This window comes from Bidens hawaiensis, unplaced genomic scaffold (assembly GCF_021521415.1).
Source record: "Bidens hawaiensis isolate Kalapana, Puna unplaced genomic scaffold, B.hawaiensis_p1.1 tig00017568_1, whole genome shotgun sequence".
Taxonomy (NCBI): Eukaryota; Viridiplantae; Streptophyta; class Magnoliopsida; order Asterales; family Asteraceae; genus Bidens; species Bidens hawaiensis.
The window spans coordinates 134,119-206,207 of NW_027492656.1; the positions used below are offsets into that span (position 1 = coordinate 134,119).

The 72,089-nt window shown below is 34.3% G+C and overlaps 5 long non-coding RNA genes across 6 annotated transcripts; 1 reads left to right on the top strand and 4 right to left on the bottom strand.

Annotated features, from left to right (window-relative positions):
* Positions 1-12,616: 12,616 nt before the first annotated feature.
* Positions 12,617-26,386, top strand: LOC143554233 (uncharacterized). The gene is made up of 3 exons (XR_013138971.1): positions 12,617-12,832; positions 26,159-26,175; positions 26,212-26,386. It is a non-coding gene; the product is annotated as an uncharacterized LOC143554233 (long non-coding RNA).
* LOC143554234 (uncharacterized) lies at positions 13,141-14,517 on the bottom strand. The gene is made up of 2 exons (XR_013138972.1): positions 14,478-14,517; positions 13,141-14,378 (listed from the first exon to the last, which is right to left on the bottom strand). It is a non-coding gene; the product is annotated as an uncharacterized LOC143554234 (long non-coding RNA).
* Positions 14,560-30,376, bottom strand: LOC143554232 (uncharacterized). Of its 2 annotated transcripts, XR_013138970.1 has the most exons (4): positions 30,095-30,376; positions 29,958-30,020; positions 29,038-29,134; positions 14,560-14,702 (listed from the first exon to the last, which is right to left on the bottom strand). It is a non-coding gene; the product is annotated as an uncharacterized LOC143554232 (long non-coding RNA). The 2 variants fall into 2 exon arrangements; XR_013138969.1 differs by lacking the exon at positions 14,560-14,702 and having other exon boundaries at positions 28,886-29,134.
* On the bottom strand, positions 15,275-16,998 carry LOC143554221 (uncharacterized). The gene is made up of 3 exons (XR_013138965.1): positions 16,717-16,998; positions 16,580-16,642; positions 15,275-15,756 (listed from the first exon to the last, which is right to left on the bottom strand). It is a non-coding gene; the product is annotated as an uncharacterized LOC143554221 (long non-coding RNA).
* Positions 30,377-64,805: 34,429 nt separating the features above from the next.
* LOC143554235 (uncharacterized) lies at positions 64,806-68,663 on the bottom strand. The gene is made up of 5 exons (XR_013138973.1): positions 68,382-68,663; positions 68,245-68,307; positions 67,325-67,421; positions 66,143-66,367; positions 64,806-66,043 (listed from the first exon to the last, which is right to left on the bottom strand). It is a non-coding gene; the product is annotated as an uncharacterized LOC143554235 (long non-coding RNA).
* Positions 68,664-72,089: the final 3,426 nt, after the last annotated feature.

Genomic DNA, 72,089 nt, shown 5'->3' on the forward strand with positions numbered 1-72,089 from the left:
ACTATTTAATGCTAAGGCTAAGGAGATTGGTAAATACTTGGTTACTAAAAAGAAGTTACCATTCATTGAGAAACCAAAGACTATTAATAGTTCTGTATGATGTGGATATCAACAACAAGGTTGTATTTAGCACTAATATCGAATATGGGGCTCGAAAGAAGACTTCGGTGGATAACTTGTCTTCTATTGATGCGACTGTTTGTAAAATTCAGGCGATATGCTAAAGGAGGTTGTTCAGATTAATGCTTAGTGTAAACTTCTAGAGAAAGTTAAGATTGAATATCACTTTGGTTATGAGGAAGTTGGGTTGGTTTTAGACTTTCAGTTGAATATTAGTTAAAACCTTTTGAGTTATTTGGATAAGATTTTAATTCTTATGTGTCTATACTTTTATTTGAAGAGACTATGGATAAAGCCAATAAGCTTGATGATGTTGTTGCTAGTGAGAAAGTGAAGAGAAATTCAGTTATTTTGGTTGATGTTGATTGGTTTCTTACCATGGGGAAGAATAATAGATCAGTTAGGACTGTTGGGGTAGGTAATGAGAATGCTAATGGGATTAGAAGATGGGGTAGGGGGTGCTAACATTCATGTAAGGTGAAGGTTTAATTAGTTTTAAAATAGAATTTATAGGGGCAGAGGTAGGAATAATTTTGGTGGTAACATGTATCAAAGAGGGTATTCTAATCAAAACAAGAGTGCCGTGGGGGCTTCTAGTTATGGCTTTAATTCTTATCAAAAGGCTTATATTGATGTAGCTGGTTACATCTCCGAGGTGGCTTTCGTTGATTGTTGTAATGGTGTAAATGGGTTACCTCTTCGATCCTTTTAATCCAGTCCATATAATGTCTTTTTCGGGAGCCAGAGGAAATGCATCTCACGTGCATCAATTAGTAGGTATGAGAGGATTAATGTCGGATCCCCAAGGGCAAATGATTGATTTGTCCATTCAAAGCAATTTACGCGAAGGACTCTCTTTAACTGAATATATTATTTCTCGCTAAGGAGCCCGGAAAGGGGTTATGGATACCGATATACGAACATTTAAGACTTTCTAAGTCTGTATGTTGTGGATATCAACAAGGTTGTATTTAGCACTAATATTGAATCTGGGGCTGGAAAGAAGACTAAGGTGGATAACATGCCTTCTATTGAAGCAGCTGCTTGTAAAATTCAAGCGATATGCTTATGGAGGTTGTTGAGATTAATGCCTAATGTATACTTCAAGAAAAAGTTAAGATGAATATCCTTATGGTTATGAGGAAGTTGGGGAATTGGTGTTGATTTCAGTTAATTATTAGTTAAAACCTTTTGAGTTGTTCACAGTGTATGGTATTTAGGTAAGATTTTAATTCTTGTGTGGCTAATTTTATTTTAAAAGAGTAGGGATAAAGCCAATAAGCTTGATGATGTTGTTGCTAGTGAGAACGTGAAGAGAAATTCAGTTATTTTGGCTGATGCTGATTGGTTTGTTACGTTGTGGAAGAATAATAGGCCTGTTAGGACTATTGGGGTGATTAATGAAAATGCTAATGGGATTAGAAGATTGGGGGGGGGGGGGGTTTACTAACGTTAATGTAAGATGAAGGTTTAATTAGTTTTAAAATAGGATTTATAGGGGCAGAGGTAGGAATAATTTTGGTAGTAACATGTATCAAAGAGGGGATTCTAATCAAAACAAGAGTGCTAAGGGGGCTTCTAGTTATGGCTTTAATGCTTATCAAAAGGCTGATATTGATGTAACTGGTACAATCAATAAGGGGGCTTCCTTTGAAGGTTGTGGTAAGAGTAATGGTGTAAATGGGTTACCTCTTAAAAGGGCAATATGCAAATATTGTGATTTTAAGAATGAGATATATCTCCGGTTTTAAGAATGAGAACAAGAAATTAACTTCTAATTCTAAGATTAATAATGTGAGTATTAGTTGAGAAAGGCTATTAGCTATGTCGGTATATAATCTAAAGTGTATGATATATTTACAAGAGGTTTTGGATTAATAGCATTTTTTCAAATGTTTACTTATCTTAGGGGATTAAACTTTCTAGAGTTGCAACTTTGACCTAAGAACATAATTATAGTTTCTCAAATGCCGTATGGATAAGAGCATGAATGTGTATGTGAATAATATTACATCTTCAAGGGTTACCTATTTCCTATTGTATTTGGGGCTTGTGATTAAGGAGAGTAATGTGGTTTTGAATGATTTGCCTAGTTTGGGGGGTCAACATGGTAATATTGCAGGGTATAAGAAGAGAAAGGTGACTAGTAAGGATGCAGGGGTTGTTGCTGATAGAGGCAAGATAAAGAAAAAGCTTCTAATAAGAACTATTTAATGCTAAGGCTAAGGAGATTGGTAAATACTTGGTTACTAAAAAGGATTTACTATTCATAGAGAAACCAAAGACTATTTATAGTTCTGTATGATGTGGATATCAACAACAACGTTGTATTTAGCACTAATATCGAATATGGGGGTCGAAAGAAGACTTAGGTGGATAACGTGTCTTCTATTGATGCAACTGCTTGTAAAACTCAGGCGATATGCTTAAGGAGGTTGTTGAGATTAATGCTTAGTGAAAACTTCTAGAGAAAGCTAAGATTGAATATCCTTTTGGTTGTGAGGAAGTTGGGGAAGTGGTGTTGGTTTCTGACTTTCAGTTGAATATTAGTTAAAACCTTTTGAGTTATTTGGATAAGATTTTAATTCTTGTGTGTCTATACTTTTATTTGAAGAGATCATGGATAAAGCCAATAAGCTTGATGATGTTGTTGCTAGTGAGAAAGTGAAGAGAAATTCAGTTATTTTGGCTGATGCTGATTGGATTGTTACGGTGTGGAAGAATAATATGCCTGTTAGGACTATTGGGTTGAGTAATGAAAATGCTAATGGGATTAGAAGATGGGCGGGGGGGGGGGGGGGGGGGGGTTTACTAACGTTAATGTAAGATGAAGGTTTAATTAGTTATAAAATAGGATTTATAAGAGCAGAGGTAGGAATAATTTTGGTAGTAACATGTATCAAAGAGGGGATTCTAATCAAAACAAGAGTGCTGAGGGGGCTTCTAGTTGTGGCTTTAATGCTTATCTAAAGGCTGATATTGATGTAACTGGTACTATCTCCGAGGTGGCTTTCGTTGATTGGTGTAATGGTGTAAATGGGTTACCTCTTGAAAGGGGGTATGGAGAATTTGTGATTTTAAGAATGAGAATAAGCCAGTGAATTCTAATTATATATTCTATGATTAATAATAGTGTGAATATTAGCTGAGATAGGCGATTGAAACTAAAGCGTATGAAATATTTAAAGAGGTTTTGGATTATTAGCATTTTTCCTAATGTTTACTTATCTGAGAGGATTAAGCTTTCTAGAGGTTGCAACTCTGATCTAAGAACGTAACTATAGTTTCTCAAAAGGTGTATAGATGAGAGCATGAATGTGTATGTGAATAATTTTACAGCTTTTAAGTTTGTATGTATTCTATTGTATTTGGGGCTTGTAGTTAAGAAGAGTAATGTGGTTTTGCATGTTTTACATAATTATTGTGGGGGGGGCATGGTAGGTATAAGAAGAGAAAGGTGACTAGTAAGGATGTTTGGGTTGTTGCTGATAGAGGCTAGATAAAAAATGCTTCTACTAAGAAACTATTTAATGCTAAAGCCAAGGAGATTGGTAAATACTTAGTTACTAATTACTATTCATTGAGACATTTAAGACTATTTCTAAGTCTGTATGTTGGGGACGTCAACAAGGTTGTATTTAACACTAATATTGAATCTAGGCTGGAAAGAAGACTAAGGTGGATAACGTGCCTTCTATTGAAGCAACTGCTCGTAAAATTCAGGCGATATGCTTAAGGAGGTTGTTGAGATTAATGCCTAGTGTAAACTTCCAGAGAAAGTTAAGATGAATATCCTTTTGGTTATGAGGAAGTTGGGGAATTGATATCGGTTTCAGTTAATATTTAGTTCAAAACATTGAGCTGTTCACAGTGTATGGTATTTGGGTAAGATTTTAATTCTTGTGTGTCTATACTTTTATTTGAAGAGATTAGGGATAAAGAAAATAAGCTTGATGATGTTTTTGCTAGTGACAAAGTGTTGTTGCTAGTGAGAAAGTGAAGAGAAATTCAGTTATTTTGGCTGATGCGGATTGGTTTGTTACGGTAGGGAAGAATAATAAGCATGTTAGGACTATTGGGGTGAGTAATGAAAATGCTAATGAGATTACAAGGGGGGATTACTAACGTTAATGTAAGATGAAGGTTTAATTAATTTTAAAAAAGGATTTATAGGGGTAGAGGTAGGAATAATTTTGGTAGTAACATGTATCGTAGAGAGGATTCTAATCAAAACAAGAGTGCTGAGGGGGATTCTAGTTATGGCTTTAATGCTTATCAAAAGGCTGATATTGATGTAGCTGGTACTATCTATGAAGGGGCTTCCTTTGAAGGTTGTGGTAAGAGTAATGGTGTAAATAGGTTATCTCTTAAAAGGGCAATATGGAGATAATGCGATTTTAAGAATGAGATATATCTCCGATTTTAAGAATGAGAATAAGCCAGTAACTTGTAATTCTAAGATTAATAATAATGTGAAAATTAGTTGAGATAGGCTATTAGATGTGTTGGTATAGAATCTAAAGTGTATGATATATTTATAAGTGGTTTTGGATTAATAGCATTTTTCCAAATGTTTACTTATCTTAGGGGATTAAACTTTCTAGATTTGCAACTTTGACCTAAGAACATAATTATAGTTTCACAAATGTCATATGGATGAGTGCATGAATGTGTATGTGAATAATATTACATCTTTTGAGGTTACCTATTTCCTATTGTATTTGGGGCTTGTGATTAAGGAGAGTAATGTGGTTTTGAGTGCTTTGCCTAATTTGGGGGTCAACATGGTAATATGGTAGGGTATACGAAGAGAAAGGTGACTAGTAAGGATGCGAGGGTTGTTGCTGATAGAGGCAAGATAAAAAAAGCTTCTAATAAGAAACTATTTAATGCTAAGGCTAAGGAGATTGGTAAATACTTGGTTACTAAGAAGGAGTTACCATTCATTGAGAAACTAAAGACTATTTATAGTTTTGTATGATGTGGATATCAACAACAAGGTTGTATTTAGCACTAATATTGATTATGGGGCTGGAAAGAAGACTTAGGTGGATAACATGTCTTCTATTGATGCAACTGCTTGTAAAACTCAGGCGATATGCTTAAGGAGGTTATTGATATTGATGTAGTTGGTACTATCTTCGAGGTGGCTTTCGTTGATTGTTGAAATGGTGTAAATGGGTTACCTCTTGAAAGGGGGGTATGGAGAATTTGTGATTTTAAGAATGAGAATAAGCCAGTGAATTCTAATTATATATTCTATGATTAATAATAGTGTGAATATTAGCTGAGATAGGCGATTGAAACTAAAGTGTATGATATATTTAAAGAGGTTTTGGATTAATAGCAGTTTTCCTAATGTTTAATTATCTGAGAGGATTAAGCTTTCTAGAGGTTGCAACTCTGACCTAAGAACGTAACTATAGTTTCTCAAAAGTTGTATGGATGAGAGCATGAATGTGTATGTGAATAATTTTACAACTTTTAAGTTTGTCAGTATTCGATTGTATTTGGGGCTTGTGGTTAAGAAGAGTAACGTGGTTTAGAATGCTTTGCCATTTTGGGGTGGGGGGGGGGGGGACGTTAACAGGGTAGGTATAAGAAGAGAAAAGTGACTAGTAAGGATGTTTGGGTTGTTGCTTATAGAGACTAGATAAAAAATTCTTCTACTAAGAAACTATTTAATGCTAAAGCCAAGGAGATTGGTAAATACTTAGTTACTAAGAATGAATTACCATTAATTGAGACATTTAAGACTTTCTAAGTCAGTATGCTGTGGATATAAACAAGGTTGTATTTAGCACTAATAATGAATTTGGGGCTGGAAAGAAGACTAAGGTGGATAATGTGCTTCTATTGAAGCAACTACTCGTAAAATTCAGGCGATATGCTTAAGGAGGTTGTTGAGATTAATGCCTAGTGTTAACTATCAGAAAAAGTTAAGATGAATATCCTTTTGGTTATGAGGAAGTTGGGGGAATAGGTATTGGTTTAAGTTAATATTTATTTAAAACCTTTGAGTTGTTCACAGTGTATGGTATTTGGGTAAGACGTCAATTCTTGTGTGCATATACTTTTAATTGAAGAGATTAGGGATAAAGCAAATAAGCTTGATGATGTTGTTGCTAGTGAGAAAGTGAAGATAAATTGAGTTATTTTGGCTGATGCTGATTGGTTTGTTACGGTGGGGAAGAATAATAGGCATGTTAGGACTATTGGGGTGAGTAATGAAAATGCTAATGGGATTAGAAGAAGGGGGGGGTACTAACGTTAATGTAAGATGAAGGTTTAATTAGTTTTAAAGTAGGATTATAGGGGCGGAGGTAGGAATAATTTTGGTAGTAACATGTATCATAGAGGGGATTCTAATCAAAACAAGAGTGCTGAGGGGGCTTCTAGTTATGGCTTTAATGCTTATCAAAAGGCTGATATTGATGTAGTTGGTACTATCTATAAGGGGCTTCCTATGAAGGTTGTGGTAAGAGTAATGGTGTAAATGGGTTACCTCTTAAAAGAGCAATATGCAAATATTGCGATTTTAAGAATGAGATATATCTCCGATTTTAAGATTGAGAACAAGCAATTAACTTCTAATTCTAAGATAAATAATAATGTGAATATTAGTTGAGATAGGCTATTAGCTGTATCGGGATATAATCTAAAGTGTAAGATATATTTATAAGAGGTTCTGGATTAATAGCATTTTTCCAAATGTTTACTTATCTTAGGGGATTAAACTTTCTAGAGTTGCAACTTTAACCTAAGAACATAATTATAGTTTCTTATATGTTGTATGTATGAGAGCATGAATGTGTATGTGAATAATATTACATCTTTTAAGGTTACCTATTTCCTATCGTATTTGGGGCTTGTGATTAAGGAGAGTAATGTGGTTTTGAATGCTTTTCCTAATTTGGGGGTCTATATGGTAATATGGTAAGGTATAAGAAGAGAAAGGTGACTAGTAAGGATGCGGGGGTTGTTGCTGATAGAGGCAAGATAAAAAAAAACCTTCTGATAAGAAACTATTTAATGCTAAGGCTAAGGAGATTGGTAAATACTTGGTTACTAATGAGTTACCACTCATTGAGAAACTAAAGACAATTTATTGTTCTATATGATGTGAAAATCAACAAGGTTGTATTTAGCACTATTATCGATTATGGGGCTGGAAAGAATTCATAGGTGGATAACGTGTCTTCTATTGATGCAACTGCTTGTAATACTCAGGCGATATGCTTAAGAAGATTGTTGAGATTAATGTTTAGTGTAAATTTCTAGAGAAAGTTAAGATTGAATATCCTTTTGGTTATGAGGAAATTGGAGAAGTGGTGTTGGTTTCACAAATATTAGTTAGAACCTTTTCGAGTTATTTGGGTAAGATTTTAATTGTGTGTCTATAATTTTATTTGAAAAGATTAGAGATAAAGCCAATATGCTAGATGATGTTGTTGTTAGGGAGAAAGTGAAGAGAATTCAGCTATTTTGGTTTATGCTAATTGTTTTCTTACCGTGGGGAAGAATAATAGGTAAGTTAGGACTGTTGGGGTGGGTAATGAGAATGCTAATGGGATTAGAAGTTGGAGTGGGGGGGTACTAACATTCATGTAAGGTGAAGGTTTAATTAGTTTTAAAATAGAATTTATAGGGGAGAGGTAGAAATAATTTTGGTGGTAACATGTATCAAAGAGGGGATTCTAATCAAAACAAGAGTGCTGAGGGGGCTTCTAGTTATGGCTTTATTGCTTATCAAAAGGCTAATATTGATGTAGCTGGTACAATCTCCGAGGTGGCTTTCGTAGATTGTTGTAATGGTGTAAATGGGTTACCTCTTAAAGGGGAATATGGAGAATTTGTGATTTTAAGAATGAGAATAAGCCAGTGACTTTTAATTCTATATGCTATGATTAATAATAGTGTGAATTTTAGCTGAGATAGGCGATTGAAACTAAAGTGTATGATATATTTAAAGAGGTTTTGGATTTAGCATTTTTCCTAATGTTTACTTATCTGAGAGGATTAAGCTTTCTAAAGGTTGCAACTATGACCAAAGAACGAAACTATAGTTTCTCAAAAGTTGTATGGATGATAGTATGAATGTGTATGTGAATAGTTTTACAACTTTTATATTTGTATGTATTCTATTGTATTTGGGGCTTGTAGTTAAGAAGAGTAATGTGTTTTTAAATGATTTGCCTACTTTTTTTTTGGCGGGGGGGGGGGGGGGGGTGGGTTGGTTTGAACAGGGTAGGTATTAGCAGAGAAAGGTGACTAGTAAGGATGTTTGGGTTGTTCCTGATAGAGGCTAGATAAAAAATGCTTCTACTAAGAAATTATTTAATGCTAAAGCCAAAGAGATTGGTAAATAAATAGTTACTGAGAAGGAATTACTATACATTGAGACATTTAAGACTATTTCTAAGTCTGTATGTTGTGGATATCAACAAGGTTGTATTTAACACTAATATTGAATCTGGGGCAGGAAAGAAGACTATGGTGGATAACGTGCCTTCTATTGAAGCAACTGCTCGTAAAATTCAGGCAATATGCTTAAGGAGGTTGTTGAGATTAATGCCTAGTGCAAACTTCCAGATAAAGTAGTTAAGATGAATATCCTTTTGGTTATGAGAAGTTGGGGAATTTGTGTAATTATTAGTTAAAACCTTTGAGTTGTTCACAGTGTATGGTATTTGGGTAAGATTTTAATGTATGGTATTTGGGTAAGATTTTAATTCTTATGTATCTATACTTTTATTTGAAGAGATTAGGGACAAAGCCAACAAGCTTCATGATGTTGTTGCTAGTGAGAAAGTGAAGAGAAATTTCGCTATTTTAGCTTATGTTGATTGGATTGTTACGGTGGGGAAGAATAATAGGCCTGTTAGGACTATTGGGGTGAGTAATGAAAATGCTAATGGGATTAGAAGAGAAGGGGGGTACTAACGTTAATGTAAGATGAAGGTTTAATTAGTTTTAAAATAGGATTTATAGGGGCAGAGGAAGGGATAATTTTGGTAGTAACATGTATCAAAGAGGGGATTTAATCAAAACAAGAGTGCTGAGGGGGCTTCTAGTTATGCTTTAATGCTTATCAAAAGGTTGATATTGATGTAGCTGGTACTATCTATGAGGGGGCTTCCTTTGAAGGTTGTGATAATAGTAATGGTGTAAATGGGTTACCTCTTAAAAGGGCAATATGGAGATATTGCGATTTTAAGAATGAGAGATATCTCTGATTTTAAGAATGAGAATAAGCCAGAAACTTCTAATTCTAAGATTAATAATAATGTGAACATTAGTTGAGATAGGTTATTAGCTGTGTCAGGATAGAATCTAAAGTGTATGATATATTTATAAGAGGTTTTGGATTAATAGCATTTTTCCAAATGTTTACTTATCTTAGGGGATTAAGCTTTCTAGAGTCGCAAATTTGACCTAAGAACATAATTATAGTTTCTCAAATGTCGTATGGATGAGAGCATGAATGTGTATGTGAATAATATTACATATTTCAAGGTTACCTATTTCTATTGTATTTGGGGCTTGTAATTAAAGAAATTAATGTGGTTTTGAATGCTTTGCCTAATTTGGGGGGTGAACATGGTAATATGGTAGGGTAAAGAAGAGAAAGGTGACTAGTAAGGATGCGAGGGTTGTTGTTGATAGAGGCAAGATAAAAAAAAGCTTCTAATAAGAAAGTATTTAATGCTATTGCTAAGGAGATTGGTAAGTACTTGGTTACTAAGAAGGAGTTACCATTCATTGAAAAACTAAAGACTATTTATAGTTCTGTATGATGTGGATATCAACAAGAAGGTTGTATTTAGCATTAGCACTAATATTGATTATAGGGCTGGAAAGAAGACGAGGGTGGATAACGTGTCTTCTATTGATGCAAGTGTTCGTAAAACTCAGGCGATATGCTTAAAAAGGATGTTGGAAATAATGCTTAGTGCAAACTTCCAGGGAAAGTTAAGACTGAATATTCTTTTGGTTGAGGAAGTTGGGGGAAGTGGTATTGGTTTCAGTTGAATATTGACTATTTATAGCTCTGTATGATGTGGATATCAACAACAAGGTTGTATTTAGCACTAGCACTAATATTGATTATAGGGCTGGAAAGAAGACGAGGGTGAATAACGTGTCTTCTATTGATGCAAATGTTCGTAAACTCAGGCGATATGCTTAAGGAGGATGTTGGAAATAATGCTTAGTGTAAACTTCCAGAGAAAGTTAAGACATATCCTTTTGGTTGTGAGGAAGTTGGGGAAGTGGTGTTGGTTTCAGTTGAATATTAGTTAAAACCTTTGGTCCTAGTTACTCTTCGGGACGGAGTGGAAGAAGGGAGGGGATTCTCGAACGCGGAAAAGGATCCAATAACTTTGAAAGAATTTGAGTCGTTCACACTGTCAAGTATTTGGACATGATTTTAATTCTTGTGTGTCAACTTTTATTTAAAAAGTAGATTAGGGATAGCTAAGAAGCTTGATGATGTTGTCGTTATTGAAAATGTGAAGAAGAATTCAGTTATTTTGGCTGATGATGATGGGTTTGTTACCATAAGGAAGAATAATTGGCCTTGTTAGGAATGTTGGGGTGGGTAATGAGAGTGCAAATTGAATTAGAAGAAAGAGAGTGACCGGGGTGGGGGGGGGGGGGGTTCGGTCAGTTTCAAAATAGGAATAATAGGGTCAGGTGTAGGAGTACTTTTGGTGGTAACATGTATTAAAGTGGGGTTTTTTATCAAAAGAAAAGTGCTTCCAGTTATTGCATTAATGCATGTCAAAAGGTTGATATTGGTGTAGCTAGTATTATCTCTAAGCCGTATGATAAAGTTGATTTAGAGGATAAAGCTTCTGCCAAAGGTGATAAGGGTAATGGTGTAAATGGGCTGCCTCTTAAAGGGGAATGTTAAGATATTGTGATTTTAAGAATGAGAATAAGCCAGACTTCTAAGTTTATGATTGATAATGTGAATAAGGAAAATGTGATTTCTTGTGTCTCTTCTATGGATGTTTGTTTAGATGAGATGATTTCCAAAAACAGGTTTGATGTCCTTGGTACTGATGTTGCTTTATTGCTAGGGTGGATTTGCTTTATAATACTAAAACCGATTATACCAAAGGTTACTTATGGTTTCTAATGCATAATTCAATGAAGTTATGAAGCATGTTGTGCTCAGATCCAGCCCTTCAGTTAAGACATCGAGGGGTTGGAGTGTAGGAAAATCAAAATTATTTTTTCAGCAATGGGATCTTAGGAGACAAGCTGAGTGTATGGAAACCGATGATGTTGAGTATGAAACTAATACTACTGATATGAATATAGAGGCCGATGTGGTAAATGCGTTGAAAGTTGCACAAGCTTCATGTGGTACTACTATATAAGATTGTTTCCAACAGATGTCTTGGAATGTTATGGGGCTCAATGTGAGTCAAGTCATTAGGATGACTCTAGATTATAGCGTCAAAGTTTGTGGTCTACTTGAAACATGTGTTGTTGTCACTAAACTTAGTCGTGTTGGTATGAAAGTTGCTAGGAATTGGAGTTGGATGCTTAATGCTAGTTGTAGTAACTGTTGGGTTAGGTTCTTCATTGGGTGGGATACTAAGATGACTGATGTGGAAGTTATTAGTCAAAATGATCAGATCATGCATTGTGTGGTAAGGCCTATTAATGGTGTTTAGAAGTTCTTTTGTTCTTTCATTTTTGCTAGAATTTAGGATTTGGGTAGAAGACCTTTATGGATAATCTGGTACAATATAAAAGTTTTGTTATTGATAAGGCTTGAGTGTTGAGAGCTTAAGTTCGCTTAGAATTGATAAGGTGAGAGTGACGGTAAATGTGGCGAGACTTGGAAAGAGTAGGGTTCAGTAGAGTACGACAAACCAACAACTAAGATTACTTAAGAGGCAGGCCAACTAGTGGAGGGGAGTTTATACTTCCAACAAGAAGGTGGGCTGAAATGAGAATGGAAAACCAACTAGTTTATACCTCCTACAGAAAGGTGGTCTGAAATCAGAATGAAAAACCATCTAATCTAAAATATAAAACATCGGAGAACAATGTTGCTATTGTGGGCATACTATTTCTCTTCCAGCAAAGGAGCGTATTGCTTTTCAATTATGGAAGAAGGTCTCTTGGATTGGAGAAGTGAATGACCTATGCATCCTAAAAACACTTGAAGGGTGTAATAGAAAACTCAGAATAGAAGCAGATGGTGATTGAATACGTGGGTGGCTTGAAAGTTTTGTTAACCTTCATGTGTCTAGTCAAGGCGAAAGAGTTCATGGTATAAGTGGTTCAATGTTTTATAGGTCTGGGAACAAGGTAATTGTTGCAGTTCACACGGGTTTGCACACGTGGGAGAGAATTCCAGTAAAGAAATCATGAAGTTGACCTTGAAACATATCGGCCCGTTGGAAAACGACACGGCAAAAAAGAGACCGGGATGTAAGTTATGAACATGCTAAGGTACAAATGGTGTTAGGAGATAAAACTTTGGTTTGGCTAGTTACATTGGTTACTCACAACCATTGAACTCAAGGTAATGTTGCTATTAACATTTGGAGAGCAAGAAATATGGAAGTTTAGTGTTATTTGAAAGTAAATGATGAAATGACTTGACTTTAGAGGTGGAAAAAAAAATCCCCATTTAGGTATAGCAAAGTTTAGAGTTGGATGGCTGTATGAATTTAGTTTTAATGATGAGGTTGTTAAAAACGGTGAGATGGGAAACAAATAATTCAAAGGATCAGGAGGTCGACTTCAGTTTTTGGTTAAACTGGGTAACGATAAAGGTAAAGTGTTTAATTTGGAAATTACTTTTAGATTGTATAGCAACCAAGCTAGCTTGTCGGAGAGCTGTCAATTATGCAACTCATATTCAGAATGCTTAAGGCATTTGATGGTGCATTGAAAGTTGGTTAAATATAATTGGTCTATCATTACGAGATTTGGTCAAACTTCCTAGACATGCGCACTCGACTCTCGGGTTTCACATTCTCGCTTTGTTTAGAAAATTATAAGCTCTAGATGGAAGGCTGAAGCACACATACCTAAGGGTTCGTTTTGTATCAATTCAAATGTCCTAACACTACGACGGCATAATGGCATATACATATCATTTTGTTTAGTGTTTTACCGGTTTAAGCAAAGTCATAATGTCTATCTTAGGATGCTTTATTTTAAACGCTAAATTTAACAAGTGTGATTTTATCACGAACATTAATTTATTCTTTCATAAACTCTTGTTTTAACTTTTAATAGTTAAATAAAATCTTACTCGAGGTAAATAAAATTTCAATACCTCGCAATTTAATTTTTGTTGTTTAGTTCTTAAAACCATTTTAAATTATCTTGATCGATTTACTATACTTGTATATTTTAACCCCTAAGTCTAAACAACCACAAGTTGCAAATCAAGCCATATGATGTTTGATATTGCTAGAGCCAATTAGCAACATCAAACGGGTCAAGGGGACAATTTTAAAAATTACATTCTTGTATCCGCTCGCACTTGCTTCAAGATACCCATCACCTTCTCCGTGACATCTTTGTTCCTCTGGTTCTTGATCTTCACTTTTCCATCTTAAATCTTGTTCTTGGCTTGGCTTTATTAAATTACAATTATTATAAATTGAAAACTAACCTAGCTATTACAAGGATTTTAAAACAACTAAAAATACATCCATAAAACAAACCAAAAAATGCAAAACCATATAAACAAACACAACCACAGGTCTAGGGGCTTGATTTGCAACCAACACAATAATTCAAAAATAAGAAAACATAAAGGTAGCAATCTTTTGCCACAAAGTAAATATAAATTGCTTTAATCGGTTTTAACCGTTAAAAGTTTTAAAGATTCGCAGAAGTGGCTCCAAAACTACTGTCGGAATTCGTACACAAGTTTATAAATTAACTATTTCATAAATCTTTTGTGTACGAACCATTCTTGACCTTCAGTAGTCCAGATGCGAATACAATAAAACTTAAATACACAACCATAGAAAAGTAAGAAACTTGTACCTTTCGGGTTTGTAGAAACTGCACTAAACTGAAACACCATGGGACAACTCGGTTTTCAAATCCAGTAACGAAAAACATCACACGAGGCAAACACCCGAAACTGCTTCTGGCCGATCACGGCCGAAAGAGAAACAGCCGGCTTCCTTTGCGCGACGGAGCTGCCAGTCTAGGTTTTATCCAGAATTTCAACCCAAAACCTCGTTAGGTAATTGTGGAATTCTGTAAAACTACCAAAACAAGCAATTCTTAGAGATAAAGCCATCACTACCTAGTAAAAATAAGTTAGAAAATTGAAGAAAATTGATATCTTTTAACAAAAAACTTACCTTTTGGAGCTGCCAGTCTATGCAAAAGTGGCTGCCATAATCTTGATGTTATTTGGTGATATGAATGCATCAATGGGTTGTCTGTACTTTAGAGTAATAGCATCAAAACTGCTCCAGTAACCGAACCGATTAGATCAAAAAAGTAACTGAATGCTTAATCTGTTCATCTTTACTAGTTAAGTTTTGTATTATTCGCGATAAATCCACTGTTGTGACAATCATAATCTGCAAAAATGATTCTAAATTTGTAAGATTTTATACATTGCAACAAATAAAGGTCAAATTTTGAGAAAAAAGATTAAAAAAGTGTCAGATTTTAGACAATTATACCATGGGTGCTACTATACACAAAACAATGATGTGCTATATAGACATCACTGAGGTGCCATACGGACACTACGGCCATACGGAGCCGTATGGTAGGGCAAAAAGTGGTCAAATGGGTCGTTTTGATAATCATGCAGACCGTTTGATAGGGCGAAAAAGGTCATACTGTTCGTATGAGGGCCAAACATATAGCCTGCATGATTTTTTTTGACTGAAATTGACTAATATGACAATTGATGACCTTTTTTGTCTTATCATATTGCCCTTACGAAATCCTACAGGCCTATGATAGGGTAAAACAGGTCTTACGGTTCGTACGGTGGCCAATTAGCCAAATCATACGAGCCATATGATCTTTTGACTTACAAAAAAAAATGACTGATTTAACCACTGACAAAATCCATACGGGCCGCTGTGTGACCTTTTTCGCCCTATCTTATGGCCTATACGACATCATACAACACATCTGATGGGCAAGCTGGTGTACACTTTAGGGGATGGTGTGCCGATAAAGTCCATTATCAAGTTGAAACTTTGAGAAAAAGTGTACCTTTCCTTCATCTTCATCATCTAGATTTATTGATCTAGAGCACTATTGTAACAGTATGAATTTGTGGTAGGTATTAAACATTTTAAAAAAATAAAGAAACAGATAAATAAAAGTTTTGCAGATCGCCTAAAAGCAATTTGGTTCTTGGTGATGGGTGCATATTGAAACCGGTTAAAATTAAACTGAACTGCCAGTTTATAAGCGGTTTGAGAACAAACCGAACCAGATTCGATCTATCTAGTGTGTCATTTATTGGTACTCTCACATGGACAAAATCATACTAACAGGAAGTTCGATTTAGTTACCTGATTGGACGAATCAGAGATGATGAACAGAGTGGTTCTGTTTGATTGGTGTCGCCAGAAGGGGTTTCACATAGAGCAGTAATGCATTACCGCGAACCTGCAAGAATGGAAAACCAATATGATTACAAATATAAAGATTATTAAAATCACATATAAAGGTAGTGCAAGCAGCCCAAGAAAGCCATATCATTTATTGGAGGTTTCCTAAAGTTTATGATTTGTTTGTCAAGTTTATTCATGATTTCATTGGGTTGAAACGAGTTTAGTAAAAACCCAAACTACCATTAGTCATAATTTGATGTATGCGATACATTCCAGAAAATTCAGATTTAATCTAAAAAATTTTGACTAAAAGGGTAATATGGTCTTTTTTGGAAAATCTGGGCATGGGAAAGAATTGGGTCAGTTTGAAAGTTTCTCAAATTAGACTTTTATTGGGTCAAAACTTCTAGTTGGTGGGTGTTGACTTTGGTGATGCACTGATCCTATGCACTTATTATGAGTATGCTAAGGGAATGAAGTGGGTTATACAGTTATCGGGAAAACTAGCACCTGGTTAATAGATGGCAGTTGGGCCTATAAAGTAGGCACCAAATGAAGTTGATCTTGGAAATTGAATTCCAAGATACAGATTTCCGTTCTTATTGTTGAAGGATAATTTGACATACTAAAACGTGATTACAATTTGCAGAAGCAATCTGAAAAGGTTTTTGCAATTTGTGGCAGTTTTGGGCAACTGATACAAATTCTGCGTGGGTGGTTTTTGTAATCATTTGTACAGGTCACAGTGGAAGTACAAGGGCATTTGGGATATGGGTTGGTTTATTTAATAAGTTTGTTAAGGTCAAAGAACATTCAAGATAACTCGAGTTATTTCCCGTCAAGCCCCTCATACAAATAAACTCAAACTAAAGTCATACCTGAACAGAGGCTGAAGCTGAATCAGCGGCATAATAACATCTTCTGTCATAAAATGACCTGCACTGAAATGCTGAAAAAGTCAATAAACTCTTAGAAAAAATATCCACAGTAAGCTGATTATGTTAAAATGACAAACCTTAACCGAGCGGAAGATATTTCATTCATATACATGCAGCAGCACATACATCCACAGTAGTAAGACTCAGAGCATCATTTATGATGTTAGCACCTCCATCTCCGACGTGTCACACAGTCACACCCCAAAAATGAAACCAAAGAAGCTGGAATAGTATCGTATCAATACAATAAATTATGCTAATAAGTTATTCAATCTTAGCAGGTAAACTACTATACTTTTTTCTCAAACTAACATGTTTTATATTGTTTTTTCAAACTTGAAATAGTTTAGTTTTATGTTAAAATGTACACAAATGTAATTTCATAGTAGGCTCTTGCTTAAATATATATTTTACTAAACTGTGTATAAAAATTATAATAATAAGAATGAAAAAAATAATTAAAATATAACAATGGATGTTAACGTGTGTATATGTAATAAGAGGCTACTATAGAAATCTAATCTATGGCGAGAACAAAAGAATATAAATTGTTTAATTTTCTATTAATGTTTCATATTTTTTTGGAATTCATAAATCTTAGATGCACGCACATATGTTATATACATAAAAGAATCACCAAGCAAACTTGCAAAAAATTGTTAAATGAAACAAATCAGTTTAATGATTACATATATACATATAACATACTCATGTGCATGTATGAAGTAAAAAATTTTGAAAAAATATAAATCACTAATTAAAAAACAAAACGATCTAGTTTGCTTTTTCGTTCTCGCATAAACTAATTGTGCTATAATGAACCTCACCATTTGCATACTTAAAATCTTCAATTTTCAAGTGATTGACCAACATGCAAAACACAACTTTCAAGCGTATAGTTTTAAGCAGAATATCACAAGGCAATCAAGATATGAAACTAATCTTGGAAAATAAATTCTATATACAAAATCGGTAACTAATAAGCACTATTCTGTTATCTTATTGGTTTTTTCAATGATGGATGATTGAACAAAAAGAGGTATGACCATTAACCTATAGTTTTCACTATTCTGATATCAGGGACAATAATCCAGCAGTTAAAAGCTATCACAATAGATCGCTAGTCGGTAATTACGTCTAATAATAATCAGTTAAAAACTATTACGACTTAAAAGCTTCTACCGTAAGTACCCTACGATAATTCACATGAGTTTATCACCATAACATCAATCATTATTTACTCCAAGTTATTATATTTACTCTTACCGTATCGTCTATCATTAACTACTTAAAAGCTATTACCATAGATCACCGGTCCGTAGCTACGCCTAACCGCTACCATAAGTCCCTTATCATTATTTTAATGAATAAATTAAACTACTTAATGCACACACACACATATATATATATATATAAATATAAGAAGTTTACTATAGACCACTAAGTTATTGCGAGAACAAAAAGAAAATCTTAATTGTTTAATTTTTGATTAATAATTTATATTTTTCATCTGAATTTATACGTCTTAGATGCAAACACATATGTTACATACATCAAAAAAATCACTAAACCGACTTGCAAAAAATTGTGAAATGAAACAAATCAGTTTAACGATTGGAAATATATATAACATACACATATGCATGTACGAAGTAAAAAACTTTGAAAAAATATAAATCACTAATAAAAAAATTAAACGATTCAGTTTGCTTTTTGATTCTCGCATAAACTCGTTGTTCTATAATGAACATCATCCATCATATATATACAACATATAAGTAGCTTATAACATTCAATTTACTCCACATTAATACTAAAGCATATTTCATCGGCTATCATTAACCACTTAAAAGCTAATATCATAGATAAGCGGTCGGTAATTACGCCTACCTGCTACCATAAGTCACCTATAAATGAACAAACAAGTGTAACCCTAGAAAGTAATGTCAGAACAGAATTTACGATTTTAAATCCTTAGAACTCAGTACCAACTCTTTAAAGCTATAACTGTAACCCTAGAAAGTACCAACTAGCTTAAACTAAAAACACTAAATAGAATTGTAGTAACCGTAAGTAAGTAATATCAACAACAGAGTGAGAACCGATCAAATCGCAGGTAGGCCTTATTTACGAGAACCGTTGAATATCTACTGAGTTGTGGATTTTATCGAATAAAAATCCGTGCGTAATCGCAGAGTTTAGACGAACGTAAACCGAGTAATCGCATAGTTTAATCGAAGAACAAATGGAATGGAATCGTTTGAGAAATCAGAGTTCAATTGCTGGGTTGTGGTGGAGAATCATTTGAGTTTACGAGAATAGAATAGAATTAAATCGCATCGGAGAATGGATCTAATTGCATAGTCAGAAAGCCGGACTTAATGACCGTTGGAGTTTAGGGTAGGGTTTTTACCAAAATCAATAAATTCTTAAAAACACTATCCATAGTAAACTAATTATTTTCAAAACAACAAACCCTAACCGAGGGGGATATGTTTCAAACCTTAGCATGCAGCAGCACATGCATCCACAGTAGTATGACTCAGAGCATCCGTTATGATGATTAGCACCTCCATCTCCGATTTGTCACACACCAAAAATGAAACCAATGAAACTGGATTAGTATCGTATCAATACAATAAATTATGCAAAATATCACAAGGCAATCAAGATGTGAAATTAAACTTGGAAAACAAATTCTAGATCTTAGTGATGCTTTCACTATAGATACAAAATCAGTAGCTAATAAGTACTATTCTGTTATCTTATTGGTTTTTCCAATGATGGATGATTGAACAAAAGGAAGTATGACCATTAACCTATAGTTTTCACTATTCTGATATCAGGGACAATAATCCAGCAAACAAAAGCTATTACCATAGATTGCTAGTCGGTAATTACGTCTATCAATAATCACTTAAAAACTGTTACCACTTAAAAGCTTCTACCGTAAGTACCCTACGATAATTCACATGATCTTATCATTAACTACTTAAAAGCTATTACCATAGATCAACGGCCCGTAGCTACGCCTAACCGCTGCCATAAGTCCCTTATCATTATGTTAATGAATAATTTAAACTACTTAATGCACATATATATATAAATATAAGAGGTTTACTATAGACCACTAAGTTATTGCAAAAACAAAAAGAAAATCTTAATTGTTTAATTTTTCATTAATAATTTGTATTTTTCATCTGAATTTATACGTCTTAGATGCAAACACATATGTTACATACATCAAAAAAATCACTAAACCGACTTGCAAAAAATTGTGAAATGAAACAAATCAGTTTAACGACTGAAAATATATATAACATACACATATGCATGTACGAAGTAAAAAACTTTGAAAAAATAAAAATCACTAATAAAAAGATTAAACGATTCAGTTTGCTTTTTGATTCTCGCATAAACTCGCTGTTCTATAATGAACATCATCTATCATATATATACAACATTTAAGTAGTTTATACTTTATAACAATCAATTTACTCCAAATTATTACTAAATCATATTTCATCGGCTATCGTTAACCACTTAAAAGCTAATATCATATATCAGCGGTCGGTAATTACGCCTACCTGCTACCATTGACTGCCTATCATTGAAAAAACAATTGTAACCCTAAAAAGTAATGTCAGAACAGAATATACGATTTTAAATCCTTAGAACTCTTGAAACCTATAACTGTAACCCTAGAAAGTAGCAACTAGCTTAAATTAAAACACTAATTAAATATAGAATCGTAGTAACCCTAAGTAAGTAATATCAGCAACAGAGTGAGTTAGAGTGTACGTTAGAGATCAGAGATTCGAGTTTCTTACCAGATTTGACGAGGTGCAATCACAGCTGCTGAGAACCGATTGAATCGTGTTGTTTACGAGAACCGTTGAATAGCTGCAGAGTTGTGGAATTGATCGAATGATAATCAGAGGATGGATTTGAGATTAATCGATGAGTTGTGGTGAGAAATCGCAGAGTTTAAAACCGAGTAATTGCCGCAGAGTTTAATCGATCGCAGAGTTGAAAACCGAGTAATCGCCGCAGAGTTTAATAGATTTTCTCACCGGGTTTGAAGATGGTGAATCGCTCGGAAAGATACGTCGTCGGAAAACAAACCGGATTTGATAACCGTTGGTTTCCCTCCTATACTTTCCTATTTCTTCAAACCGACCCTTTTTTTTAATATTATATTTAGTTAGTGGTGCATTAATCATGCCCGCTATTATACTAAAAACCATACCTTATGCATCATGTGTGGGTTAAAACGAAGTATTTGAATACCCTATTTACTGGTATAGAACCGATTTCGGGGACGTGTATTACCTAGTATATAAATCGGGTCCGGTTCCGAGTACGAGTTTTGGTATATAATGCTCATTGGTATATTAGTTGTCTGTTTCATGTGTCATTGCCTTTTGTTTTGACTTTATACTATGGTTATTCACGAGTTGAGCCCAAGTCGTCGAGCATGGGTGGGTTCAAGCTCGAGATCGAAATTAAACGACGCAGCTCGGCTAGGCTCGAGATCGAAATCAAATGACGCGGCTCGGCTAGGCTCGAGATCGAAATCAAATGACGCGCCTCGGCTAGGCTCGAGCTCGATTTTGAAGTTAAAGTAGCCTAAGATCAAGCCAACGAGCCGATCTTGGATTGAACCATCGGTAACGTTTGAGTTCGCAATCGCTGAGTGGGCGGTGATCGGAATACATCACGAACTGAATGAGAGTGATTGTAATTGGTCCAAAATGTCGGAGAACACCTCCCCCTTGGCGTTTTGGGGGCGTTTTGGCCTTCAAAAACAATCTCAGCCCGAGTCGAGCCTGGATGAGTTCAAGCTTGAGATCGAAATTAAACGACGCAGCTCAGCTAGGCTCGAGCTCGAAATTCGATGATGCATCTCAGCTAGGTTCGAACTCGATTTTGAAGTTAAAGTAGCCAAAGATCAAGCCAGCGAGTCGATCTTGGATTGAACCGTCAGTAACGTTTGAGTTCGCAATTGTTGAGTGGGTGCGGAATACATCACGAACTGAATGAGAGTGATTGTAAGGGGTTTGATGACCGCTGGGGTTTTAATTAAGACGTTTTCAATCGCTTCAAACTTCAACCGGCCGTTCTTTAAAATAGACTTTTTATTTTGGTGGCTATTTGTTTCTTATTATACCTTATATAAAACATAAATGAACAACATTCTGTTATGGTGAATTTATTTTGTACTGTGTTGGAGGCTCGTAGTATAATTAAGTATGTAAGACTGTGTAGTGGAAAGTTATGGCCGATATTATGAATAATTAAACCACTAACAAGTTAGTGGAAAACATGTCATAAATCACAAACCTTTTAGAATATGTTCTATGATTTAATTTTAATGCTTGACAGTTTTTATAAAAGTTATTTATCACCGGTGCTTGTTCTAATTCAATAAAAAAAACACACGAGGGTTATAATATATATACCTTAATACCTTATAAAAAAATAAAGCAATTTCACATGCAAAACGTGAGTTGTTTGTTGATGCATTGATCCTAAATATCTAGGGGTGTGCATAAAACCGAGAAAACGAATCGATACAAAAAAAACCCAAAAAACCAAGCCGTACTAGTAACCGGCGGTTCGGTTTTGAACTTTAGAAAAAATCGAAATATTGGTTTTCGTTTAGTTTTGTATTTTGTTAAGAACCGAAATAACCAAAAATTGAAATAACCATAATATCTTAACCGTAAGTGTAACCATTAAAGCAAAATCTACCAATGACTATTTGTTTAGTTTTAACATATGGTTTTAAGGCATGGGTTTAAGTGGACAACAATATCGGTGATCGCAGTTTTTGTTGAGTCTAATTTTTTGTTGCGTGAAAGTGGGAGATGATGATATTTATCGGAAATTGGTTTTTCAAACTATTAATACTATGAGATAAACAATAGAAAACGCACTTAACTTGGGATGTGTCGGTAGGCTCAGCCTTGAGGATGAAAGGGCAATTTGATAAAATGGGTCGGAAATCTCTTGTGGGTAAAGCGTTTTGTCCGTAGAAAATAAGTAATGAAAGGTCAGCCATACTCAAGCCTCAATTTTTGATATGAAAAAGTGGAAAATATTATAAAGTTTGAAAAGTTTGAAAAAATTGAATACGTTATCATATGATGTTTGGGTAGGTTTAACGTTAGAGTATGCCGTGTAGCCTGTGATATAAATCTTAAACTGCTAGTTTTAGTGTTTTACACATCATTGGCGTATGGCTTTATAACCTTAAATCTTGTATTGATGGGATGCCCCGGGTCCGAAGACCATGGGTCTGTATGCCGACTATTCATCTGGGTATTCACAATTCCAAATGGGGTTGTGAATATTTAAAATAAAGCTAAAAAAAGAGAGCAAACCCGCAGTTTTCTGCCACTTAAGTCTCTAAACATGATCACAAAAAAGTACAAAAGTACAAATGCATTACAGACTTGATCATCCATGCTGTTAGCCATGTGGGGTCCCCTTGCTCGCGTCTCATTACCATTAAGAAACGGACCACAAGGGACACGCTACATGTAAACCCTACAGATGAAATTTTGCATACTCACCTATGGTGATGGTTCGGTGTATTGCTTGATAACGGGGTATGTCATGTTGTGGGGTACACTAGCTATGAATTAATTGAACCTTAATAATATCTAATGGCTGCTTGGTAGACTTTGATGCTTAAGCTTAAGTGGATAAACAATACCCTTGATCGTCTTAACTATTCATGAAAAAAAAATAGAGCAACAAAAAGTTTTAAATCTGCTAATTTTGAGGTTTAAGTCAAGTTGGGGTGGTTTGGTCCGGTAAAAGCTGAAAATAAGCGGGTCTTAACTGTGTAAACCACTGAGTAAAAAAATTGTCAGAACTTCTTTGTCCCGGTAAAGATTAAGGCATGGGTTTAAATAGACAACAATATCGGTGATCGTAGTTTTTGCGTTTTTTCTAAGCTTTAAAATTAACCTATATGTTTGTTAGACTGTATTTTCCGATTCTGATCTAACTGCATCAAACTTTTTCAGGGACGAAAAAAGAATAAGTGTGGGGATATTTGATATACCGTTACTTATATATGTTTCCCATGATAATTTTATACCGTCTTCGATGATTTATGATTCATTTTCGCTTAGAATTGATATATCACTAACTAAATGAAGTTTTCGGGACGGAGTGGAAGAAGGGAGGGGATTCTCGAACGCGGAAAAGGATCCAATAACTTTGAAAGAATTTGAGTCGTTCACACTGTCAAGTATTTGGACTTGATTTTAATTCTTGTGTGTCAACTTTTATTTAAAAAGTAGATTAGGGATAGCTAAGAAGCTTGATGATGTTGTCGTTATTGAAAATGTGAAGAAGAATTCAGTTATTTTGGCTGATGATGATGGGTTTGTTACCATAAGGAAGAATAATTGGCCTTGTTAGGAATGTTGGGGTGGGTAATGAGAGTGCAAATTGAATTAGAAGAAAGAGAGTGACCGGGGTGGGGGGGGGGGGGTTCGGTCAGTTTCAAAATAGGAATAATAGGGTCAGGTGTAGGAGTACTTTTGGTGGTAACATGTATTAAAGTGGGGTTTTTTATCAAAAGAAAAGTGCTTCCAGTTATTGCATTAATGCATGTAAAAAGGTTGATATTGGTGTAGCTAGTATTATCTCTAAGCCGTATGATAAAGTTGATTTAGAGGATAAAGCTTCTGCCAAAGGTGATAAGGGTAATGGTGTAAATGGGCTGCCTCTTAAAGGGGAATGTTAAGATATTGTGATTTTAAGAATGAGAATAAGCCAGACTTCTAACTTTATGATTGATAATGTGAATAAGGAAAATGTGATTTCTTGTGTCTCTTCTATGGATGTTTGTTTAGATGAGATGATTTCCAAAAACAGGTTTGATGTCCTTGGTACTGATGTTGCTTTATTGCTAGGGTGGATTTGCTTTATAATACTAAAACCGATTATACCAAAGGTTACTTAAGGTTTCTAATGCATAATTCAATGAAGTTATGAAGCATGTTGTGCTCAGATCCAGCCCTTCAGTTAAGACATCGAGGGGTTGGAGTGTAGGAAAATCAAAATTATTTTTTCAGCAATGGGATCTTAGGAGACAAGCTGAGTGTATGGAAACCGATGATGTTGAGTATGAAACTAATACTACTGATATGAATATAGAGGCCGATGTGGTAAATGCGTTGAAAGTTGCACAAGCTTCATGTGGTACTACTATATAAGATTGTTTCCAACAGATGTCTTGGAATGTTATGGGGCTCAATGTGAGTCAAGTCATTAGGATGACTCTAGATTATAGCGTCAAAGTTTGTGGTCTACTTGAAACATGTGTTGTTGTCACTAAACTTAGTCGTGTTGGTATGAAAGTTGCTAGGAATTGGAGTTGGATGCTTAATGCTAGTTGTAGTAACTGTTGGGTTAGGTTCTTCATTGGGTGGGATACTAAGATGACTGATGTGGAAGTTATTAGTCAAAATGATCAGATCATGCATTGTGTGGTAAGGCCTATTAATGGTGTTTAGAAGTTCTTTTGTTCTTTCATTTTTGCTAGAATTTAGGATTTGGGTAGAAGACCTTTATGGATAATCTGGTACAATATAAAAGTTTTGTTATTGATAAGGCTTGAGTGTTGAGAGCTTAAGTTCGCTTAGAATTGATAAGGTGAGAGTGACGGTAAATGTGGCGAGACTTGGAAAGAGTAGGGTTCAGTAGAGTACGACAAACCAACAACTAAGATTACTTAAGAGGCAGGCCAACTAGTGGAGGGGAGTTTATACTTCCAACAAGAAGGTGGGCTGAAATGAGAATGGAAAACCAACTAGTTTATACCTCCTACAGAAAGGTGGTCTGAAATCAGAATGAAAAACCATCTAATCTAAAATATAAAACATCGGAGAACAATGTTGCTATTGTGGGCATACTATTTCTCTTCCAGCAAAGGAGCGTATTGCTTTTCAATTATGGAAGAAGGTCTCTTGGATTGGAGAAGTGAATGACCTATGCATCCTAAAAACACTTGAAGGGTGTAATAGAAAACTCAGAATAGAAGCAGATGGTGATTGAATACGTGGGTGGCTTGAAAGTTTTGTTAACCTTCATGTGTCTAGTCAAGGCGAAAGAGTTCATGGTATAAGTGGTTCAATGTTTTATAGGTCTGGGAACAAGGCGAAAGAGTTCATTGTTGCAGTTCACACGGGTTTGCACACGTGGGAGAGAATTCCAGTAAAGAAATCATGAAGTTGACCTTGAAACATATCGGCCCGTTGGAAAACGACACGGCAAAAAAGAGACCGGGATGTAAGTTATGAACATGCTAAGGTACAAATGGTGTTAGGAGATAAAACTTTGGTTTGGCTAGTTACATTGGTTACTCACAACCATTGAACTCAAGGTAATGTTGCTATTAACATTTGGAGAGCAAGAAATATGGAAGTTTAGTGTTATTTGAAAGTAAATGATGAAATGACTTGACTTTAGAGGTGGGAAAAAAAAATCCCCATTTAGGTATAGCAAAGTTTAGAGTTGGATGGCTGTATGAATTTAGTTTTAATGATGAGGTTGTTAAAAACGGTGAGATGGGAAACAAATAATTCAAAGGATCAGGAGGTCGACTTCAGTTTTTGGTTAAACTGGGTAACGATAAAGGTAAAGTGTTTAATTTGGAAATTACTTTTAGATTGTATAGCAACCAAGCTAGCTTGTCGGAGAGCTGTCAATTATGCAACTCATATTCAGAATGCTTAAGGCATTTGATGGTGCATTGAAAGTTGGTTAAATATAATTGGTCTATCATTACGAGATTTGGTCAAACTTCCTAGACATGCGCACTCGACTCTCGGGTTTCACATTCTCGCTTTGTTTAGAAAATTATAAGCTCTAGATGGAAGGCTGAAGCACACATACCTAAGGGTTCGTTTTGTATCAATTCAAATGTCCTAACACTACGACGGCATAATGGCATAACATATCATTTTGTTTAGTGTTTTACCGGTTTAAGCAAAGTCATAATGTCTATCTTAGGATGCTTTATTTTAAACGCTAAATTTAACAAGTGTGATTTTATCACGAACATTAGTTTATTCTTTCATAAACTCTTGTTTTAACTTTTAATAGTTAAATAAAATCTTACTCGAGGTAAATAAAATTTCAATACCTCGCAATTTAATTTTTGTTGTTTAGTTCTTAAAACCATTTTAAATTATCTTGATCGATTTACTATACTTGTATATTTTAACCCCTAAGTCTAAACAACCACAAGTTGCAAATCAAGCCATATGATGTTTGATATTGCTAGAGCCAATTAGCAACATCAAACGGGTCAAGGGGACAATTTTAAAAATTACATTCTTGTATCCGCTCGCACTTGCTTCAAGATACCCATCACCTTCTCCGTGACATCTTTGTTCCTCTGGTTCTTGATCTTCACTTTTCCATCTTAAATCTTGTTCTTGGCTTGGCTTTATTAAATTACAATTATTATAAATTGAAAACTAACCTAGCTATTACAAGGATTTTAAAACAACTAAAAATACATCCATAAAACAAACCAAAAAATGCAAAACCATATAAACAAACACAACCACAGGTCTAGGGGCTTGATTTGCAACCAACACAATAATTCAAAAATAAGAAAACATAAAGGTAGCAATCTTTTGCCACAAAGTAAATATAAATTGCTTTAATCGGTTTTAACCGTTAAAAGTTTTAAAGATTCGCAGAAGTGGCTCCAAAACTACTGTCGGAATTCGTACACAAGTTTATAAATTAACTATTTCATAAATCTTTTGTGTACGAACCATTCTTGACCTTCAGTAGTCCAGATGCGAATACAATAAAACTTAAATACACAACCATAGAAAAGTAAGAAACTTGTACCTTTCGGGTTTGTAGAAACTGCACTAAACTGAAACACCATGGGACAACTCGGTTTTCAAATCCGGTAACGAAAAACATCACACGAGGCAAACACCCGAAACTGCTTCTGGCCGATCACGGCCGAAAGAGAAACAGCCGGCTTCCTTTGCGCGACGGAGCTGCCAGTCTAGGTTTTATCCAGAATTTCAACCCAAAACCTCGTTAGGTAATTGTGGAATTCTGTAAAACTACCAAAACAAGCAATTCTTAGAGATAAAGCCATCACTACCTAGTAAAAATAAGTTAGAAAATTGAAGAAAATTGATATCTTTTAACAAAAAACTTACCTTTTGGAGCTGCCAGTCTATGCAAAAGTGGCTGCCATAATCTTGATGTTATTTGGTGATGTGAATGCATCAATGGGTTGTCTGTACTTTAGAGTAATAGCATCAAAACTGCTCCAGTAACCGAACCGATTAGATCAAAAAAGTAACTGAATGCTTAATCTGTTCATCTTTACTAGTTAAGTTTTGTATTATTCGCGATAAATCCACTGTTGTGACAATCATAATCGGCAAAAATGATTCTAAATTTGTAAGATTTTATACATTGCAACAAATAAAGGTCAAATTTTGAGAAAAAAGATTAAAAAAGTGTCAGATTTTAGACAATTATACCATGGGTGCTACTATACACACAACAATGATGTGCTATATAGACATCACTGAGGTGCCATACGGACACTACGGCCATACGGAGCCGTATGGTAGGGCAAAAAGTGGTCAAATGGGTCGTTTTGATAATCATGCAGACCGTTTGATAGGGCGAAAAAGGTCATACTGTTCGTATGAGGGCCAAACATATAGCCTGCATGATTTTTTTTGACTGAAATTGACTAATATGACAATTGATGACCTTTTTTGTCTTATCATATTGCCCTTACGAAATCCTACAGGCCTATGATAGGGTAAAACAGGTCATACGGTTCGGACGGTGGCCAATTAGCCAAATCATACGAGCCATATGATCTTTTGACTTACAAAAAAAAATGACTGATTTAACCACTGACAAAATCCATACGGGCCGCTGTGTGACCTTTTTCGCCCTATCTTATGGCCTATACGACATCATACAACACATCTGATGGGCAAGCTGGTGTACACTTTAGGGGATGGTGTGCCGATAAAGTCCATTATCAAGTTGAAACTTTGAGAAAAAGTGTACCTTTCCTTCATCTTCATCATCTAGATTTATTGATCTAGAGCACAATTGTAACAGTATGAATTTGTGGTAGGTATTAAACATTTTAAAAAAATAAAGAAACAGATAAATAAAAGTTTTGCAGATCGCCTAAAAGCAATTTGGTTCTTGGTGATGGGTGCATATTGAAACCGGTTAAAATTAAACTGAACTGCCAGTTTATAAGCGGTTTGAGAACAAACCGAACCAGATTCGATCTATCTAGTGTGTCATTTATTGGTACTCTCACATGGACAAAATCATACTAACAGGAAGTTCGATTTAGTTACCTGATTGGACGAATCAGAGATGATGAACCGAGTGGTTCTGTTTGATTGGTGTCGCCAGAAGGGGTTTCACATAGAGCAGTAATGCATTACCGCGAACCTGCAAGAATGGAAAACCAATATGATTACAAATATAAAGATTATTAAAATCACATATAAAGGTAGTGCAAGCAGCCCAAGAAAGCCATATCATTTATTGGAGGTTTCCTAAAGTTTATGATTTGTTTGTCAAGTTTATTCATGATTTCATTGGGTTGAAACGAGTTTAGTAAAAACCCAAACTACCATTAGTCATAATTTGATGTATGCGATACATTCCAGAAAATTCAGATTTAATCTAAAAAATTTTGACTAAAAGGGTAATATGGTCTTTTTTGGAAAATCTGGGCATGGGAAAGAATTGGGTCAGTTTGAAAGTTTCTCAAATTAGACTTTTATTGGGTCAAAACTTCTAGTTGGTGGGTGTTGACTTTGGTGATGCACTGATCCTATGCACTTATTATGAGTATGCTAAGGGAATGAAGTGGGTTATACAGTTATCGGGAAAACTAGCACCTGGTTAATAGATGGCAGTTGGGCCTATAAAGTAGGCACCAAATGAAGTTGATCTTGGAAATTGAATTCCAAGATACAGATTTCCGTTCTTATTGTTGAAGGATAATTTGACATACTAAAACGTGATTACAATTTGCAGAAGCAATCTGAAAAGGTTTTTGCAATTTGTGGCAGTTTTGGGCAACTGATACAAATTCTGCGTGGGTGGTTTTTGTAATCATTTGTACAGGTCACAGTGGAAGTACAAGGGCATTTGGGATATGGGTTGGTTTATTTAATAAGTTTGTTAAGGTCAAAGAACATTCAAGATAACTCGAGTTATTTCCCGTCAAGCCCCTCATACAAATAAACTCAAACTAAAGTCATACCTGAACAGAGGCTGAAGCTGAATCAGCGGCATAATAACATCTTCTGTCATAAAATGACCTGCACTGAAATGCTGAAAAAGTCAATAAACTCTTAGAAAAAATATCCACAGTAAGCTGATTATGTTAAAATGACAAACCTTAACCGAGCGGAAGATATTTCATTCATATACATGCAGCAGCACATACATCCACAGTAGTAAGACTCAGAGCATCATTTATGATGTTAGCACCTCCATCTCCGACGTGTCACACAGTCACACCCCAAAAATGAAACCAAAGAAGCTGGAATAGTATCGTATCAATACAATAAATTATGCTAATAAGTTATTCAATCTTAGCAGGTAAACTACTATACTTTTTTCTCAAACTAACATGTTTTATATTGTTTTTTCAAACTTGAAATAGTTTAGTTTTATGTTAAAATGTACACAAATGTAATTTCATAGTAGGCTCTTGCTTAAATATATATTTTACTAAACTGTGTATAAAAATTATAATAATAAGAATGAAAAAAATAATTAAAATATAACAATGGATGTTAACGTGTGTATATGTAATAAGAGGCTACTATAGAAATCTAATCTATGGCGAGAACAAAAGAATATAAATTGTTTAATTTTCTATTAATGTTTCATATTTTTTTGGAATTCATAAATCTTAGATGCACGCACATATGTTATATACATAAAAGAATCACCAAGCAAACTTGCAAAAAATTGTTAAATGAAACAAATCAGTTTAATGATTACATATATACATATAACATACTCATGTGCATGTATGAAGTAAAAAATTTTGAAAAAATATAAATCACTAATTAAAAAACAAAACGATCTAGTTTGCTTTTTCGTTCTCGCATAAACTAATTGTGCTATAATGAACCTCACCATTTGCATACGTAAAATCTTCAATTTTCAAGTGATTGACCAACATGCAAAACACAACTTTCAAGCGTATAGTTTTAAGCAGAATATCACAAGGCAATCAAGATATGAAACTAATCTTGGAAAATAAATTCTATATACAAAATCGGTAACTAATAAGCACTATTCTGTTATCTTATTGGTTTTTTCAATGATGGATGATTGAACAAAAAGAGGTATGACCATTAACCTATAGTTTTCACTATTCTGATATCAGGGACAATAATCCAGCAGTTAAAAGCTATCACAATAGATCGCTAGTCGGTAATTACGTCTAATAATAATCAGTTAAAAACTATTACGACTTAAAAGCTTCTACCGTAAGTACCCTACGATAATTCACATGAGTTTATCACCATAACATCAATCATTATTTACTCCACGTTATTATATTTACTCTTACCGTATCGTCTATCATTAACTACTTAAAAGCTATTACCATAGATCACCGGTCCGTAGCTACGCCTAACCGCTACCATAAGTCCCTTATCATTATTTTAATGAATAAATTAAACTACTTAATGCACACACACACACACATATATATATATATATATATATATATATATAAATATAAGAAGTTTACTATAGACCACTAAGTTATTGCGAGAACAAAAAGAAAATCTTAATTGTTTAATTTTTGATTAATAATTTATATTTTTCATCTGAATTTATACGTCTTAGATGCAAACACATATGTTACATACATCAAAAAAATCACTAAACCGACTTGCAAAAAATTGTGAAATGAAACAAATCAGTTTAACGATTGGAAATATATATAACATACACATATGCATGTACGAAGTAAAAAACTTTGAAAAAATATAAATCACTAATAAAAAAATTAAACGATTCAGTTTGCTTTTTGATTCTCGCATAAACTCGTTGTTCTATAATGAACATCATCCATCATATATATACAACATATAAGTAGCTTATAACATTCAATTTACTCCACATTAATACTAAATCATATTTCATCGGCTATCATTAACCACTTAAAAGCTAATATCATAGATAAGCGGTCGGTAATTACGCCTACCTGCTACCATAAGTCACCTATAAATGAACAAACAAGTGTAACCCTAGAAAGTAATGTCAGAACAGAATTTACGATTTTAAATCCTTAGAACTCAGTACCAACTCTTTAAAGCTATAACTGTAACCCTAGAAAGTACCAACTAGCTTAAACTAAAAACACTAAATAGAATTGTAGTAACCGTAAGTAAGTAATATCAACAACAGAGTGAGAACCGATCAAATCGCAGGTAGGCCTTATTTACGCGAACCGTTGAATATCTACTGAGTTGTGGATTTTATCGAATAAAAATCCGTGCGTAATCGCAGAGTTTAGACGAACGTAAACCGAGTAATCGCATAGTTTAATCGAAGAACAAATGGAATGGAATCGTTTGAGAAATCAGAGTTCAATTGCTGGGTTGTGGTGGAGAATCATTTGAGTTTACGAGAATAGAATAGAATTAAATCGCATCGGAGAATGGATCTAATTGCATAGTCAGAAAGCCGGACTTAATGACCGTTGGAGTTTAGGGTAGGGTTTTTACCAAAATCAATAAATTCTTAAAAACACTATCCATAGTAAACTAATTATTTTCAAAACAACAAACCCAAACCGAGGGGGATATGTTTCAAACCTTAGCATGCAGCAGCACATGCATCCACAGTAGTATGACTCAGAGCATCCGTTATGATGATTAGCACCTCCATCTCCGATTTGTCACACACCAAAAATGAAACCAAAGAAACTGGATTAGTATCGTATCAATACAATAAATTATGCAAAATATCACAAGGCAATCAAGATGTGAAATTAAACTTGGAAAACAAATTCTAGATCTTAGTGATGCTTTCACTATAGATACAAAATCAGTAGCTAATAAGTACTATTCTGTTATCTTATTGGTTTTTCCAATGATGGATGATTGAACAAAAGGAAGTATGACCATTAACCTATAGTTTTCACTATTCTGATATCAGGGACAATAATCCAGCAAACAAAAGCTATTACCATAGATTGCTAGTCGGTAATTACGTCTATCAATAATCACTTAAAAACTGTTACCACTTAAAAGCTTCTACCGTAAGTACCCTACGATAATTCACATGATCTTATCATTAACTACTTAAAAGCTATTACCATAGATCAACGGCCCGTAGCTACGCCTAACCGCTGCCATAAGTCCCTTATCATTATGTTAATGAATAATTTAAACTACTTAATGCACATATATATATAAATATAAGAGGTTTACTATAGACCACTAAGTTATTGCAAGAACAAAAAGAAAATCTTAATTGTTTAATTTTTCATTAATAATTTGTATTTTTCATCTGAATTTATACGTCTTAGATGCAAACACATATGTTACATACATCAAAAAAATCACTAAACCGACTTGCAAAAAATTGTGAAATGAAACAAATCAGTTTAACGACTGAAAATATATATAACATACACATATGCATGTACGAAGTAAAAAACTTTGAAAAAATAAAAATCACTAATAAAAAGATTAAACGATTCAGTTTGCTTTTTGATTCTCGCATAAACTCGCTGTTCTATAATGAACATCATCTATCATATATATACAACATTTAAGTAGTTTATACTTTATAACAATCAATTTACTCCAAATTATTACTAAATCATATTTCATCGGCTATCGTTAACCACTTAAAAGCTAATATCATATATCAGCGGTCGGTAATTACGCCTACCTGCTACCATTGACTGCCTATCATTGAAAAAACAATTGTAACCCTAAAAAGTAATGTCAGAACAGAATATACGATTTTAAATCCTTAGAACTCTTGAAACCTATAACTGTAACCCTAGAAAGTAGCAACTAGCTTAAATTAAAACACTAATTAAATATAGAATCGTAGTAACCCTAAGTAAGTAATATCAGCAACAGAGTGAGTTAGAGTGTACGTTAGAGATCAGAGATTCGAGTTTCTTACCAGATTTGACGAGGTGCAATCACAGCTGCTGAGAACCGATTGAATCGTGTTGTTTACGAGAACCGTTGAATAGCTGCAGAGTTGTGGAATTGATCGAATGATAATCAGAGGATGGATTTGAGATTAATCGATGAGTTGTGGTGAGAAATCGCAGAGTTTAAAACCGAGTAATTGCCGCAGAGTTTAATCGATCGCAGAGTTGAAAACCGAGTAATCGCCGCAGAGTTTAATAGATTTTCTCACCGGGTTTGAAGATGGTGAATCGCTCGGAAAGATACGTCGTCGGAAAACAAACCGGATTTGATAACCGTTGGTTTCCCTCCTATACTTTCCTATTTCTTCAAACCGACCCTTTTTTTTAATATTATATTTAGTTAGTGGTGCATTAATCATGCCCGCTATTATACTAAAAACCATACCTTATGCATCATGTTTGGGTTAAAACGAAGTATTTGAATACCCTATTTACGGGTATAGAACCGATTTCGGGGACGTGTATTACCTAGTATATAAATCGGGTCCGGTTCCGAGTACGAGTTTTGGTATATAATGCTCATTGGTATATTAGTTGTCTGTTTCATGTGTCATTGCCTTTTGTTTTGACTTTATACTATGGTTATTCACGAGTTGAGCCCAAGTCGTCGAGCATGGGTGGGTTCAAGCTCGAGATCGAAATTAAACGACGCAGCTCGGCTAGGTTCGAGATCGAAATCAAATGACGCGGCTCGGCTAGGCTCGAGATCGAAATCAAATGACGCGACTCGGCTAGGCTCGAGCTCGATTTTGAAGTTAAAGTAGCCTAAGATCAAGCCAACGAGCCGATCTTGGATTGAACCATCGGTAACGTTTGAGTTCGCAATTGCTGAGTGGGCGGTGATCGGAATACATCACGAACTGAATGAGAGTGATTGTAATTGGTCCAAAGTGTCGGAGAACACCTCCCCCTTGGCGTTTTGGGGGCGTTTTGGCCTTCAAAAACAATCTCAGCCCGAGTCGAGCCTGGATGAGTTCAAGCTTGAGATCGAAATTAAACGACGCAGCTCAGCTAGGCTCGAGCTCGAAATTCGATGATGCATCTCAGCTAGGTTCGAACTCGATTTTGAAGTTAAAGTAGCCAAAGATCAAGCCAGCGAGTCGATCTTGGATTGAACCGTCAGTAACGTTTGAGTTCGCAATTGTTGAGTGGGTGCGGAATACATCACGAACTGAATGAGAGTGATTGTAAGGGGTTTGATGACCGCTGGGGTTTTAATTAAGACGTTTTCAATCGCTTCAAACTTCAACCGGCCGTTCTTTAAAATAGACTTTTTATTTTGGTGGCTATTTGTTTCTTATTATACCTTATATAAAACATAAATGAACAACATTCTGTTATGGTGAATTTATTTTGTACTGTGTTGGAGGCTCGTAGTATAATTAAGTATGTAAGACTGTGTAGTGGAAAGTTATGGCCGATATTATGAATAATTAAACCACTAACAAGTTAGTGGAAAACATGTCATAAATCACAAACCTTTTAGAATATGTTCTATGATTTAATTTTAATGCTTGACAGTTTTTATAAAAGTTATTTATCACCGGTGCTTGTTCTAATTCAATAAAAAAAACACACGAGGGTTATAATATATATACCTTAATACCTTATAAAAAAATAAAGCAATTTCACATGCAAAACGTGAGTTGTTTGTTGATGCATTGATCCTAAATATCTAGGGGTGTGCATAAAACCGAGAAAACGAATCGATACAAAAAAAACCCAAAAAACCAAGCCGTACTAGTAACCGGCGGTTCGGTTTTGAACTTTAGAAAAAATCGAAATATTGGTTTTCGTTTAGTTTTGTATTTTGTTAAGAACCGAAATAACCAAAAATTGAAATAACCATAATATCTTAACCGTAAGTGTAACCATTAAAGCAAAATCTACCAATGACTATTTGTTTAGTTTTAACATATGGTTTTAAGGCATGGGTTTAAGTGGACAACAATATCGGTGATCGCAGTTTTTGTTGAGTCTAATTTTTTGTTGCGTGAAAGTGGGAGATGATGATATTTATCGGAAATTGGTTTTTCAAACTATTAATACTATGAGATAAACAATAGAAAACGCACTTAACTTGGGATGTGTCGGTAGGCTCAGCCTTGAGGATGAAAGGGCAATTTGATAAAATGGGTCGGAAATCTCTTGTGGGTAAAGCGTTTTGTCCGTAGAAAATAAGTAATGAAAGGTCAGCCATACTCAAGCCTCAATTTTTGATATGAAAAAGTGGAAAATATTATAAAGTTTGAAAAGTTTGAAAAAATTGAATACGTTATCATATGATATTTGGGTAGGTTTAACGTTAGAGTATGCCGTGTAGCCTGTGATATAAATCTTAAACTGCTAGTTTTAGTGTTTTACACATCATTGGCGTATGGCTTTATAACCTTAAATCTTGTATTGATGGGATGCCCCGGGTCCGAAGACCATGGGTCTGTATGCCGACTATTCATCTGGGTATTCACAATTCCAAATGGGTTGTGAATATTTAAAATAAAGCTAAAAAAAGAGAGCAAACCCGCAGTTTTCTGCCACTTAAGTCTCTAAACATGATCACAAAAAAGTACAAAAGTACAAATGCATTACAGACTTGATCATCCATGCTGTTAGCCATGTGGGGTCCCCTTGCTCGCGTCTCATTACCATTAAGAAACGGACCACAAGGGACACGCTACATGTAAACCCTACAAATGAAATTTTGCATACTCACCTATGGTGATGGTTCGGTGTATTGCTTGATAACGGGGTATGTCATGTTGTGGGGTACACTAGCTATGAATTAATTGAACCTTAATAATATCTAATGGCTGCTTGGTAGACTTTGATGCTTAAGCTTAAGTGGATAAACAATACCCTTGATCGTCTTAACTATTCATGAAAAAAAAATAGAGCAACAAAAAGTTTTAAATCTGCTAATTTTGAGGTTTAAGTCAAGTTGGGGTGGTTTGGTCCGGTAAAAGCTAAAAATAAGCGGGTCTTAACTGTGTAAACCACTGAGTAAAAAAATTGTCAGAACTTCTTTGTCCCGGTAAAGATTAAGGCATGGGTTTAAATGGACAACAATATCGGTGATCGCAGTTTTTGCGTTTTTTCTAAGCTTTAAAATTAACCTATATGTTTGTTAGACTGTATTTTCCGATTCTGATCTAACTGCATCAAACTTTTTCAGGGACGAAAAAAGAATAAGTGTGGGGATATTTGATATACCGTTACTTATATATGTTTCCCATGATAATTTTATACCGTCTTCGATGATTTATGATTCATTTTCGCTTAGAATTGATATATCACTAACTAAATGAAGTTTTGTAGGTCTCTGGTGCGATAAACAGTCAAAAAGGAGTTTAAACGAGTTAAAACGAAGAACCAGGACAAATGAGGGTTGAACCGGAATGAACCAGTAGAAGAACCGGACTAGAGGGACCTGGTCGCGTAACGCGACCAGGAGAAGGAACCTCGTCGCGTGACGCGACGAGGATATATTGTGTCGCCGCGTAACGCGGCCAAACTCCTTTATCTCGTCGCGTGGCGCGACGAGCACCTTTTTCTGGAAGATTCTGACGTGTGGACGGGTTTTTAAAGCCTTAATCACTATTTAAACATCTTTAACTTAAAACCTAAGGAGAACCTGACACCAGCCGAATTAGAGAGTTTTTGGAGCCATCTTACGAGTCTTGTGGTGATTTTGAAGGCAAGAGAACATCCAGTGAAGAGCTAGACGTTTAAGATCGAATAATACGAGTTTTATCGCCTTTAATCTTTCTTTCTTCATTATTTCACCATGTTTTCATTATTATTTGTTTTGTTTGATTTAGACTTTAAGATGCTAGGCTAGACTTCATGTCTACCTAGGTTTGATGAACATGTTTGAGACTTGATTCTTGCTTTGGATAATTGTTTGATTATGGATTTCATTATTTAATAGTAAAGACTTGGTTTTGTTTTCATGATGCGTATAAGTATTTATTATCTTGATTGATTATTAACTATTGCTTCACATAGATCTTTTATCTTTTGATTGTGTTCTTTAGATTTAGGGTTTATGTTTAAATCATTACTTGGTGTTTTGATTATTGTGATTAAATGGGCCCATTAGATCATAGAAGCTTGTTGATAGTTAGTTAGGGTTTTAAATGTTTCATGTGTCTTGGTCAATTGCATGCTAGGATAGTAGTGACAATATTCTTGCTTATTGTGTTGATCCATGTTCATGATGTCATGTTAGCTTATCAAGTTATCTAGAGTTTTGTATTTCGTAAGATTGTTTGCTTTAGATACTATTAATTAACCCTAATTGATGACTTTGCGGAAATCAATAATATTGATTGCTTAATAATCTAATAATTGTACTTTGGGATTTCATTTGATTCAGTCAAAGGTCTTTAGGGTTTGTTAGATGAATATGTTTAGAAATCAGTTTCCATAATCATGTTATTTGTCCATTGCTTGATGATTGTTGATACATGGGATTTTTACCTAGGTAGATTCCTTCTCTTATTGGTTTCGATCTTGTGTTTAATTGTTTGTTTCTCGTTTGCTTGTTTATTTACTTTCTTAGTTTAATATTAGTTTAAAATTAGTTTAAAATCCCCCTTTAAACATTAATAATAAATATTTGTGTCGTAAGTCGAGTCTAATTATTTAATTAACGTAATTTATAGAGTCTTGTGGGTTCGATATTCCGGACTTACTTAGATTTAGTACAATTGACCGGTTCACTTGCCGGTGTTTTGTGTAGTTGAGTCTTAGGTCTAGTTTTTATTACTTGTTTAATTTAGTTGATATTTAATTGACTGTTTTTAGCACATCAGTAAGATGTATGACGAGATGTCGTGTGGTGCCGAACTTCAACTTGAAACCAAACAAAATGGATTGCTTTATTTCATCAATCGTTTATGGATTCCCGATCGTGACGATCTTCGCACATTCATCTTGGATGAAGCGCATAAGTCACGATACTCTGTTCATTCCGGTGCGGATAAAATGTATGCCGATCTTCGTTCCAATTATTGGTGGCCCGAAATGAAGAAGGATATTGCGGCATATGTTTCCAAGTGTCTCACGTGTTCTAAGGTTAAAGCCGAGCATCAAAAACCTTTCGGTTTACTCGAGCAACCTCCGATTCCCGTTTGGAAGTGGGATGACATTGCTATGGATTTCATCACTAAACTTCCAACAACCCGTTACCAACATGATAGTACTTGGGTAATCATCGATCGGTTAACCTAATCTACTCATTTCATCCCTATTCGTGAGAAAATTTTGGTCGAGCAACTTGCTAAGCTTTATGTCAAGAACATCGTTTGTCGTCACGGAGTACCTTTAACTATAATATCCGATCGTGATGGTCGTTTCATCTCACATTTTTGGAAATCCCTTCAAAAATCTTTGGGAACTCGATTAGACCTTAGCACCTCTTATCATCCTCAAACCGATGGTCAATCCGAGAGAACCATTCAGATTTTGGAGGATATGCTTAGATCTTGTGTACTGGAATTTGGTGGAAATTGGGAGGAACATCTACCACTCATTGAGTTCTCGTATAATAATAGTTTCCATTCTAGCATTGGAACGGCTTCGTTCGAATCTCTTTATGGCCGCAAATGTCGTTTCCCGATATGTTGGAACGAAGTTGGTGAATCTCAAATAACTGGTCCCGAGATGGTTCAAGAAACATCTTATAGAATTGCTCAAATCCATCAAAATCTTCTCGCCGCAAGAAGCCGACAAAAGAGTTATGCCGATAGACGTCGAAAGCCTCTCGAGTACGAAATTGGTGATCAAGTCCTTCTCAAGGTATCTCCTTGGAAGGGAGTCGTTCGTTTTGGTAAAAGAGGAAAATTATCACCTCGATTTGTTGGTTCGTTCAAGATAATTGATAGAGTTGGTAAAGTTGCTTACAAACTCGAACTTCCCGCTGAACTCTCTAATGTTCACCCGAATTTTAATGTATCCAATCTAAAGAAGTGTCTTGCCAAGGGTAATATCCATATACCTCTCGATGAAGTTCATATCGAGGAAACCATGCACGTTGTTGAAAAGCCGGTTGAAATTGTGGATCGTATGGATAAAGAAACGAAGCGTAGCCGAATTCCGTTAGTTAAAGTTCGTTGGGAATCTAAACGTGGTGCCACGGTTACTTGGGAACGTGAAGATCAAATGAAGACCAAATATCCTCATCTCTTTGTTGCAGTTTCACCTTAATTTCGGGACGAAATTTCCAAAAATAGGGAATACTGTAACATTCGTTATTTTTGTTTTCGTTGTACCTGACCCGTACTACAACTCAGGTCTTGAATTTATTAATAAAAGTTCATCTCATTTATTTGTCATATGTTACTTCCGTTGCAACTCGTTTATGTGTTTTAAGTACCAAGTTTTAGCATTTAGTTGCAACTTATCCAAACTACAGGGACTGTTATTGTCAGCAATCAAAACTATAAACTGCAGGGACCATTTTTGTCAAAACTGAAACTGTTGGGTCAGTCAGCAGCTGCAGCAGTTCGTTTCTACTCGTTTAAGCTCGTTTAACTCGATTTTCAGCTCGTTTAGTGCTTAATTTTCATCCTATTATCATTATAATTCAAATTAAAGTTTCTAGAATATTACAAGATAGATTCCTATCCTAAAACATCAATATTTATCCTGAATTATTCAAGTTTTATCTCTAAATTGTGTTTTATCTCATTTATTTGAAGTTCAAAGATGGGGTTATCTCTAAAGTTGTGATAAACACGACCTAGATTCGTTTCCTATATAAACAAGACCTATAGTTCGTTCATAACTTGCACCTAAACTCATAAATCCTCTCCATATTCCCGAATTTAAGATATTTCTCCAACTGTTCTTCAAGTTTGACTTTCAAGGTCAAACGAGTCTAGTCCTTAATTGTCACACCCCGCCAAGGCAGATGCACGGGTGCGTGACGTCATGTATACCGTAAGCATATGATTATCGCAAACATAAATTTATATAGGATACCAATTGTTCAAAGCGTTTACAAAACATGATATCTTCAAAATACATAGTAAGATTTCAAAACATTTTAAGTTATAACAATGAAATCCTTCAAAAAGTGGTATCTTACGATGCATGTGAGGTCCCTACTTATATTCCATGACTTCGGTTTTAACCTGAAAAACATACTCGAAATCGTCAACATAATGTTGGTGAGTTCACAAGTTTTATAGTCGTAATGTAAAACGGTTTTCCAGGAAACAATAAAAAGGTTTACGTGCTCGTAATACGAAAACATTCTTGCTGAAAACGTTAGTAGGAATTATTATCCACAATTAGAAATAAATTTTCATAAAAACATCACAAATATTCCAAAGACCATATTTAGAAAGCGTTTTCCCTTAATAATGACCAATAACAGTAATAATATAGGGGTCGTAACCAGTAATCGTTTCCTAAAAGAAACTTCAGTATCAACAGTGATCTTGTGTATAAGTATGATTCAATCCTCATGGGTCTAGGTCTAGCTTGGACTACAATTATGTTATTATATGAGCTTATATCCAACACTTGACCTATAAATCATATGAGCTTCATCTAAGATTCGACCTCTGAGATCTCCATGGCGTGGAATCCACATACGGTCAAACCTAGTTTTAACACCATGTGTGTTTTCCATCAACTCGTCTTGCTGGCCATAAATTCTTTCTTTCTTTATTAACCTTTCGTCTACTAACACCTCTGACTGTATCTTGATGATTTCTTCAAAAAGACTTGAGTTCATAATCAACTGGTATAACTTCACTGTTGCAAGGACTTCCTCATTCTTACGGCTTAACGCTTCGGCGACTACATCAGCTTTACCAGGGTAGTACTTAATATCGCAGTCGTAATCCTTTATCAATTATAACCATCTCCTCTGCCTCATGTTTAGCTCTTTCTGCTCGAAGAAGTACTTTAAACTTTTATGATCTGTATAGATAGTACACTTAGTACCGTATAGGTAATGCCTCCATATCTTTAAGGCATCCACTACTGCTGCTAGCTCTAAATCATGCTTCGGATAAGTACTCTCATGAACTTTCAACTCTCTAGACGCGTAAGCTATCACCTTTCCTCGTTGCATCAACACGCAACCTAACCCACAATGTGAAGCATCCGTACAAACAACCAAATCCTCGTCACCATCGGGTAAAGAAAGGATTGGAGCTTGCGTGAGTCTCTTCTTTAACTCCTGAAAAGCCTCTTCCTGAAACTTACCCCAACTGAACACTATCGACTTTCGGGTCATACTGGTCAACGGTGCGGCTATCTTGGAGAAACCTTCGATGAATCTCCTATAGTAGCCAGCTAACCCTAGGAAGCTTCGTATATCAGTCGGATTCTGTGGAGTCTTCCAATTCGTTATAGCCTCAATCTTAGCTGGGTCCACGGTAATCCCTTCAGGATTGATCACGTGACCTAGAAATTGTACTTCTCGCAACCAGAACGCGTATTTCGAAAACTTAGCATACAACTTCTCTTTCTTCAGAGTCTCCAATACTTCCTTGATGTTCAACATGATCAGACTCGCTCTTTGAATAAATCAATATATTGTCGATGAAGACAGTAACTGACTTATCCAACATTGGCCGACACACCCTATTCATCGTGTCCATAAATGCTACAGGAGCATTTGTTAGACCGAATGAAATTACGAGGAACTCGTAGTGTCCATACCGCGTCCGAAACGCTATTTTAGGGATGTCTGCCTCTTTCACCTTCAACTGATGATAGCCTGATCTGAGATCTATTCGTGAGAACCAACTTGAACCTTGCAGTTGGTCAAATAGATCATCAATCCTTGGCAAATGATATCTATTCTTTACCGTAAGCTTATTCAACTCACGATAATCAATGCACATTCTCATACTTCCATCCTTTTTCTTCACGAACAACACCGGTGCTGAACATTCTCATTCTCATACTTTATAAAAACGTAAACTTTAAGATCAAAACGTACCTTTTCGTGTTTGTTTGGCTTAGTCACGGACCTTAGATCTTGTATTTATCTTGCGTATTGAAGGATCTATCAAGAATCTCGTTTGCTTGGCCTTGGATCTCACTCTCGCTCTCGGCCGTATATAGGTGTAAGTGTATGTGTGTGTTTTTGAGTGTGTAGAGATTAGGATGGAAATGAATGAGGGTTTAGGGTTTTAGGTTGGTTTAGGGGATATTTATATCCCTTAAAGCCCATGGACCTAAGGCCCATTCCCATTTAACCCACCTTAATTAATCTAAGTCCATGATCCGTTATTTACTCGATATTAATTAATAAATAATGCGAAATCCCTAAACGCAACTTTCTTTATTTAGCATCATAATATTCAGGATGTTACACTAATGGGATTAGAAGAGAAGGGAGGGATACTAACGTTAATGTAAGATGAAGGTTTAATTTGTTTTAAAATAGGATTATAGGGGCAGAGGAAGGGATAATTTTGGTAGTAACATGTATCAAATTGGGGATTTAATCAAAACAAGAGTGCCGAGGGGGCTTCTAGTTATGGCTTTAATGCTTATCAAAAGGCTGATATTGATGTAGCTGGTACTATCTATGAGGGGGCTTCCTTTGAAGGTTGTGATAATAGTAATGGTGTAAATGGATTACCTCTTAAAAGGGCAATATGGAGATATTGCGATTTTAAGAATGTGATATATCTCTAATTTTAAGAATGAGAATAAGCCAGAAACTTCTAATTCTAAGATTAATAATAATGTGAACATTAGTTGAGATAGGTTATTAGCTGTGTCGGGATAGAATCTAAAGTGTATGATATATTTATAAGAGGTTTTGGATTAATAGCATTTTTCCAAATGTTTACTTATCTTAGGGGATTAAGCTTTCTAGAGTTGCAACTTTGACCTAAGAACATAATTATAGTTTCTCAAATGTCGTATGGATGAGAGCATGAATGTATATGTGAATAATATTACATCTTTTAAGGTTACCTATTTCCTATTGTATTTGGGGCTTGTGATTAAAGAAAGTAATGTGGTTTTGAATGCTTTGCCTAATTTGGGGGGTGAACATGGTAATATGGTAGGGTATAAGAAGAGAAATGTGACTACTAAGGATGCGTGAGTTGTTGCTAATAGAGGCAAGATTAAACAAAGATGTTAATAAGAAACTATTTAATGCTAAGGCTAAGGAGATTGGTAAATGCTTGGTTACTATGAAGGAGTTACCATCATTGAGAAATTATTTAATTTGTTGTATGTGGGTGTTGCTGATTTATTTATTTTAATCCAGTGGCGTAACCCGTTATCTACCAAATTTGCATCGATGTTGTAATGTGCGAGTTCGTTCGATACCAACCAAATTTCCGACGGTTCAGCGTCGCAACGCTCGATTTTTTATTAATAAGCTAATTTGTTGTGTTTTGGTGTTGATGAATTTATTTTTTTTGTTTAATTCCTATACTATGACCGATACCGAAAAAATTCGCATTCTGTCGCCAGGTAGAGGTTTTTTTTACTTTATTACAAGTTAAACGTATATACAAATTTAGCCCCACGCAACACACAAGTAACGCTAACTAGTTATATCAATGGATCTTTGGTCCCAATAGAAAGAATAAAACATAAATGTCAGGAGAAATTAAATTATACTTAACTCTAGCATATATTAAAAGTTTTTCATAATGATTATTCATTAATCAACTTAAATTACATACGATAGTTTAATAATTAGTGACATGTTTTAGGATCTGGAATTGATACTCTACAAGCTTGTGAAACTTTTTTAGCGCCTGGCATTTGGAGATATTTTCCGAGTGAAGGGTCCTTCACATAGCCACAAAGGCTCGACTTTTGTGCATTGAGCTCTTGGCAACATGAGGAATCCGACGGTGGTGCTCGGTTACCAATTATAAAAGTTAGGCACGGCGACAGTTTCGCCGGGTTGCAATCGACCGCCATACTGAGGTTCACATGCATCATAAGATTTGTCATAACTACAATCACCATTACCCAAAGAAAACTATAAACCTTCATTTTCAAAACAAGAAAATATTGATGAGAGGAAATGATAATTTTATGTTATGGTATGAAATTAACTAAGTTTTTCAATGGTATTTATAGACGCTGAAAATACAAGTATGTGAGATCTTGACCGTTTATTATTAGATCAACGGGGGCAAAAGAAAACAATTGATATAAGGGGAGGGTGTGGTCCCTACCATACCTAGCACTGACCTGGGTAGTTGGCATAATGATGGAGACTTATCTTTATTTGACATTGAGTAAATATAGAAAAATGGTATAGTTTAGAAGTAGAGTAAATTGTTGTTAAAAAATAAAAAAAAAATATACCTAACACCATATTTTTCCATATCAACACCATATCATTTACCCTATTCCATTCATAATCCATCCGTAAACCAATGGTGGGGTCTTATGCCGCATCCAACTTAACTGATGCTACTTTTTTTTAAATAATTTAGAATGGCAGCTCACACAATTCTAACTTTACTTTTAGATTGGACCGTTTTTATAACCATGAGACTTGAACTCTTACTATTTTCAAATCAAAAAGTCTTATCAAACACCTTATTACCATTGGGCCAAAGGCCATTCGATGGTTATTTTTGAATAAAAATAAACGTAAACTCATTAAAGAATTTAGATTATATGTCACAAATAAAACAAAAATCACATAAATAAAATTAGTGTTTCATAAAAAAAATTAGGATGATCTTTAATTATTATCCTTGGTGCCATATGGGTAAACGTTGTATCATCTATCAAACGGTATTGGTGTTTAGCCATATTTAAAAGATTGATCACATCAACTTTTCTTCAAGTGACGACTAACAAGGTTGTTCTAGATGACATTAAACCTCATAAATTTCACTCTCAAATCCCTCCTACCAGTTCAAGTTAAGCTTAGGTTGCTGCCACAGCCGGGTTTTAGAAACCAAATAAATTATAAAAAGAATTTAATTGTAACCAACAAGATATAAATAGTAATGTTCGTTATTATAAAATTATATAATTTTTAATGGCTTTAAACAAATACATGATTCAATTTTCATAAAGATTTTATACAAATACAAAATTTTAAAAGTAAATAGTCCTTAGATATATTAATACTAAAAAAATTCAATTATAATCAAGGAGCAGATAATGTGTAACAAACTGTGTTGTTACCCTCTTTTGAATGTCAAAACTAATTCTATTGAGAAATGAAAACACCAACACTCTTAATATAATAAATAAAAATAATGATTGTGACATTTGGCACCTAATTAGATCATCCTTGTGTTACTTGGCACCTCTTTTGTTAACAATCTATACTATATAATAAATAAATATTTTTAATGCCACATGACATCACACAAGATAATACCCTATAAAATTTTTCAACATCTCTCTCTTATTAAATACATTTCTCATTCTTATTAAATAGTTTTATATTTATCTTTTTTCTTTTTAATTTATTATTTTCTCTTTCTAATAATTATTTTTTGATTCAAAAAATTTAATACTAACATATGTATGTTATGTAGTTTAATATAAATATATTGTATTAGTTGTTAATATTAAGCTTAAATAAGTAACGATTTTTATGTTGATTTAGATAAAATAATTAATTTTAATTTCAAAGAAATAAATTTCATTTTATGCTTGTTTTATGAAGATTAATAAAAGCAAAAGCCAATCATTAACGATGGTTGATTTGTTTTTGATACAACCTATTTTAACGCATGATAAGATATGTGTTTTATTATCTAAAGTTGAAAAAAAAATCGAAACTGCTAATTTTGATATGGATGTTAAAATTACAAATAAAATTTTTGAGACTTTGAATTTTCAACAACTTTTTATTTCCATATCGTGTAATGTGTAATTTATTCTAACATATATTATATCTTTTGAACATATGTTTTGTGTTTCATGTTGTGTTATTATTTAAATAAATTTATTTATTTTAACTCGTGTTCTACATGGGTCTTAATGTCATATGTCATTACACATGAGATGAGTGATCCTTACAAAATTTTCTCACATCTTTCTCATATTAAATATATTTTTCTTTTTCTTATTAATAGGTTTATATATTTTTTTTCTTCTATCTTTTTAATCTATTATTTTCTCTTTTTCATAGTTATTTTTTATAACTATTTCATGGTTTAAAAAATTTAATACCAACATAAATATATTATTTAATTTTATATAAAAAAATATTTTGTATTAGTTATTAATATTAAACTTTTATAAGTAACGAATTTTCACGTTAAATTAGACAAAATAATTAATTTCAAATATCAAAGAAATAAATTTTTACTTTATGTTTGTTTTGCAATGAAAATTAATAAAAACTAAGGCATAAACGCTTTAGATGGTTTGTTTGTTTTTTTGGGCACATGTTTTAACACGTGATCAGTTATGTGTTCCATTGTTATGTTTTCCATTATCTAGAGTTGAACCCAAAATTAAAGTGAAACTACTAATTTTAATATTTAATATTAATATGAAGGATAAAGTTACAAATTAAATTAAAAAAATTGTATACAAAGAGATATTTAGAGATTTACATATTTTCAACTTTTAATTTCTGTATTATGTATTGTGTAATTTATTTTACCATATTATATTTTTTATATGTTGAACATATTTTTTATATTTCACAATGTTATTTATTTTAACCTGTGTTCTACACGGGTACCTAACCTAGTGTTTATATATATATAAAGGTTTAAAGGAAAACTATGTTTCATCCCACATTACTTTATCACAAAAGTAAATAGGGGACCAACAATTATAAAATGAAGTGCATTAAACATATCTTTAAATAGTGAATGACTTATTGTGTACAACTACTTAGTTTTAAAAATATTTATATTATGCGGAAGAGTTTTTTCCTGTTCTTGTTGCCAGCTCAAAGAGTTTTTTTCGGTTTGTGAATAACCGTCCAATTTTTTATTTTTTGGTTTATTTGCCTATATTTGGACTGATGACTTTCGTCGTCTGGTTCGATCTGATTTCTAAAATATTGCTTGTATCTCAAATGGGTCAAATAGATTATTTTTGTGTAAAGTTTGGATGAATATATTTGCATATGTGAAAGTTTTGTTCTTTCTAATAAGCATATTGGTTTTGCTGCTGAACTCCTTAATAATTTTTGAAGTTATTATTTACCTGCACACTTGATATATAATATTTTAGCTTCTTACTTGACCCATTCTAATTTTGCTACCATCACAATCTAACTTTGGTTACTTTACAATAACATGTGTTAAGACCCGACGAGTAAAAAACCGTAAACTAAACCGTAACCAAACTGTTAGATACGGTTCGCTTTGGTTCTGTTTTATACTTTAAACGATTCGATTTAAGTTTTTAACAATAAAAAACTACTTCTAATAGCTTGGTTCATGGTTTGACCTAAAAATATAACCGTGAACAACCCTATGCTTGTCACCCCCCCCCCCCTTTAGGCCTGGGCGTATGACCAACAGTTGGTACCACATTTGTAAATAAATCAGAGTTACGTGTTAAAACGGAAGTTTTTTTATAAATATGTGGATTTAAAAGATAATATTTACATTATACAAAAACGGAACAAAAGTTTTCGTTTAAAATTCCTTGTTTTAATTTACAAAACCACCATTCATTAATATTTAAGCTTAACAAAAAGATCCGAGCCATCAAATATCTTGAGCACTTCGTTCTTCAAACCCTAATCTTAGTTACCTACAAAATGTTAGAAAATACGTCAGCAACGAATGCTGGTAAATATGCCGACGCAATAATATTTTTCTTTTACTTTATTACCCCTCGAGGTTACGTAAGCCTCGGCCCATCGTGGCTTAGGAATAACAAAGTTATAATACAATTTACAAACTGAAGTCTCTACCTAAATATCCCAGCAAATACCGCAGCGTTTGACTTAGTTAAGTATCAATCGTATACACATGGTAGTGCTCCCCGCAGGAAAGCATAATATGACCAGGTGTGGTGCGATGTGCCCACCGCGTACTACCACATATGTAAGGATCCAGACAAACGTACACGACAGTCAGAGGGATAGGCTTTTACTTTTGTTTATAAATTTTTTAGAGACACGTAGTCTCATGTAAACCTTTTCATATAATACATTTGACTTGTTTTAAAACAAGTTGTAAAGTTTGGTGCGTATTCACCTTTTCGATTTAAAATCCATATATATTTTAAATATGATTTTGATGATAATTTAACCCATGAACATGTAAGTGAAACATGATTTAAATATTAAAATACCTTATCATACAAACGTACGGAACAATATAGAGCGTTGATTTCAATTTTAGATTCAGTTGCATTCAGTTGGATCAGATTCAATTTATTTTAAGCGAGAAGGGTATGATAGTCTTTTGATACGCAATCTAAATTAAGTAATTTGCGTATAAACGATTATGGTATCCTGATTTATATTTTAATCAAATCAATTTATTTTTTACGAACCATTTTTGAAGCGATTTATATCTTAATCAAATCAATTGTGTATACGAACCAGTTTTGAGTTTTGAACTCAAAACTGATTCTTTATCTAGGATTTTGAAATGGAAAACGATCGTGAATTTAAGTTTGCTCTGTTTGAAATAATTGATATGTAGTTGTATAGTATGGTTAATCATGTTCTTGTTTTCATAAATAATCGGATATGCTTCTACATGTTAGTGTTTTATGAGTTTAGATTATTTGAGCGTTTACGAACGTATATAACATGGTTGTATATTTAAATAAGTTTTTGAGTGTTTTACGTGCGATTTAACATGATAGTATTTGAAGTTTAGTATGTGAGTGTTTTACGATAGTAAGATGATAGTTTATTTAGCTTAGTTTGTGAGCGTTTTACGAGCGCAGTTAACATGATAGTAATATAAGTTTGGTTTGTGAGCGCTTTACGAACGTAGTTAACATGATAGTATTTGTATGAGCATTTCATGAGCGTCTAATATTAATTTATTTATTTATTATTTTTTTTTTCAGATGATGCAAGTATTTTAGTAAAAGATCAAGGAAATGACATTATTTCTTGAAGTTGTGTGTGAGAGAAGACGATGATGGCGAGAGTGAATAAAGTATTAGGTCTTAAAATTGGTGAAGTGTGAAAAAAAGGACGTGTTACGGTTTTAAGGTTAAGAAAAGGAAAACTACTTGGCATTTAATAGTAATAAATATCTCATTGGTGGAAGAATGAGATGGCTCGGTGAGATGAAAGGGAAATTAGTGACCTAATGATTATAAATATATGGCATTGGGTACTCGTATTGGTACTTGAGTAATCACGGTATCATACTGATTCATTAGGGTGAGTAATGAAAATGCTAATGGATTAGAAGAATGGGGGTTGTTTGGGTTGTTGCTGATAGAGGCTAGAAAAAAATGCTTCTACTAAGAAACTATTTAATGCTAAAGCCAAGGTGATTGGGAAATACTTAGTTACTACGAAGGAATTACCATTAATTGAGACATTTAAGTCTTTCTAAGTTTGTATGCTGTGGATATCAACAAGTTTGTATTTAGCACTAATATTGAATCTAGGCTTGAAAGAAGACTAAGGTGGATAACGTGCCTTCTATTGAAGCAGCTGCTCGTAAAATTCAGGTGATTTGCTTAAGGAGGTTGTGGAGATTATCGCCTAATGTAAACTTCCAGAGAAAGTTAAGATGAATATCCTTTTGGTTATAAGGAAGTTAGGGAATTGGTGTTGGTTTCAGTTAATTATTAGTTAAAACCTTTGAGTTGTTCACAGTTTATGGTATTTGGGAAAGATTTTAATTCTTGTGTGTCTACTTTTATTTTAAGAGATTAGGGATAAAGTCAATAAGCTTGATGATGTTGTTGCTAGTGAGAAAGTTAAGAGAAACTCAGTTATTTTGGCTGATGCTGATTGGTTTGTTACGGTGTGGAAGAATAGTAGGCATGTTAGTTCTATTGGGTGAGTAATGAAAATGCTAATGGGATTAGAAGATGTGGGGGGGGGGGGGGGTACTAACGTTAATGTAAGATGGAGGTTTAGTTAGTTTTAAAATAGGATTTATAAGAGCAGAGGTAGGAATAATTTTGGTAGTAACATGTATCAAAGAGGGGATTCTAATAAAAACAAGAGTGCTGAAAGGGCTTCTAGTTATGGCTTTAATGCTTATCAAAAGGCTGATATTGATGTAGTAGTACTATCTATAAGGGGGCTTCCTTTGAAGGCTGCGGTAAGAGTAATTGTGTAAATGGGTTAGCTCTTAAAAGGGCAATATGGAGATATTATGATTTTAAGAATGAGATATATCTCTGATTTTAAGAATGAGAATAGGCCAGTAACTTCTAATTCTAACTTCTAATTCTAAGATTAATAATAATGTGAATATTAGTTGAGATAGGCTATTAGCTGTGTCAGGATAGAATCTAAAGTGTATTGATATATTTATATGAGGTTTTGGATTAATATCATTTTTCCAAATGTTTACTTATCTTAGGGGATTAAACTTTCTAGAGTTGCAACTTTGACCTAAGAACATAATTATAGTTTCTCAAATGTCGTATGGATGAAAGCATGAATGTGTATGTGAATAATATTACATCTTTTAGGGTTACCTATTTCCTATTGTATTTGGGGCTTGTGATTAAGGAGAGTAATGTGGTTTTGAATGCTTTGCCTAATTTGGTGGTCAACATGGTAATATGGCAGGGTATAAGAAGAGAAAGGTGACTAGTAAGGATGCAGGGGTTGTTGCTGATAGACGCAAGATAAAAAAAAGAGCTTCTAACAAGAACTATTTAATGCTAAGGCTAAGGAGATTGGTAAATACTTGGTTACTAAAAAGAAGTTACCATTCATTGAGAAACCAAAGACTATTAATAGTTCTGTATGATGTGGATATCAACAAGAAGGTTGTATTTAGCACTAATATCGAATATGGGGCTCGAAAGAAGACTTCGGTGGATAACTTGTCTTCTATTGATGCGACTGTTTGTAAAATTCAGGCGATATGCTAAAGGAGGTTGTTCAGATTAATGCTTAGTGTAAACTTCTAGAGAAAGTTAAGATTGAATATCACTTTGGTTATGAGGAAGTTGGGTTGGTTTTAGACTTTCAGTTGAATATTAGTTAAAACCTTTTGAGTTATTTGGATAAGATTTTAATTCTTATGTGTCTATACTTTTATTTGAAGAGATTATGGATAAAGCCAATAAGCTTGATGATGTTGTTGCTAGTGAGAAAGTGAAGAGAAATTCAGTTATTTTGGTTGATGTTGATTGGTTTCTTACCATGGGGAAGAATAATAGATCAGTTAGGACTGTTGGGGTAGGTAATGAGAATGCTAATGGGATTAGAAGACGGGGTAGGGGGTACTAACATTCATGTAAGGTGAAGGTTTAATTAGTTTTAAAATAGAATTTATAGGGGCAGAGGTAGGAATAATTTTGGTGGTAACATGTATCAAAGAGGGTATTCTAATCAAAACAAGAGTGCCGAGGGGGCTTCTAGTTATGGCTTTAATTCTTATCAAAAGGCTTATATTGATGTAGCTGGTTACATCTCCGAGGTGGCTTTCGTTGATTGTTGTAATGGTGTAAATGGGTTACCTCTTCGATCCTTTTAATCCAGTCCATATAATGTCTTTTTCGGGAGCCACAGGAAATGCATCTCACGTGCATCAATTAGTAGGTATGAGAGGATTAATGTCGGATCCCCAAGGGCAAATGATTGATTTGTCCATTCAAAGCAATTTACGCGAAGGACTCTCTTTAACTGAATATATTATTTCTTGCTAAGGAGCCCGGAAAGGGGTTATGGATACCGATATACGAACATTTAAGACTTTCTAAGTCTGTATGTTGTGGATATCAACAAGGTTGTATTTAGCACTAATATTGAATCTGGGGCTGGAAAGAAGACTAAGGTGGATAACATGCCTTCTATTGAAGCAGCTGCTTGTAAAATTCAGGCGATATGCTTATGGAGGTTGTTGAGATTAATGCCTAATGTATACTTCAAGAAAAAGTTAAGATGAATATCCTTATGGTTATGAGGAAGTTGGGGAATTGGTGTTGATTTCAGTTAATTATTAGTTAAAACCTTTTGAGTTGTTCACAGTGTATGGTATTTAGGTAAGATTTTAATTCTTGTGTGGCTAATTTTATTTTAAAAGAGTAGGGATAAAGCCAATAAGCTTGATGATGTTGTTGCTAGTGAGAACGTGAAGAGAAATTCAGTTATTTTGGCTGATGTTGATTGGTTTGTTACGTTGTGGAAGAATAATAGGCCTGTTAGGACTATTGGGGTGATTAATGAAAATGCTAATGGGATTAGAAGATTGGGGGGGGGGGGGGGGTTTACTAACGTTAATGTAAGATGAAGGTTTAATTAGTTTTAAAATAGGATTTATAGGGGCAGAGGTAGGAATAATTTTGGTGGTAACATGTATCAAAGAGGGGATTCTAATCAAAACAAGAGTGCTAAGGGGCTTCTAGTTATGGCTTTAATGCTTATCAAAAGGCTGATATTGATGTAACTGGTACAATCAATAAGGGGGCTTCCTTTGAAGGTTGTGGTAAGAGTAATGGTGTAAATGGGTTACCTCTTAAAAGGGCAATATGCAAATATTGTGATTTTAAGAATGAGATATATCTCCGGTTTTAAGAATGAGAACAAGAAATTAACTTCTAATTCTAAGATTAATAATGTGAGTATTAGTTGAGAAAGGCTATTAGCTATGTCGGTATATAATCTAAAGTGTATGATATATTTATAAGAGGTTTTGGATTAATAGCATTTTTTCAAATGTTTACTTATCTTAGGGGATTAAACTTTCTAGAGTTGCAACTTTGACCTAAGAACATAATTATAGTTTCTCAAATGCCGTATGGATAAGAGCATGAATGTGTATGTGAATAATATTACATCTTCAAGGGTTACCTATTTCCTATTGTATTTGGGGCTTGTGATTAAGGAGAGTAATGTGGTTTTGAATGATTTGCCTAGTTTGGGGGGTCAACATGGTAATATTGCAGGGTATAAGAAGAGAAAGGTGACTAGTAAGGATGCAGGGGTTGTTGCTGATAGAGGCAAGATAAAGAAAAAGCTTCTAATAAGAACTATTTAATGCTAAGGCTAAGGAGATTGGTAAATACTTGGTTACTAAAAAGGATTTACTATTCATAGAGAAACCAAAGACTATTTATAGTTCTGTATGATGTGGATATCAACAACAACGTTGTATTTAGCACTAATATCGAATATGGGGGTCGAAAGAAGACTTAGGTGGATAACGTGTCTTCTATTGATGCAACTGCTTGTAAAACTCAGGCGATATGCTTAAGGAGGTTGTTGAGATTAATGCTTAGTGAAAACTTCTAGAGAAAGCTAAGATTGAATATCCTTTTGGTTGTGAGGAAGTTGGGGAAGTGGTGTTGGTTTCTGACTTTCAGTTGAATATTAGTTAAAACCTTTTGAGTTATTTGGGTAAGATTTTAATTCTTGTGTGTCTATACTTTTATTTGAAGAGATCATGGATAAAGCCAATAAGCTTGATGATGTTGTTGCTAGTGAGAAAGTAAAGAGAAATTCAGTTATTTTGGCTGATGCTGATTGGATTGTTACGGTGTGGAAGAATAATATGCCTGTTAGGACTATTGGGTTGAGTAATGAAAATGCTAATGGGATTAGAAGATGGGCGGGGGGGGGGGGGGGGGCGGGGGTTTACTAACGTTAATGTAAGATGAAGGTTTAATTAGTTATAAAATAGGATTTATAAGAGCAGAGGTAGGAATAATTTTGGTAGTAACATGTATCAAAGAGGGGATTCTAATCAAAACAAGAGTGCTGAGGGGGCTTCTAGTTATGGCTTTAATGCTTATCTAAGGGCTGATATTGATGTAACTGGTACTATCTCCGAGGTGGCTTTCGTTGATTGGTGTAATGGTGTAAATGGGTTACCTCTTGAAAGGGGGTATGGAGAATTTGTGATTTTAAGAATGAGAATAAGCCAGTGAATTCTAATTATATATTCTATGATTAATAATAGTGTGAATATTAGCTGAGATAGGCGATTGAAACTAAAGTGTATGAAATATTTAAAGAGGTTTTGGATTATTAGCATTTTTCCTAATGTTTACTTATCTGAGAGGATTAAGCTTTCTAGAGGTTGCAACTCTGATCTAAGAACGTAACTATAGTTTCTCAAAAGGTGTATAGATGAGAGCATGAATGTGTATGTGAATAATTTTACAGCTTTTAAGTTTGTATGTATTCTATTGTATTTGGGGCTTGTAGTTAAGAAGAGTAATGTGGTTTTGCATGTTTTACATAATTATTGTGGTGGGGGGGGGGGGGGGGCATGGTAGGTATAAGAAGAGAAAGGTGACTAGTAAGGATGTTTGGGTTGTTGCTGATAGAGGCTAGATAAAAAATGCTTCTACTAAGAAACTATTTAATGCTAAAGCCAAGGAGATTGGTAAATACTTAGTTACTAATTACTATTCATTGAGACATTTAAGACTATTTCTAAGTCTGTATGTTGGGGACGTCAACAAGGTTGTATTTAACACTAATATTGAATCTAGGCTGGAAAGAAGACTAAGGTGGATAACGTGCCTTCTATTGAAGCAACTGCTCGTAAAATTCAGGCGATATGCTTAAGGAGGTTGTTGAGATTAATGCCTAGTGTAAACTTCCAGAGAAAGTTAAGATGAATATCCTTTTGGTTATGAGGAAGTTGGGGAATTGATATCGGTTTCAGTTAATATTTAGTTAAAACCATTGAGCTGTTCACAGTGTATGGTATTTGGGTAAGATTTTAATTCTTGTGTGTCTATACTTTTATTTGAAGAGATTAGGGATAAAGAAAATAAGCTTGATGATGTTTTTGCTAGTGACAAAGTGTTGTTGCTAGTGAGAAAGTGAAGAGAAATTCAGTTATTTTGGCTGATGCGGATTGGTTTGTTACGGTAGGGAAGAATAATAGGCATGTTAGGACTATTGGGGTGAGTAATGAAAATGCTAATGGGATTACAAGGGGGATTACTAACGTTAATGTAAGATGAAGGTTTAATTAATTTTAAAATAGGATTTATAGGGGTAGAGGTAGGAATAATTTTGGTAGTAACATGTATCGTAGAGAGGATTCTAATCAAAACAAGAGTGCTGAGGGGGATTCTAGTTATGGCTTTAATGCTTATCAAAAGGCTGATATTGATGTAGCTGGTACTATCTATGAGGGGGCTTCCTTTGAAGGTTGTGGTAAGAGTAATGGTGTAAATAGGTTATCTCTTAAAAGGGCAATATGGAGATAATGCGATTTTAAGAATGAGATATATCTCCGATTTTAAGAATGAGAATAAGCCAGTAACTTGTAATTCTAAGATTAATAATAATGTGAAAATTAGTTGAGATAGGCTATTAGATGTGTTGGTATAGAATCTAAAGTGTATGATATATTTATAAGTGGTTTTGGATTAATAGCATTTTTCCAAATGTTTACTTATCTTAGGGGATTAAACTTTCTAGATTTGCAACTTTGACCTAAGAACATAATTACAGTTTCTCAAATGTCATATGGATGAGTGCATGAATGTGTATGTGAATAATATTACATCTTTTGAGGTTACCTATTTCCTATTGTATTTGGGGCTTGTGATTAAGGAGAGTAATGTGGTTTTGAGTGCTTTGCCTAATTTGGGGGTCAACATGGTAATATGGTAGGGTATACGAAGAGAAAGGTGACTAGTAAGGATGCGAGGGTTGTTGCTGATAGAGGCAAGATAAAAAAAGCTTCTAATAAGAAACTATTTAATGCTAAGGCTAAGGAGATTGGTAAATACTTGGTTACTAAGAAGGAGTTACCATTCATTGAGAAACTAAAGACTATTTATAGTTTTGTATGATGTGGATATCAACAACAAGGTTGTATTTAGCACTAATATTGATTATGGGGCTGGAAAGAAGACTTAGGTGGATAACATGTCTTCTATTGATGCAACTGCTTGTAAAACTCAGGCGATATGCTTAAGGAGGTTATTGATATTGATGTAGTTGGTACTATCTTCGAGGTCGCTTTCGTTGATTGTTGTAATGGTGTAAATGGGTTACCTCTTGAAAGGGGGTATGGAGAATTTGTGATTTTAAGAATGAGAATAAGCCAGTGAATTCTAATTATATATTCTATGATTAATAATAGTGTGAATATTAGCTGAGATAGGCGATTGAAACTAAAGTGTATGATATATTTAAAGAGGTTTTGGATTAATAGCAGTTTTCCTAATGTTTAATTATCTGAGAGGATTAAGCTTTCTAGAGGTTGCAACTCTGACCTAAGAACGTAACTATAGTTTCTCAAAAGTTGTATGGATGAGAGCATGAATGTGTATGTGAATAATTTTACAACTTTTAAGTTTGTCAGTATTCGATTGTATTTGGGGCTTGTGGTTAAGAAGAGTAACGTGGTTTAGAATGCTTTGCCATTTTGGGGTGGGGGGGGGGGGGGGACGTTAACAGGGTAGGTATAAAAAGAGAAAAGTGACTAGTAAGGATGTTTGGGTTGTTGCTTATAGAGACTAGATAAAAAATGCTTCTACTAAGAAACTATTTAATGCTAAAGCCAAGGAGATTGGTAAATACTTAGTTACTAAGAATGAATTACCATTAATTGAGACATTTAAGACTTTCTAAGTCAGTATGTTGTGGATATAAACAAGGTTGTATTTAGCACTAATAATGAATTTGGGGCTGGAAAGAATACTAAGGTGGATAATGTGCTTCTATTGAAGCAACTACTCGTAAAATTCAGGCGATATGCTTAAGGAGGTTGTTGAGATTAATGCCTAGTGTTAACTATCAGAAAAAGTTAAGATGAATATCCTTTTGGTTATGAGGAAGTTGGGGGAATAGGTATTGGTTTAAGTTAATATTTATTTAAAACCTTTGAGTTGTTCACAGTGTATGGTATTTGGGTAAGACGTCAATTCTTGTGTGCATATACTTTTATTTGAAGAGATTAGGGATAAAGCCAATAAGCTTGATGATGTTGTTGCTAGTGAGAAAGTGAAGATAAATTGAGTTATTTTGGCTGATGCTGATTGGTTTGTTACGGTGGGGAAGAATAATAGGCATGTTAGGACTATTGGGGTGAGTAATGAAAATGCTAATGGGATTAGAAGAAGGGGGGGGGTACTAACGTTAATGTAAGATGAAGGTTTAATTAGTTTTAAAGTAGGATTATAGGGGCGGAGGTAGGAATAATTTTGGTAGTAACATGTATCATAGAGGGGATTCTAATCAAAACAAGAGTGCTGAGGGGGCTTCTAGTTATGGCTTTAATGCTTATCAAAAGGCTGATATTGATGTAGTTGGTACTATCTATAAGGGGCTTCCTATGAAGGTTGTGGTAAGAGTAATGGTGTAAATGGGTTACCTCTTAAAAGAGCAATATGCAAATATTGCGATTTTAAGAATGAGATATATCTCCGATTTTAAGATTGAGAACAAGCAATTTTCTAATTCTAAGATAAATAATAATGTGAATATTAGTTGAGATAGGCTATTAGCTGTATCGGGATATAATCTAAATTGTAAGATATATTTATAAGAGGTTCTGGATTAATAGCATTTTTCCAAATGTTTACTTATCTTAGGGGATTAAACTTTCTAGAGTTGCAACTTTAACCTAAGAACACAATTATAGTTTCTTATATGTTGTATGTATGAGAGCATGAATGTGTATGTGAATAATATTACATCTTTTAAGGTTACCTATTTCCTATCGTATTTGGGGCTTGTGATTATGGAGAGTAATGTGGTTTTGAATGCTTTTCCTAATTTGGGGGTCTATATGGTAATATGGTAAGGTATAAGAAGAGAAAGGTGACTAGTAAGGATGCGGGGGTTGTTGCTGATAGAGGCAAGATAAAAAAAACCTTCTGATAAGAAACTATTTAATGCTAAGGCTAAGGAGATTGGTAAATACTTGGTTACTAATGAGTTACCACTCATTGAGAAACTAAAGACAATTTATTGTTCTACATGATGTGAAAATCAACAAGGTTGTATTTAGCACTAATATCGATTATGGGGCTGGAAAGAATACATAGGTGGATAACGTGTCTTCTATTGATGCAACTGCTTGTAATACTCAGGCGATATGCTTAAGAAGATTGTTGAGATTAATGTTTAGTGTAAATTTCTAGAGAAAGTTAAGATTGAATATCCTTTTGGTTATGAGGAAATTGGAGAAGTGGTGTTGGTTTCACAAATATTAGTTAGAACCTTTTCGAGTTATTTGGGTAAGATTTTAATTGTGTGTCTATAATTTTATTTGAAAAGATTAGAGATAAAGCCAATAAGCTAGATGATGTTGTTGTTAGGGAGAAAGTGAAGAGAATTCAGCTATTTTGGTTTATGCTAATTGTTTTCTTACCGTGGGGAAGAATAATAGGTAAGTTAGGACTGTTGGGGTGGGTAATGAGAATGCTAATGGGATTAGAAGTTGGAGTGGGGGGGGGGGGGGTACTAACATTCATGTAAGGTGAAGGTTTAATTAGTTTTAAAATAGAATTTATAGGGGAGAGGTAGAAATAATTTTGGTGGTAACATGTATCAAAGAGGGGATTCTAATCAAAACAAGAGTGCTGAGGGGGCTTCTAGTTATGGCTTTATTGCTTATCAAAAGGCTAATATTGATGTAGCTGGTACTATCTCCGAGGTGGCTTTCGTAGATTGTTGTAATGGTGTAAATGGGTTACCTCTTAAAGGGGAATATGGAGAATTTGTGATTTTAAGAATGAGAATAAGCCAGTGACTTTTAATTCTATATGCTATGATTAATAATAGTGTGAATTTTAGCTGAGATAGGCGATTGAAACTAAAGTGTATGATATATTTAAAGAGGTTTTGGATTTAGCATTTTTCCTAATGTTTACTTATCTGAGAGGATTAAGCTTTCTAAAGGTTGCAACTATGACCAAAGAACGAAACTATAGTTTCTCAAAAGTTGTATGGATGATAGTATGAATGTGTATGTGAATAGTTTTACAACTTTTATATTTGTATGTATTCTATTGTATTTGGGGCTTGTAGTTAAGAAGAGTAATGTGTTTTTAAATGATTTGCCTACTTTTTTTTGGGGGGGGGGGTGGGTTGGTTTGAACAGGGTAGGTATTAGCAGAGAAAGGTGACTAGTAAGGATGTTTGGGTTGTTCCTGATAGAGGCTAGATAAAAAATGCTTCTACTAAGAAACTATTTAATGCTAAAGCCAAAGAGATTGGTAAATAAATAGTTACTGAGAAGGAATTACTATACATTGAGACATTTAAGACTATTTCTAAGTCTGTATGTTGTGGATATCAACAAGGTTGTATTTAACACTAATATTGAATCTGGGGCAGGAAAGAAGACTATGGTGGATAACGTGCCTTCTATTGAAGCAACTGCTCGTAAAATTCAGGCAATATGCTTAAGGAGGTTGTTGAGATTAATGCCTAGTGCAAACTTCCAGATAAAGTAGTTAAGATGAATATCCTTTTGGTTATGAGAAGTTGGGGAATTTGTGTAATTATTAGTTAAAACCTTTGAGTTGTTCACAGTGTATGGTATTTGGGTAAGATTTTAATGTATGGTATTTGGGTAAGATTTTAATTCTTATGTATCTATACTTTTATTTGAAGAGATTAGGGACAAAGCCAACAAGCTTCATGATGTTGTTGCTAGTGAGAAAGTGAAGAGAAATTTCGCTATTTTAGCTTATGTTGATTGGATTGTTACGGTGGGGAAGAATAATAGGCCTGTTAGGACTATTGGGGTGAGTAATGAAAATGCTAATGGGATTAGAAGAGAAGGGGGGGGGGGGTACTAACGTTAATGTAAGATGAAGGTTTAATTAGTTTTAAAATAGGATTTATAGGGGCAGAGGAAGGGATAATTTTGGTAGTAACATGTATCAAAGAGGGGATTTAATCAAAACAAGAGTGCTGAGGGGGCTTCTAGTTATGCTTTAATGCTTATCAAAAGGTTGATATTGATGTAGCTGGTACTATCTATGAGGGGGCTTCCTTTGAAGGTTGTGATAATAGTAATGGTGTAAATGGGTTACCTCTTAAAAGGGCAATATGGAGATATTGCGATTTTAAGAATGAGAGATATCTCTGATTTTAAGAATGAGAATAAGCCAGAAACTTCTAATTCTAAGATTAATAATAATGTGAACATTAGTTGAGATAGGTTATTAGCTGTGTCAGGATAGAATCTAAAGTGTATGATATATTTATAAGAGGTTTTGGATTAATAGCATTTTTCCAAATGTTTACTTATCTTAGGGGATTAAGCTTTCTAGAGTCGCAAATTTGACCTAAGAACATAATTATAGTTTCTCAAATGTCGTATGGATGAGAGCATGAATGTGTATGTGAATAATATTACATATTTCAAGGTTACCTATTTCTATTGTATTTGGGGCTTGTAATTAAAGAAATTAATGTGGTTTTGAATGCTTTGCCTAATTTGGGGGGTGAACATGGTAATATGGTAGGGTAAAGAAGAGAAAGGTGACTAGTAAGGATGCGAGGGTTGTTGTTGATAGAGGCAAGATAAAAAAAAGCTTCTAATAAGAAAGTATTTAATGCTATTGCTAAGGAGATTGGTAAGTACTTGGTTACTAAGAAGGAGTTACCATTCATTGAAAAACTAAAGACTATTTATAGTTCTGTATGATGTGGATATCAACAAGAAGGTTGTATTTAGCATTAGCACTAATATTGATTATAGGGCTGGAAAGAAGACGAGGGTGGATAACGTGTCTTCTATTGATGCAAGTGTTCGTAAAACTCAGGCGATATGCTTAAAAAGGATGTTGGAAATAATGCTTAGTGCAAACTTCCAGGGAAAGTTAAGACTGAATATTCTTTTGGTTAAGGAAGTTGGGGAAGTGGTGTTGGTTTCAGTTGAATATTGACTATTTATAGCTCTGTATGATGTGGATATCAACAACAAGGTTGTATTTAGCACTAGCACTAATATTGATTATAGGGCTGGAAAGAAGACGAGGGTGAATAACGTGTCTTCTATTGATGCAAATGTTCGTAAACTCAGGCGATATGCTTAAGGAGGATGTTGGAAATAATGCTTAGTGTAAACTTCCAGAGAAAGTTAAGACATATCCTTTTGGTTGTGAGGAAGTTGGGGAAGTGGTGTTGGTTTCAGTTGAATATTAGTTAAAACCTTTGGTCCTAGTTACTCTTCGGGACGGAGTGGAAGAAGGGAGGGGATTCTCGAACGCGGAAAAGGATCCAATAACTTTGAAAGAATTTGAGTCGTTCACACTGTCAAGTATTTGGACATGATTTTAATTCTTGTGTGTCAACTTTTATTTAAAAAGTAGATTAGGGATAGCTAAGAAGCTTGATGATGTTGTCGTTATTGAAAATGTGAAGAAGAATTCAGTTATTTTGGCTGATGATGATGGGTTTGTTACCATAAGGAAGAATAATTGGCCTTGTTAGGAATGTTGGGGTGGGTAATGAGAGTGCAAATTGAATTAGAAGAAAGAGAGTGACCGGGGTGGGGGGGGTGGGTTCGGTCAGTTTCAAAATAGGAATAATAGGGTCAGGTGTAGGAGTACTTTTGGTGGTAACATGTATTAAAGTGGGGTTTTTTATCAAAAGAAAAGTGCTTCCAGTTATTGCATTAATGCATGTAAAAAGGTTGATATTGGTGTAGCTAGTATTATCTCTAAGCCGTATGATAAAGTTGATTTAGAGGATAAAGCTTCTGCCAAAGGTGATAAGGGTAATGGTGTAAATGGGCTGCCTCTTAAAGGGGAATGTTAAGATATTGTGATTTTAAGAATGAGAATAAGCCAGACTTCTAAGTTTATGATTGATAATGTGAATAAGGAAAATGTGATTTCTTGTGTCTCTTCTATGGATGTTTGTTTAGATGAGATGATTTCCAAAAACAGGTTTGATGTCCTTGGTACTGATGTTGCTTTATTGCTAGGGTGGATTTGCTTTATAATACTAAAACCGATTATACCAAAGGTTACTTAAGGTTTCTAATGCATAATTCAATGAAGTTATGAAGCATGTTGTGCTCAGATCCAGCCCTTCAGTTAAGACATCGAGGGGTTGGAGTGTAGGAAAATCAAAATTATTTTTTCAGCAATGGGATCTTAGGAGACAAGCTGAGTGTATGGAAACCGATGACGTTGAGTATGAAACTAATACTACTGATATGAATATAGAGGCCGATGTGGTAAATGCGTTGAAAGTTGCACAAGCTTCATGTGGTACTACTATATAAGATTGTTTCCAACAGATGTCTTGGAATGTTATGGGGCTCAATGTGAGTCAAGTCATTAGGATGACTCTAGATTATAGCGTCAAAGTTTGTGGTCTACTTGAAACATGTGTTGTTGTCACTAAACTTAGTCGTGTTGGTATGAAAGTTGCTAGGAATTGGAGTTGGATGCTTAATGCTAGTTGTAGTAACTGTTGGGTTAGGTTCTTCATTGGGTGGGATACTAAGATGACTGATGTGGAAGTTATTAGTCAAAATGATCAGATCATGCATTGTGTGGTAAGGCCTATTAATGGTGTTTAGAAGTTCTTTTGTTCTTTCATTTTTGCTAGAATTTAGGATTTGGGTAGAAGACCTTTATGGATAATCTGGTACAATATAAAAGTTTTGTTATTGATAAGGCTTGAGTGTTGAGAGCTTAAGTTCGCTTAGAATTGATAAGGTGAGAGTGACGGTAAATGTGGCGAGACTTGGAAAGAGTAGGGTTCAGTAGAGTACGACAAACCAACAACTAAGATTACTTAAGAGGCAGGCCAACTAGTGGAGGGGAGTTTATACTTCCAACAAGAAGGTGGGCTGAAATGAGAATGGAAAACCAACTAGTTTATACCTCCTACAGAAAGGTGGTCTGAAATCAGAATGAAAAACCATCTAATCTAAAATATAAAACATCGGAGAACAATGTTGCTATTGTGGGCATACTATTTCTCTTCCAGCAAAGGAGCGTATTGCTTTTCAATTATGGAAGAAGGTCTCTTGGATTGGAGAAGTGAATGACCTATGCATCCTAAAAACACTTGAAGGGTGTAATAGAAAACTCAGAATAGAAGCAGATGGTGATTGAATACGTGGGTGGCTTGAAAGTTTTGTTAACCTTCATGTGTCTAGTCAAGGCGAAAGAGTTCATGGTATAAGTGGTTCAATGTTTTATAGGTCTGGGAACAAGGTAATTGTTGCAGTTCACACGGGTTTGCACACGTGGGAGAGAATTCCAGTAAAGAAATCATGAAGTTGACCTTGAAACATATCGGCCCGTTGGAAAACGACACGGCAAAAAAGAGACCGGGATGTAAGTTATGAACATGCTAAGGTACAAATGGTGTTAGGAGATAAAACTTTGGTTTGGCTAGTTACATTGGTTACTCACAACCATTGAACTCAAGGTAATGTTGCTATTAACATTTGGAGAGCAAGAAATATGGAAGTTTAGTGTTATTTGAAAGTAAATGATGAAATGACTTGACTTTAGAGGTGGAAAAAAAAATCCCCATTTAGGTATAGCAAAGTTTAGAGTTGGATGGCTGTATGAATTTAGTTTTAATGATGAGGTTGTTAAAAACGGTGAGATGGGAAACAAATAATTCAAAGGATCAGGAGGTCGACTTCAGTTTTTGGTTAAACTGGGTAACGATAAAGGTAAAGTGTTTAATTTGGAAATTACTTTTAGATTGTATAGCAACCAAGCTAGCTTGTCGGAGAGCTGTCAATTATGCAACTCATATTCAGAATGCTTAAGGCATTTGATGGTGCATTGAAAGTTGGTTAAATATAATTGGTCTATCATTACGAGATTTGGTCAAACTTCCTAGACATGCGCACTCGACTCTCGGGTTTCACATTCTCGCTTTGTTTAGAAAATTATAAGCTCTAGATGGAAGGCTGAAGCACACATACCTAAGGGTTCGTTTTGTATCAATTCAAATGTCCTAACACTACGACGGCATAATGGCATATACATATCATTTTGTTTAGTGTTTTACCGGTTTAAGCAAAGTCATAATGTCTATCTTAGGATGCTTTATTTTAAACGCTAAATTTAACAAGTGTGATTTTATCACGAACATTAATTTATTCTTTCATAAACTCTTGTTTTAACTTTTAATAGTTAAATAAAATCTTACTCGAGGTAAATAAAATTTCAATACCTCGCAATTTAATTTTTGTTGTTTAGTTCTTAAAACCATTTTAAATTATCTTGATCGATTTACTATACTTGTATATTTTAACCCCTAAGTCTAAACAACCACAAGTTGCAAATCAAGCCATATGATGTTTGATATTGCTAGAGCCAATTAGCAACATCAAACGGGTCAAGGGGACAATTTTAAAAATTACATTCTTGTATCCGCTCGCACTTGCTTCAAGATACCCATCACCTTCTCCGTGACATCTTTGTTCCTCTGGTTCTTGATCTTCACTTTTCCATCTTAAATCTTGTTCTTGGCTTGGCTTTATTAAATTACAATTATTATAAATTGAAAACTAACCTAGCTATTACAAGGATTTTAAAACAACTAAAAATACATCCATAAAACAAACCAAAAAATGCAAAACCATATAAACAAACACAACCACAGGTCTAGGGGCTTGATTTGCAACCAACACAATAATTCAAAAATAAGAAAACATAAAGGTAGCAATCTTTTGCCACAAAGTAAATATAAATTGCTTTAATCGGTTTTAACCGTTAAAAGTTTTAAAGATTCGCAGAAGTGGCTCCAAAACTACTGTCGGAATTCGTACACAAGTTTATAAATTAACTATTTCATAAATCTTTTGTGTACGAACCATTCTTGACCTTCAGTAGTCCAGATGCGAATACAATAAAACTTAAATACACAACCATAGAAAAGTAAGAAACTTGTACCTTTCGGGTTTGTAGAAACTGCACTAAACTGAAACACCATGGGACAACTCGGTTTTCAAATCCAGTAACGAAAAACATCACACGAGGCAAACACCCGAAACTGCTTCTGGCCGATCACGGCCGAAAGAGAAACAGCCGGCTTCCTTTGCGCGACGGAGCTGCCAGTCTAGGTTTTATCCAGAATTTCAACCCAAAACCTCGTTAGGTAATTGTGGAATTCTGTAAAACTACCAAAACAAGCAATTCTTAGAGATAAAGCCATCACTACCTAGTAAAAATAAGTTAGAAAATTGAAGAAAATTGATATCTTTTAACAAAAAACTTACCTTTTGGAGCTGCCAGTCTATGCAAAAGTGGCTGCCATAATCTTGATGTTATTTGGTGATGTGAATGCATCAATGGGTTGTCTGTACTTTAGAGTAATAGCATCAAAACTGCTCCAGTAACCGAACCGATTAGATCAAAAAAGTAACTGAATGCTTAATCTGTTCATCTTTACTAGTTAAGTTTTGTATTATTCGCGATAAATCCACTGTTGTGACAATCATAATCTGCAAAAATGATTCTAAATTTGTAAGATTTTATACATTGCAACAAATAAAGGTCAAATTTTGAGAAAAAAGATTAAAAAAGTGTCAGATTTTAGACAATTATACCATGGGTGCTACTATACACAAAACAATGATGTGCTATATAGACATCACTGAGGTGCCATACGGACACTAAGGCCATACGGAGCCGTATGGTAGGGCAAAAAGTGGTCAAATGGGTCGTTTTGATAATCATGCAGACCGTTTGATAGGGCGAAAAAGGTCATACTGTTCGTATGAGGGCCAAACATATAGCCTGCATGATTTTTTTTGACTGAAATTGACTAATATGACAATTGATGACCTTTTTTGTCTTATCATATTGCCCTTACGAAATCCTACAGGCCTATGATAGGGTAAAACAGGTCTTACGGTTCGTACGGTGGCCAATTAGCCAAATCATACGAGCCATATGATCTTTTGACTTACAAAAAAAAATGACTGATTTAACCACTGACAAAATCCATACGGGCCGCTGTGTGACCTTTTTCGCCCTATCTTATGGCCTATACGACATCATACAACACATCTGATGGGCAAGCTGGTGTACACTTTAGGGGATGGTGTGCCGATAAAGTCCATTATCAAGTTGTAACTTTGAGAAAAAGTGTACCTTTCCTTCATCTTCATCATCTAGATTTATTGATCTAGAGCACAATTGTAACAGTATGAATTTGTGGTAGGTATTAAACATTTTAAAAAAATAAAGAAACAGATAAATAAAAGTTTTGCAGATCGCCTAAAAGCAATTTGGTTCTTGGTGATGGGTGCATATTGAAACCGGTTAAAATTAAACTGAACTGCCAGTTTATAAGCGGTTTGAGAACAAACCGAACCAGATTCGATCTATCTAGTGTGTCATTTATTGGTACTCTCACATGGACAAAATCATACTAACAGGAAGTTCGATTTAGTTACCTGATTGGACGAATCAGAGATGATGAACCGAGTGGTTCTGTTTGATTGGTGTCGCCAGAAGGGGTTTCACATAGAGCAGTAATGCATTACCGCGAACCTGCAAGAATGGAAAACCAATATGATTACAAATATAAAGATTATTAAAATCACATATAAAGGTAGTGCAAGCAGCCCAAGAAAGCCATATCATTTATTGGAGGTTTCCTAAAGTTTATGATTTGTTTGTCAAGTTTATTCATGATTTCATTGGGTTGAAACGAGTTTAGTAAAAACCCAAACTACCATTAGTCATAATTTGATGTATGCGATACATTCCAGAAAATTCAGATTTAATCTAAAAAATTTTGACTAAAAGGGTAATATGGTCTTTTTTGGAAAATCTGGGCATGGGAAAGAATTGGGTCAGTTTGAAAGTTTCTCAAATTAGACTTTTATTGGGTCAAAACTTCTAGTTGGTGGGTGTTGACTTTGGTGATGCACTGATCCTATGCACTTATTATGAGTATGCTAAGGGAATGAAGTGGGTTATACAGTTATCGGGAAAACTAGCACCTGGTTAATAGATGGCAGTTGGGCCTATAAAGTAGGCACCAAATGAAGTTGATCTTGGAAATTGAATTCCAAGATACAGATTTCCGTTCTTATTGTTGAAGGATAATTTGACATACTAAAACGTGATTACAATTTGCAGAAGCAATCTGAAAAGGTTTTTGCAATTTGTGGCAGTTTTGGGCAACTGATACAAATTCTGCGTGGGTGGTTTTTGTAATCATTTGTACAGGTCACAGTGGAAGTACAAGGGCATTTGGGATATGGGTTGGTTTATTTAATAAGTTTGTTAAGGTCAAAGAACATTCAAGATAACTCGAGTTATTTCCCGTCAAGCCCCTCATACAAATAAACTCAAACTAAAGTCATACCTGAACAGAGGCTGAAGCTGAATCAGCGGCATAATAACATCTTCTGTCATAAAATGACCTGCACTGAAATGCTGAAAAAGTCAATAAACTCTTAGAAAAAATATCCACAGTAAGCTGATTATGTTAAAATGACAAACCTTAACCGAGCGGAAGATATTTCATTCATATACATGCAGCAGCACATACATCCACAGTAGTAAGACTCAGAGCATCATTTATGATGTTAGCACCTCCATCTCCGACGTGTCACACAGTCACACCCCAAAAATGAAACCAAAGAAGCTGGAATAGTATCGTATCAATACAATAAATTATGCTAATAAGTTATTCAATCTTAGCAGGTAAACTACTATACTTTTTTCTCAAACTAACATGTTTTATATTGTTTTTTCAAACTTGAAATAGTTTAGTTTTATGTTAAAATGTACACAAATGTAATTTCATAGTAGGCTCTTGCTTAAATATATATTTTACTAAACTGTGTATAAAAATTATAATAATAAGAATGAAAAAAATAATTAAAATATAACAATGGATGTTAACGTGTGTATATGTAATAAGAGGCTACTATAGAAATCTAATCTATGGCGAGAACAAAAGAATATAAATTGTTTAATTTTCTATTAATGTTTCATATTTTTTTGGAATTCATAAATCTTAGATGCACGCACATATGTTATATACATAAAAGAATCACCAAGCAAACTTGCAAAAAATTGTTAAATGAAACAAATCAGTTTAATGATTACATATATACATATAACATACTCATGTGCATGTATGAAGTAAAAAATTTTGAAAAAATATAAATCACTAATTAAAAAACAAAACGATCTAGTTTGCTTTTTCGTTCTCGCATAAACTAATTGTGCTATAATGAACCTCACCATTTGCATACGTAAAATCTTCAATTTTCAAGTGATTGACCAACATGCAAAACACAACTTTCAAGCGTATAGTTTTAAGCAGAATATCACAAGGCAATCAAGATATGAAACTAATCTTGGAAAATAAATTCTATATACAAAATCGGTAACTAATAAGCACTATTCTGTTATCTTATTGGTTTTTTCAATGATGGATGATTGAACAAAAAGAGGTATGACCATTAACCTATAGTTTTCACTATTCTGATATCAGGGACAATAATCCAGCAGTTAAAAGCTATCACAATAGATCGCTAGTCGGTAATTACGTCTAATAATAATCAGTTAAAAACTATTACGACTTAAAAGCTTCTACCGTAAGTACCCTACGATAATTCACATGAGTTTATCACCATAACATCAATCATTATTTACTCCACGTTATTATATTTACTCTTACCGTATCGTCTATCATTAACTACTTAAAAGCTATTACCATAGATCACCGGTCCGTAGCTACGCCTAACCGCTACCATAAGTCCCTTATCATTATTTTAATGAATAAATTAAACTACTTAATGCACACACACACACATATATATATATATATATATATAAATATAAGAAGTTTACTATAGACCACTAAGTTATTGCGAGAACAAAAAGAAAATCTTAATTGTTTAATTTTTTATTAATAATTTATATTTTTCATCTGAATTTATACGTCTTAGATGCAAACACATATGTTACATACATCAAAAAAATCACTAAACCGACTTGCAAAAAATTGTGAAATGAAACAAATCAGTTTAACGATTGGAAATATATATAACATACACATATGCATGTACGAAGTAAAAAACTTTGAAAAAATATAAATCACTAATAAAAAAATTAAACGATTCAGTTTGCTTTTTGATTCTCGCATAAACTCGTTGTTCTATAATGAACATCATCCATCATATATATACAACATATAAGTAGCTTATAACATTCAATTTACTCCACATTAATACTAAAGCATATTTCATCGGCTATCATTAACCACTTAAAAGCTAATATCATAGATAAGCGGTCGGTAATTACGCCTACCTGCTACCATAAGTCACCTATAAATGAACAAACAAGTGTAACCCTAGAAAGTAATGTCAGAACAGAATTTACGATTTTAAATCCTTAGAACTCAGTACCAACTCTTTAAAGCTATAACTGTAACCCTAGAAAGTACCAACTAGCTTAAACTAAAAACACTAAATAGAATTGTAGTAACCGTAAGTAAGTAATATCAACAACAGAGTGAGAACCGATCAAATCGCAGGTAGGCCTTATTTACGAGAACCGTTGAATATCTACTGAGTTGTGGATTTTATCGAATAAAAATCCGTGCGTAATCGCAGAGTTTAGACGAACGTAAACCGAGTAATCGCATAGTTTAATCGAAGAACAAATGGAATGGAATCGTTTGAGAAATCAGAGTTCAATTGCTGGGTTGTGGTGGAGAATCATTTGAGTTTACGAGAATAGAATAGAATTAAATCGCATCGGAGAATGGATCTAATTGCATAGTCAGAAAGCCGGACTTAATGACCGTTGGAGTTTAGGGTAGGGTTTTTACCAAAATCAATAAATTCTTAAAAACACTATCCATAGTAAACTAATTATTTTCAAAACAACAAACCCTAACCGAGGGGGATATGTTTCAAACCTTAGCATGCAGCAGCACATGCATCCACAGTAGTATGACTCAGAGCATCCGTTATGATGATTAGCAACTCCATCTCCGATTTGTCACACACCAAAAATGAAACCAATGAAACTGGATTAGTATCGTATCAATACAATAAATTATGCAAAATATCACAAGGCAATCAAGATGTGAAATTAAACTTGGAAAACAAATTCTAGATCTTAGTGATGCTTTCACTATAGATACAAAATCAGTAGCTAATAAGTACTATTCTGTTATCTTATTGGTTTTTCCAATGATGGATGATTGAACAAAAGGAAGTATGACCATTAACCTATAGTTTTCACTATTCTGATATCAGGGACAATAATCCAGCAAACAAAAGCTATTACCATAGATTGCTAGTCGGTAATTACGTCTATCAATAATCACTTAAAAACTGTTACCACTTAAAAGCTTCTACCGTAAGTACCCTACGATAATTCACATGATCTTATCATTAACTACTTAAAAGCTATTACCATAGATCAACGGCCCGTAGCTACGCCTAACCGCTGCCATAAGTCCCTTATCATTATGTTAATGAATAATTTAAACTACTTAATGCACATATATATATAAATATAAGAGGTTTACTATAGACCACTAAGTTATTGCAAGAACAAAAAGAAAATCTTAATTGTTTAATTTTTCATTAATAATTTGTATTTTTCATCTGAATTTATACGTCTTAGATGCAAACACATATGTTACATACATCAAAAAAATCACTAAACCGACTTGCAAAAAATTGTGAAATGAAACAAATCAGTTTAACGACTGAAAATATATATAACATACACATATGCATGTACGAAGTAAAAAACTTTGAAAAAATAAAAATCACTAATAAAAAGATTAAACGATTCAGTTTGCTTTTTGATTCTCGCATAAACTCGCTGTTCTATAATGAACATCATCTATCATATATATACAACATTTAAGTAGTTTATACTTTATAACAATCAATTTACTCCAAATTATTACTAAATCATATTTCATCGGCTATCGTTAACCACTTAAAAGCTAATATCATATATCAGCGGTCGGTAATTACGCCTACCTGCTACCATTGACTGCCTATCATTGAAAAAACAATTGTAACCCTAAAAAGTAATGTCAGAACAGAATATACGATTTTAAATCCTTAGAACTCTTGAAACCTATAACTGTAACCCTAGAAAGTAGCAACTAGCTTAAATTAAAACACTAATTAAATATAGAATCGTAGTAACCCTAAGTAAGTAATATCA